Genomic DNA, 72,089 nt, shown 5'->3' with positions numbered 1-72,089 from the left:
TATATTCTCCACTCCATCAGATGAATATCAGGGGAAAACAAACAATATAACTTAATTCCTGGTCTTTTTGTATTTACACTCAAAAAGCGACAGACGACAGATATTACCTAAACAAGGTTTAACAAAGAAAATTTGTTTAGATTTGATCGTTTTAATGATTGCAGTTGATCAATACACGACTCAGTGCTCCAAGTGAGTTCCTCATATGTAGTTTTTCTCTTTTTTCATAATCAATTTCAATCTTCTCTCTTATATCATCTCTTTTTACGCTGGCATGACCTGATCTGTCATCCAGTGCTCACCTCTATGATGGGTAAGTTATTCCCACCCTGACTAGATTGAACAGTCTTTGGAGATAATGATGAATTGGCCCTCCTTGTCTGTTCTATTTTTGCAGGTGAAGATATCAGCTTGATATCTTTTTCAACATGTCTCTTTTATTTATGCTCTTCAATGCAGACAAATCAAATGCTTCTATCACACGTTTGTCTGTCACACTATGGGCAAGCAAGAGGAAAAGAAAGTGATGTTCAATTTCTGAACTACGTACATTTCTTCTGTTACCCGCTTGTTTTTAATAGTGAGAATGTATAGAGATGAATGAATCTGCAGTGTTCATAATGGTCAGATAGTGTTGTGGTACATTTTTATAATGTCCATTGACTGGCAGTGGGTCAGTGTCTCTTTCAATGATTCCAAAGAGTTTAAAGACAAGTAACAGCCGAATTAACAGAAAGTTTGACAAACCCCAGTTTAATGTTAGGTTTTAAGCATCAAGTATGCTGAGGTCAGTCAGTCTTAATCATTGCTTGTATTGCATGAAATTAAATAATATGATCATTTAGTCATTGTTGTGATCATTAAGTGGTAGTTGTGTAGATTTTGCTGCAGTCATTCATATGTCTACATAGCAGCATGCAAAATGAAGTTTAAGTTTAAGCATTTTCCAGAATAATCTGTAGCAGCCTGTCTTAATAATGGTCAATGTGTTTACACAGCAAGATGATAGAAGAATATTAGCACAATAATGTGACACATAGGGAGGTGCCATCAGGGGCCAGTGTGTGGAATAAACTTAGTCATACTTTAGATGTGGGAAAATAACGTGTTCTGTAAATGGAAATCTGAAAAACATGTAATCCAGGAAGGAAATTATGAAAATAAAAAAGGTTATGGGAGGTACTTAGATGTTTTTCTCAGATTTTATTGATTGAACATTTTTTTCTTTTTTTGTTGTTGTTTTAAAAAACAAACAAAAAACCCCCCTCAAATTTAAGTTTTTCAGACTTAGTTTTAGAAATTGAATTTTTATCAAATTGAATTTTAGAAATCACATTCTCTTAACTTCTAACCTAACACAAACGCTCCCTCTTAACATGCACATTTACCAATAAAAACGTCCATGCACACCAATAAAAATATGTTTTCGCTCTTCATTCAACAGTAAACTTCGCCCCGCCCCTAGACTGGGATTTTAAAACTCAATTTATAAAGAATTTAGTTTATAAGACTTAATCTAAAAAAAGAGAAATTTAAAAACATTAAAAAGAAAATGAATAAATGAAATGTGAAAAAAAGAGTTCATTTTGGAAATACAGAATTCAAAAAATTAATTTAATAAATTCAAACCTTTGAGCCTCCCTGTTCCCGTTCTGATCTGTTTTCCTGACCTGTCTTCAGACTCCTGCTGAATTTTGCCTGTTAACCAAACCTGGAACTGATTCCTGACACCGTCCTGAATTTCCCTTCAGTACCTCTTCGGATTTCTGATCTTCTGGCCTGGACTCCTGTGAACCTCATCGAAATTGGATTTGCCTTCGCCGTATGGATTATCCTGCCTTACTTTGTCTGCTCGTTTCTGATCTACTGCCGGTTCTCCAGTCTCCGGGACTTCAATGTCTGGAACTCTCTCGGCAGTAGTGTTGCACGGATGCCATTTTTTGGCCCTGATACCGATACCTGATACCTGGCTATGCAGTATCAGTCGATACCGATACTATTAATTTGGAGTTGATGTGTGTGTGTTTATATGAAGAACTGCATACTACTTGGATGTAAAACAATTGCCATCATGGCTTTGTCAAGCTGCTGCCTACTTTTGTGAACTAGGAAAAAGACTAATACAAAGTGAATCCAATTTTATTGCCTACCTGGAATGGGTGACAACAGTCTAATAAGCTTTTGGCTCTCAAAATGGTATTGGTGCCATATTTGTGGGCACTCGCCGATATCGATAACCATTTTAGTGCTGCATCGGCGCCCTGTCCGATACTGGTATCGGTATCGGTGCAACAGTACTTGGCAATATTCGCGTCTCTTGGCAGCATTCGTCTTGTTCGCAGCTGACCGGCTGGAATCTATCACATCCTCTGCGCACGAACTGCACTTTACATTTTTGAAAAGAGTCGCCCTCTCCAAAAAAAATTCACATGCACAACCCTGTACCTGCTCCCGAGAGGGAACGCTTATTAAACGTGTGCGAGAGCATTCACAAAGCAATTTCTCCCTGTTTAAAAGTTGCTGTTTGCGTCACTCATACAAGCTTACTTTCCAAAAGAAGATTTGCAATTTTTCCACTATGTCAGCCTCACCACCGGTGAGTGAAAATGGGGACGAGCTCGTAGGACGGCCTTATCTAAACATAACAACAGAATGTCAATTAGGAGGACCACTTATTTTATTGATCCACCCGGAAAAAGAACATCCTCCACTACACCTTTAAGACCTGGTTAGTGACTTACACATTATCTTTATGATATCATTATCATCCTCCGGCAGGTTGAAGTGGTCAGTGACCTGTGTTCTGTTCTCTGCAGATCTGTTTTTCTTAAAATGTTTTTGAGATATCAAACTGTCTGCTTTGAAAACTGGGTCCTCTGTTCTGAGCCTTAACCGAAGTTTAATTTCTTGATTGCATTTTCTTTGAGATATTTTACAATATATATATATATATATATATATATATATATATATATATATATATATATATATATATATATATATATATATATATATATATAGTTCTTTTTCAAATATTTATTTACAAAACTCTTCCTTTGCTTCCAACAACAATGAAGCAAACTTCCATGCACGGCAGTGTCCTGGTAGTACTAGTTCTGGCCACTGTGCTGTGCCTCTGTAAGAACACACTGGCCCCTGGTAAATTTGTCCACTGCTGGTGTGACGGAGTGTCACAATTTTACCTACAGACTGCTTTTCACCTTATATATGTAGGAGGAGCAGGTGAAAAACACTCAAACGACAAGATGGTATTCAAGCCCTAAACATCAGATTAAAACTCACAAAGTCACTGAGTGATGGTTTGATTCTAAATGATGGTTTCCAATTCTGATTCCCTCGGCACCATCATTTAATACCTCACCACAGCTCACCTCCCCCCCCTTGGCACGAACACCTCCCCTCCCTGGAATCCGCTTGGACACCTTTCTTTGGATAATTGCCAAATTCGTGTCACATAACTGCTCTGAACTTTCACAGAGCTGTCGCTGCCAAACTCCACTTAGCGTCTAATAAATTATACATCATGTGGGAGGGAGAGAGCGAGGGCGTGAGGGAGGACTGTGTGTTTGTAGATCATTAAATCCTCCAATGACTCCTGCATTCAATAAGTCTTTAGAAAACGGGTGACAAGCCAAGAGAGCAATAAGGGAGGAGAGGAGAAAGAGCCATTGCATGGTATGATGAGTTTAGTTAAATTACACTAATTTCTTGTGTAACATGGGGTGCGAGACAGGCAAAAACATGCTATAATCTTCTGCCTATCAACTCCGTGTCTGTCATTCATTCAGATTCATCTTAGCTGACAGGAAAAACAGTATAACACAGACCATCAATGACATAAAGCAGCATCCATCGACCTTTGTATTAATAGTTCTTTGCTCTGCTGCATACTGGAAAACATCTGAATGTATCTCTGAGTGTTTCACAGCAGCCTTACATTCAGTGAGATGTTTGTTAAACAGTTCTGATGCCAGGCTGTACAATGAAATAAATTGTTTTCATACATTTTTAATAGTCATGCTTTAAGGAATAAAAGTTTTTCATCACCTAATGTGGTTTAAACTGGTCTAAATGAGAACATAGAGACAGCGGGCTGTCTGCTCTGCTTGTGTAGCACATTCCCACCTGTTGATGTGCTGTTAATCTGTCATGTAAAACGGACAAAAAAAGGTTTCTATTGGACTTTTTAAATTCAATAAATTCAACTTGTGTGTTCAATTAATTTCCAGTGATAACACATGCAGATAGATGCTTGCAGTTTTTCAGTATTAACAGACGCCCTGTCATGATTGCGCCCTACATGGGCTTCTGTTTGGGTTTCTTTTTAAGTTGTTGTTCTGTGTTTTCTGGCTCACTGGTTTCTCTTCAATTTTTGTTTGTTATATTTAAGCTGTGTTGTGTTTATGATTTGCTATTTGTTTCCACTTTGTGCTGGTTTATTTTCCATTAGCTCCTTCTAGTTACTTCTGCCCACATCTGCTCCCTACCGGATAATTAGTCCTCCCATTGTTTCTGTCTTCCATGTATCCAGTTCAGTGACTCTTTGCTGGTTTCTTGTTGTTACTTGGGTCCCCATTTGTGTTTTCCCCTGATGTCTCCTGTTTTTTGGTTTCTTTTTCTTTGGTTCTTGGATTTTGTTTCTGTTGCCTTTTTGATTCCATTAAACCTAGAAAAACTAATCTTTGCCTCTCTTATCTCTACATTAGGGTCCTCAACCACTCTCACACACCCAGGGTGACAAAATAAAATTGGAGCCTAAAAAAAAAAAAATGTCCCCTTTAGTCTATGAATTATTTGAATTATTTGTTGTGTTTTTTATTGTGTCATTGAGGATGAAGCAGGTTACCTGGCATGTCGGTTTGGAGGAGTAAGTAAAACTGAACCTTTGTATGGTGGATTGCAACTTAATTTCTGATTTTAGTAAAAGATCCTTAGTGCTGTGCTAGGCAACACTAACCATGGACATAAAAAAGATACGTATGTTTGTTTAGATGTTCATATCATGGAAGCAGCCATGGAGAAAATGTAGGACCAATTGAGAACAGAAAAGCCCAACAAACAAACCTGTTGCTAGCTATAAACTTATTGTCCATTGCATCTTCTTGTGCAAATGGTATTTATTTTTCAAAGGTTTTGGGATAAAGGTTGGTGACCTGATTAAAGATTTTGTGAGGCAAAAAGCTGAAGATGCTGCTGCTCCCTTAGGTCTTGTTTAGATACTAGGTAACCTGTGTTGTTCATAAATGTGGGTTTGAAAATAATCTCGGTCCAGATGTTGAATTTGGGTTTAATCTGTAGACAAATCAAAGGTCTCAAAAGCAATTACCTATCTTGTAAAATCATGGAAATCTCTGGTTGAGCTCATATCTTTTGGTTTACTATCACTAACCATACTAAGATCTTATAATGGATACCCCCATAGCACTGAAAAATAAATACAAAAAGCACTAAGTAGAAACTGATGTGAAGTAGGCTAGAAAATCTAAAATGTTTGTCATATTTTGAGGCACATGTCTCTGACATGAGAAACTCTTGGGAGACTTTAAGAACTTTCTGAAATACAAAGTTTCTGTAGACAGTTTAGGTCTGGGGTGTTCCTTTGTATGGGGCCGGAGGATTGCTGCGAGGAAGAGTAGGAGAGGTGGGTAATGCATTCTGATGGAAAAATCTTGACACTTGTCACCGTATGACTTGGTGATGGGGATGAATGAGCAGATCCTTGGACATGTCGGTCAGTGTGGAGAGCTAAGCCCAGAGTTTGTGTGTTAAACTTACACCGGAACACAAGATAACTCAAACTGTTTCAGACAATTAACACAAATATGAGGATATTATATGTAGGACTAGAGGTTACAACAGTTGTGGTTCTAGCTGATTAGATGTAATAAATTGCAGGTGTATTAGGGTCACCCGTGAGTCAAAACCTCCAGACAAACAGAAACAGATGCAGCATGACCCAAAGCACTGGCAGCGTCCTGATCAGAAGAGAGCCGAGAACATATGGAATCAAAATAAATGGTATCTATGTGAGTCTAGAAAGGGTAACAAAGCCAGTTGTATGACTGAGTCCAGCCAAAATAAATGCATCCCTGACTCCTCCAGGTCTATTTCACAAAGGCTTAATTCAGGAATTCCAGAACAAGAGATAAAGTGAGACTTGACCTTGAATGAAGAGTAGATCCTAGCTTCATCTGTTTCACAAAGGCCAAGCCAGGCTCTGCAGGTAGGTCAACCCAAATGTAAGTAATAAAGCTAGTGTGCAGCTTTCTTTAAGAGACCATGAGTTCGATCACAGATTCACTGCAAACAAAAGATCGACTACATTACTTTTTCATCATAGCATTCAGTCTCTTGTGCTGGTTTAAGTTTTTGACTTCAGTGCAGGCCTCTCAGGGTCATTTAGCATTAAAAGCTTTATTATATAGGAGATATGATTATTTATCTTTGTACTTTGTAATTCACACCAGCAGAAATTTGGCACTTAACTTAAAAAATGAAGAACTATTCTAGAAGGGATCCAGGGAGGAACAGGTTTGGAAGCAATGTCTTCAGATAACGTATTTCAAATAATAAATGTATATGTTTGACAGGCCTATCCATAACTGACCCCTATCTAAATGTTGGAGCCTTCTTTTAACAAAAAAAGTGTTCCAAAGGGCTGTTTTACCTTAATGTCCGTGCGATCCAGTGCATCAATAACATTCTATAATCCTGTATCAAAAATGAAAGACAGTGTTTTGTAGCCAAATTCATGGTATGTGCAATACTGTTGAATCACTTCCTGACTTAGGTTCAGTCCGTTGTGGCCAGGGATGGTTATGGAGATATGTTTCTACCCTCTAAATGCCAAATACACAGTTTTTATGGTGCATCAAATAGTCCGATCCTTCTGACGATTCCCAGCATTCCCTACTGCATATCGGAAGATACCACTAGCTGAAAAACACTTATGAAGGTACTTGTGTTGGACTGATGACCTGTCCAGGGTGCCTGTAGAAAGCTAGATAGGCACCAGCAACCCTTGCAACCCTGCTTTGGATGGTCGTATGGCTCAGGAATAAAGGATTTAAATGCAAGACCTGACACACTGGATTCAAACTCAAAGTTCCTTTAATACAGTCCTGAGTTGAACACCAAAAATCCAGCAGAAACAGAGGTATCAAAGATGGAGGCAAAGACAGGTCCAAATTCAAGGTGGGGTCAAAAACACTAGAAAGCTGAAGTCTTACAGGCAAAAAGGTTGGAACGCTAAGCTCTAAGAAAAAAGACGAACTGGCAAAGGGAAGCTGCAGAATCAGAATCAAGTTTATTGCCAAGTAGGTTTGCACTTACAAGTTGTTGGTGCAGACAAAAAACAAAATAAGATAGAATATATACACAGAAGCTATATACAAGCAGTAGACTGTGCGTTAATGTAACGCAGAAATCCTGAATGGGGGAGAGAAACATTGTCCAGTGTCACGGGCGGCTCTTGGCCTTGTTGATAAGGCCGGTAGTAGATGGGAAAAAACAGTTTTTGTGACGGGAGGTTCTGGTCCTGATGGACCGCAGCCTCCTGCCAGACAAACAAAAGAGGAGCACGTACACCAGGTGAATGGCATTAGGCTGTGGCAGATCCTGATTGCAGGAAGGAGCTCAGGAATCTGCCTAAAACGAGACAGGAAATGAGTACAAAATAAAACAGGAAATGAAAAGAAAAGGTAATACAAATTACATTTATCTAATCAGGACTGCCCCTGACAGGAATAAGCGTGATGGAAAATGGATGGAATGGAAAGTCTCTAATAACTATCAAGTGATAACCCAGCTCTTTAATTGGTAAACATTTTTTAAAAACAGATCAATAATGTCAGAGTCACTCACATGTTGACTTAAAACCTTAATTTTAGCTTGTATTAGATTTCACTTGCTTCTAAGTCTTTTCATCAAACATTATGTTACAATTATATTCTATTAGTGCTCCATTATCTGTCTCTGAAAACCCAATAACATCCCTCCATATGATCTTAATGTACTGTTACATAATTTTGGGGCTTTCCTCAGCAAATGAGAAGATGATGTCATCACTAGAAACAAGTGTTTGATTATTTTATGTCTCTGTTCGATGGTTTCATCTCCAGAGATCAATGCATATTTATATCTGGCTCATTAATTCCTTGCTTTCTACTGCCCAACTCCTTCCTGTGTTGCGTGCAAAACAGGGACATTTTAGTGTGCGTTAGTGGAAGTCTATCATACCCAGAAACTAAGAAAGATTGCCGCCAATTGAATGACGATTGACCAGTAGTTAACAGAACAGATCCGTACTTAACTATATTGACGTAGGTTATCGAGCTCCGTCAATATACTTTTTTCCAAACCTCCTGAGGATTAAAGATTTGAAAAACATCTGCATTGGAGAACATAAACATGTTGAATTCAGTAAACCACTATGCCACATGCAGGTCAGCTGTAAAGCATGCAACCAGCAGCATGAGCATAAAAAAAAAATGCAGGTATTAACAGAAGCTAATGATTCTTTGTCTGTTGAAAGATAAACAATTCTTTCACTTTTTTGTCATAGTAACATTGTTTATGTTTAGCTTGGAAAATTAATAATGAATCCATGTGGTAATAAAACATATGGAATGTGAAGATTCTCAGTCATCCAGGTCATTCCAAATAAAGTTAAAAACAATCCACTGCACTTTGTTTCCAAGTTTGAAAATGTTTTGCTTCACATTGCCATGTGTCCCTTGATAGTTGACTTCAGTCTTAAGCTGTTGGGAACGAATCTTTTCTGTCTGCATCTTAATTTGAAACGAAGATGGTTCCTGTAATCTGCAAGTTTCCTAAGCAATTTCTCATTCTCACACATTATTCCGAGGGTGTCTAGAAGAGCGGAGGACCTCGCCTATTTAGCCAGGCCAACAATCCCCCTTAAAAGACCCCCCTTTCAAACACTTAGATGGGAATGCTGCATATCAGGCTAATAAATGAAGCCAAACAACCCCCATTTTAAAGGGGTGGACGCCTTTGTCCGTTCCAAGTTGCATGTTTTCAAAACAAAAACAAGGCTTTGTTGAGTTACTGTATAAAACCTTGAACTCAATGCCATTCCTAACATTTTGAATTGAAAAAGCTTCCTGGATGGGAAGCAAGACGTCTACAACTTGAAAACAAAGTCCAGTGGATTGTTTTTTTTTACTTTTTTTGGAAAAACATATTGAAGTACTACCATTTGTTGGGATCCAGAGGTTTGCCCTCCAGAGGGCGGTGTGGATCCCTTCCTGTGGGCTTCTGTTTCTGTTGGGATCCAGGGGTATGCCCTCCAGAGGGCGATGTGGATCCTTCTCTGGGAGCTGCTGCTCAGCGCTCACACCTGATCCCCATCAGCTCTGCTGATTAAGAGCTCTCCCTTTATAAGCTGAGTGAGAGCTCCCCTCTGAGCCGGATTGTTGTCCTTGCCATGGAAGCAAACCTGAGCCACCCTGCCTGTTAAACCCTGCCTGTCTGAACCTTTGAGTTTTGGAAACCTGTTAACCTGTACACCTGAATCTAACCTGCTCTGTCCTCTCTGCCTTCCAGGGCAGAACCCTGTGTGTTCATCCAATAAAATATTGGACTTTCCCCTGCCTGTCTGTTCTGTGAGTTCTGCATTTGGGCTAGAAATCCTACTACATCATGACAGAACAATCCGGCCAACAGACTAGCCCAGCAGACTCACTGTTTACATCCCTGAAGATGTTTGGGGGGATGTTTTCCGATCCGACCTGGATGGATTCGCACTGTTGGCATATTAGGAAGTTAGAGTGGGTCTTGCAGGATTATCTGCGCCTGCTAAGGACCCCAAACTCGTCCCGGTACTTGGGGACTCCAGAGTCAGTTCTGAACCGTCTAGTGTACGCTGTGAGCTGTTTAAGGATCCTTGAGCTCGGTCTGAGCCCTCTGGAGACCCCTGAGCCCGCTCAGCGCCGTCCATGGACCTTTAAGCCCTCTTCATTCCGGTACTTGGAGCCACGGTCGGTGGTCTCCCCTGTTCCTGATCCGGAGCCGCAATCGGCGGCCTCCTGTGTTCCTGTGGAGCCTCAATCCGTGGTCTCCTCTGCTCCTGGTGTGGAGTCACAGTCTGTGGTTTCCTCCGCTCCTGATGTGAAGCCACAATCGGTGGCCTCCTCTGTTCCTGATCCGGAACCGCAATCGGCGGCCTCCTGTGTTCCTTTGGAGCCACAATCGGTGGTTTCCGGTGCTCCTGATTCGGAACCGCAAACGGCAGCTTCCAGTGTTCCTGATTCGGAGCCACAGTCGGTGGCTTCCGGTGCTCCTGATTCGGAGCCGCAGTCGGCGGCCTCCGGAGTTCCTGATGCGGAGCCGCAATCGGCGGCTTCCGGTGTTCCTGATACGGAGTCACAGTCGGTGGCTTCCGGTGCTCCTGATTCGGAGCCACAGTCGGTGGCTTCCGGTGTTCCAGATTCGGAGCCGCAGTCGGCGGCCTCCTCAGTTCCTGATTCGGAGCCAGAGTGGGTGGCCCTGTCTGAGCCTGTTGCTGAGCTACAGAAGCGGAGGCGGCGTCCTCCTCGGAGCTTCCTGCAGAAGCAGAGACGGCGTCCTTCTCGGAGCTTCCTGCATCAGCAGAGACAGCGTCCTCCTCGGAGCTTTCTGCATCAGCAGAGACGGCGTCCTCCTCGGAGCTTCCTGCATCAGCAGAGACGGCGTCCTCCTCGGAGCTTCCTGCATCAGCAGAGACGGCGTCCTCCTCGGAGCTTCCTGCAGAAGCTGGGATGGCGTCCTCCTCCGGGGCCCCTGCAGCTTCTGAGACTCCGGTCCAGCGGCCGGCCTCCGGAGCGTCTGCTTCAGCTCCGTTTCCACGGCCGGCCACCTGAAACTCCGCCCTGCTGCCGGTCCCACGGCCGGTCGTCTGAGACTCTGCCTTGTCTCCGGTCCCACGGCCGGCCACCTGGAACTCTGCCCTGCTGCCGGTCCCACGGCCAATCGGCCACCTGAGGCTTTCCCTGTTTTCGCCCACCCTGGGTGGGTTGAGTTCTGGACCCTGTTTCTTTTTCTGTGCCTGGCCCTCCTTGCCTGTTTCCCCCTCCGCTCGCCCTGGGTGGGTTGTTTTGTTTTTGGGTTTTTTGTTTTTTGGGCGTCTGGTATCCGCCCTTAAGGGGGGGGTATTGTTGGGATCCAGAGGTTTGCCCTCCAGAGGGCGGTGTGGATCCCTTCCTGTGGGCTTCTGTTTCTGTTGGGATCCAGGGGTTTGCCCTCCAGAGGGCGATGTGGATCCTTCTCTGGGAGCTGCTGCTCAGCGCTCACGCCTGATCCCCATCAGCTCTGCTGATTAAGAGCTCTCTCTTTATAAGCTGAGTGAGAGCTCCCCTCTGAGCCGGATTTTTGTCCTTGCCATGGAAGCAAACCTGAGCCACCCTGCCTATTAAACCCTGCCTGTCTGAACCTGTGAACCTGTGAGTTTTGGAAACCTGTTAACCTGTACACCTGAATCTAACCTGCTCTGTCCTCTCTGCCTTCCAGGGCAGAACCCTGTGAGTTCTGCATTTGGGCTGGAAATCCTGCTACACCATTGGCCAGTGATATCATCTACAACAGCGGTCCCCAACCTTTTTTGCACCACGGACCGCTACATGTCAGACAATATTTTCACCGACCGGGGGGGGTGAGGGGGGTGCGGCGGCGGACCGTTTTTTACTTGATTGTATTTACCCAACCCCACCACCGTAAAGTATTTGGTAAATACACTCACCGGCCACTTTATGAGGTACACCCGTCCAACTGCTCGTTAACACTTAATTTCTAAACAGCCAATCACATGGCGGCAACTCAGTGCATTTAGTCATGTAGACATGGTCAAGACAATCTCCTGCAGTTCAAACCGAGCATCAGTATGGGGAAGAAAGGTGATTTGAGTGACTTTGAACGTGGCATGATTGTTGGTGCCAGAAGGGCTGGTCTGAGTATTTCAGAAACTGCTGATCTACTGGGATTTTCACGCACAACCATCTCTAGGGTTTACAGAGAATGGTTCGAAAAAGAAAAAACATCCAGTGAGCGGCAGTTCTGTGGGCGGAAATGCCTTGTTGATGCCAGAGGTCAGAGGAGAATGGCCAGACTGGTTCGAGCTGATAGAAGGGCAACAGTGACTCAAATAGCCACCCGTTACAACCAAGGTGGGCAGAAGAGCATTTCTGAACGCACAGTACGTCGAACTTTGAGGCAGATGGGCTACAGCAGCAGAAGACCACACCGTGTGCCACTCCTTTTAGCTAAGAACAGGAAACTGAGGCTACAATTTGCACAAGTTCATCGAAATTGGACAATAGAAGATTGGAAAAACGTTGCCAGGTCTGATGAGTCCCGATTTCTGCTGCGACATTCGGATGGTAGGGTCAGAATTTGGCGTCTACAACATGAAAGCATGGATCCATCCTGCCTTGTATCAATGGTTCAGGCTGGTGGTGGTGGTGTCATGGTGTGGGGAATATTTTCTTGGCACTCTTTGGGCCCTTTGGTACCAATTGAGCATCGTTGCAATGCCACAGCCTACCTGAGTATTGTTGCTGACCATGTCCATCCCTTTATGACCACAATGTACCCAACTTCTGATGGCTACTTTCAGCAGGATAATGCGCCATGTCATAAAGCTGGAATCATCTCAGACTGGTTTCTTGAACATGACAATGAGTTCACTGTACTCAAATGGCCTCCACAGTCACCAGATCTCAATCCAATAGAGCATCTTTGGGATGTGGTGGAACGGGAGATTCGCATCATGGATGTGCAGCCGACAAATCTGCGGCAACTGTGTGATGCCATCATGTCAATATGGACCAAACTCCCTGAGGAATGCTTCCAGCACCTTTTTGAATCTATGCCACGAAGAATTGAGGCAGTTCTGAAGGCAAAAAGGGGGTCCAACCCGTTACTAGCATGGGGTACCTAATAAAGTGGCCGGTGAGTGTACGATCACGTAAAAATGATACGATTGCCATAAAACCAAATACAAGCAGCATAAAAATAAAACAATAAGCCGGTCCCATCGTGGCGTAATCGGAGAAAATGACAGACGAAGTGTGCTCCTGATGTCCAGTCTGCTCCGTAGCTTTGTTTTGGTCGCTGTAACCGCAGAAAATCCCGCTTCACAAAGATAGGATGTTATAGATAGGACGAGTCTTGAACTGAACTTTTTTTTTTTTTTCTGTGCGGCCCGGTACCAAATGACCCACGGACCGGTACCGGTCGGCGGCCCGGTGGTTGGGGACCGCTGATCTACAACATAAACTTGTTGACGACAGCATGCCAGCTGATGCCTACCTCAAGGATGGAGTCACAGCCTAACAGGCTATCTGAAGCTACTATGATGAGAAAAAGCAGAGAGAACAATAAGATAAACATTGAACTAACAGATCATACAAAACTGGACAATAGAAGTAGAAAGTAGCAAAATGAGGAAAAGGGATCTTTATGTCCTCCAGCAGTCTAAGCCTATAGCAGCATAACTATGGAGATAGCTCAGGATAAACTAAAGCACTCTAACTATAAACTTTATAAAAAAGGAACGTTTTAAGCCAGTCTTAAAAGAAAACAAGTTGTTTCCTTAATGGCCTTTCATTCTACTTTCAGAAATTATAGGAACCACCAGTAAACCTGCAGTTTGGGAGTGAAGTGCTTTGTTCGAAACATATAGAAAATTTGTATATCTGATGTGTAATGGAGCTTGAATTTTCGGGCCTTTATACATTAGCAGGAGGATGTTAATTCTATTCTGTATTTTACAAGAAGTGAATGAAGTGAAGCTTGAATAGAAGAAATTTACATTTTTATTTGAACTAATCAGAGATGATATAAACCATTTGGAAGCTGTTTTACTGCTGTGAAGTTAAAAAAAAACATTTTAACCTCTTTTGTTGCTTCAAATGAAGGTCTGTGTTACCAAAAAAAACTAAATAAATGTCAGCAGGATCTTGTGCTCAGCTTTGATGTCACGTATAAAAGCAAGGCACTTGCCTGCTTTTGACAGGTTTGTTTCCTTTTTTTTTTGCCAATTAATTGCATCTACTCACAATGGGATTTCATTAAATAAAGTAGGCTTTTTGAAAAAAAAAAAAAAAAAGATTATACCATGATGCAACCTTTGCAATGAACTGGTTATTCAGTAAAAGTAATACGGAGAGAAAAAAGTCCTAACAGATATCTTTTTACTATGAGAGGCCTGTGTTTTCTCAGTGGGAGTAACCGATATCCACTCTCCTCTGCAGCAACATGTCACAAGATCATTTATTATTCAGTGCAGAGCCACAAGCAGTTTGACAATAACCAGCTTTTACTTCAATGGAGGAATATGTTCTCACCCTGAACAAGGTAGCTTGTATGAGTCTGTGGTGGCTGGGAGGTGGGGGTCAAAGGTTTATAGGAAGGACTGAAAACCTTTACTTTGTCCTTCCTACTTTAAAAAAAGGGTAGTGGCAGTATCATGGAGTGGGAATGCATTATTCAGTGGAGTAATGGAGATAAACATAAGATCAATTTGGGAAAAAAGGGCATGTAGGGAGAGATCCCAAAATGACTTAGAGCTATAATTGCTTCCAAACATGCACAAACACTGGGTCAGGGACAGGACCAAGAGGGTTTCTGCTCATTGTAATCACAAAATTACCTGAATGCCAGATTCTCCACACCAACCCTTTTACTTAGTTTGACGCAAGCTGTCTCTCTCTCAAAAAGCTTTTTAATTGCCTCGAGTTAAGAAATGTGGCAGCATTTTATGAACTCTCATCAACCTAATTGGATGCAAAATATCTGTGCAGAGTTAATATAGCAGCTGACTGCAAGGATACAGATAAACACTCCGGAGTACACACTGTACCAGTCAAATGCTAATTTTCACAACAAACATCCATGCTGAATCAGGCTTTTGGAGAGAAGTTTGGAAGTATAATTCTGTAAACAGAGGCACAATGTTTGATAAGTAGTTATGACTGTTATATGGTGCATAGTGTTGGGAATGCTCTGGAGAAAAATGCTCAACCAATGCAAAGCAGTCATACCTATTTCTATGAAATGAATGAACATGTTTGTATTTGGAAAATCTGAACAGGGAACAGCCAATCCTCCTGTTCCCTCGATGCAAAAGTGTCTGTGAAACTGATGGTGTTATATAACAGGCGAAGGAAAGAACCTGCCGGAGATCACGACACACAGTAGTGATTTGACTGAAGTAGCCAGAGGCATACAGCAGGAAAAAGGGAGAAGAAAATTCATCAATGATTTCTAAAATTTTGACTTTCATTTTAACTAAATTCATACAAAAAAGCTGCTGTGGCAATCGTTATAGAAAAATGAGGGTTAATTTTGGGTTATTTTTAAACAGCTCTTATCTAAAAAGAATTCAGCATCATTTTCTTTTTGTGGAAGAGATGATAGACATTAAAATGCTGCAGGAGAATCAGATGTGACCTATTGGTTAGCAAATAAGAAACATCCTGACATGAATTTTAATTTTAAATGCAGCTCATTTCATTCACAAGTAGTTGAGGGCTCCACATGATTTTTTAATCCATCCACAAGAATCCAAAATGAAGTATTCTCTGAAATAGCAATAATTCCATGCAATTAAACTGTTCCTTCCAAACAGTGTTCCCGAAAACTATGGCCTAGTTAATTTTTGTCAGAGAGGAGACAAGAAGGAGACTCAAAGGCAGTCACAGGACTGCCAAATTTTCACCAAACCTTGGTGTGAGATTTTGAAAGAGTTTGGACAGCTCCACTCATATCACGATATGACTTTAAGGCTGCTAGGATAGGTGAAGCTCTAGGTTGTAGGTTTTCAGAGAATTTAGCTTAAAACAAAATGGCATAATATACAATTTTTATACCACAATTAATGTTACCTAACAACAATAAATAATATGTAATTATGTGGAAACTTTTTAGCACAATATACATTATTTTCTATATTTTGGTGATTTTTAGAGAATTGAAGTAAAGAAGCATGGACCCTATTAAAATACTTGCATCTTACATATACTGTGAACTAAATATTTCACAAGTGTGTTTATTAATTATTCTATGCAGTTCAAATAAAATAAAAATGGGAAACTAATAAGTTATTAATGGATTGCTGGCACTAATACAGGAACCAGTGCAATGGAATCCCATGCATACACTGTGTATGAATATTTGGTAATAGGCTAAGGATTAAACAGCTTAAATCATTATGTTATTAGCCTTTTTACAGTTGACAAAACAGCTAAGCAATTTAGACCTTCTCAGAGGCTGTAGAGTCTATAAAAACACACAAGACAGCACTTTTGTGGATGTTTAATCTTGGAAGGTGTGATGGAAATTAGGTTTTTAAGAATATTCAATGTACCAAAATAAGGATAAATAAATAAGATATGTAATAATAAAATGACAGCATCCCTGAGGTTCCTCCTGTATGAATCCTGGATAACTAACTCACATCCTGTCTTATCTGGCAGGTCTTTTTTTGGATGGCTGAACTTTTGAAAAATAAAATGCAATAGTTCTTTTTTTGTGGACCTCCTATGGGTTTGTGAGGCATACATGAAAGCTTTAAGATTTTAGATATTTGTGTTGGTTTAATTAGTCATAATTTATTTTCTGAGTTTTTCCTGCCATATTCATAAGTTATGTCATATTTCACATGATAATTATTTTGTATCCATCAATTTTGCTTCAATCTTAACTTAAAATTTTAAAGATCTGTCATTTTTTAAAATCTGAATTCTGAAAATCTTTTTGTGTGGTAATGTCTTTATTTCATGAAAAAAAAACTGAAAAAAAAACTGAATCAAATTTGCTTAAAATTCACTTAAAGTCAGTTTTTACTTCTTTCTAAATATAAGATTTATAGATGAAATATTGATATTTGCTGGAAACAAGTTAAGGTGAAGATACGGTGGCGTAATGGGAGGCTGCTTTAATACTTGTCTAAGACTTTAAATTTCTTAGAAAAAATGTTTGATTTTTCAATACTGAGAAAAAAGAAGTTCTTTCACTCAAAATAAAAAAGGAAAAGAAAAACCAAACACACACCCACATGGCCACATGGATCAACAGTGCCTTCTCTAGGCTAACACTGCAGATCTCACAATCCAATGCAAACATCACTGATTCTGTATCCACAAACACAGATAGAACTGTGTGCCTAGGAGAACATCACTGTTTATTCTTTATACTGGGCCTGTAAAAAAAAAAAAGAGATGCATGTCTACAAGCCATCAAAGGTTTCAGGACAGGACCGGCTTACTTATTAACAGAGCAATAGTTTCTAAAATTACTTCCAGCTCATTAATTAGAACGTTTGAATAGGCTGTAATGGCTAGTTAAAACACACGGCACCAGTCCAGCTTCAACAACAGCATCATTAGAAAGTGCTAAAAAAGCAGAGAAGCGGCTCAGGAGGCAGATGTATGGCCAGGTAGGAGCAGGACCATGCAGCAAAGAAAAAAAATGAACAAAGTGATCGTTTGAAGTCAAAGTACCATTTTCCTGTGTAAAACCCAGCAGATATCAAAGTCCCACTCAAATTAAATTTGATCCTAATGTGTTTTTATCATAACAGTCATGCATAACAGAACAAAAGCACAAAGAACTAGAAACTTTAAAGTTGTTTTAGCTTTGTTAGGAATTCGATTCTTTAAAAAACTCTGAAAAGTGATCTTGATCAGTTGCTTAAATAATTCATTTTTCTGTTATATTAGGATGGCAGACAGAGTATCATTAGGACTGACTGAAAGTCTATTCCTATTGTAGGACGAGACATTTTCCTAATGAATGTAAAAGATCTTTTTGGGACTTGTTTTTTTGTTTTTGATAGACAACTATGGACTAATTGGCATTTGGTAACAGTTTATTTATCTACTAAATGTGTCTCCAATGTCTGTTGCTCAGTAACAACTTATCTTGCAATTTTAAAGTAGTGGACAAAGCTCCATCTTCTTCCTGCTGCATGTCGATGTGCTTCTGCGCCATCGCTTAACCCCAAGGTGCCTAAAGATCTGTGTATCAGCCTATAAATGTGAGGTTTTATTAAGTGTGATTTGGCACCAATGCAAAGCACTTTGTGGGGGCGGTATGACTAGAAAAGCACTATATTTATTCAGTTCATTTCCCATTTTACCAATGGGACTGGCTTGTAATATGAATCAACTTATGACCTTTAACCTCTCATCTCTATAGACTGTGTTCTTCTGTTAGCTTATAATATGCAACTTGAATTTATTATGCAAGCAAAATGAACTCTTAGTCCAGGAGAAAATATATAGCAGCTCTTGCTGACATGGTTTGGGAAGAAGTCCATGTCCCTCTTAGGAGTGGTTCTTCAAATGAAGCTGTCATGTTTACTATCAGGAAGTCCACAAACACTAGTTAAAAGGCTTCAGCTGATGCAAAATGCTGCAGCCAGAGTTCTGATGAAAATTAAAAAGAGAGATCATATCTCTCCTATCCTAGCTTCTCTTCATTGGCACTATGGGCGGCTCCACGCCGCGTCTCGTTAAGTAGTCCATCGGCTGGACCCAGCCTCACCCGAGAGGATGGACTGAATTGTTAAACCAGGTAAGTGAAAAACACAGATAATCATCTTCCGTCAGATTATGGTGGTCACTAACCTGTGTTTCTCCCTCAACCAGAATGTCATCTGCATTGGACGGCGCACATGACATGAAATAAATATTTATAAACATTAAATCGAAGCCAATAGTAACGAGTAACGTTTGTTTAAAAAGGTAAGGAATAGAAAGTACAGATACTTGTGTGAAAATGTCATGAGTAGAAGTCAGAAGTAGGAAGGAAAATAAGTAATGGAGTAAAGTATAGATACATAAAAAGTTTAATTAAGTACAGTAATGAAATATTTGTGCTTCATTACTTGACACCTCTACTGAGATCTAACAGGACAAGTACAGATACAATTCCATTATCTGAGGCCATGAGAATATCATTAGTGACTTTCTCCAGAGTTGTTTCAATGCTTTGATTAGCTCTAAAGCCAGATTGAAACTCTTCAAAAAAGTTCATTCTTTGGGGAAAGGAAAACTAAAGACAGACATCAGGCCTCCTACAATTATTTCAAGTGTTCTTAACTTTATGACTGATGAATCCGCTAACAACGATTTTATGTTTGGGTTCAATCTTAGAATCTATCTCTTAATAGATGTATTATTTACATATTCCTTGTTGCTTTAGATGAAAAGTCTTAATATGTTTTGGCAAAGTTAAATTCAAAAATGCCAAATTGTTCATTTTGTGACCCAAAACATAAGTACAAATAGTTTAAGTTACCACATTTTTTATCCTCAAGCTATAACAATTATTTACTAATAAAGAGAAAAGAAGAGAAATAATGATGCCTAATTTTATAGTGTTTTAGTTTATCAAATAAAAGGGGCTTTTAGCTGAGATATTGAGTAGCAGTAAGATGGGAGTTTCTTTTGCTGGTTGATGATTATACCAATATATTTGATTGGAGTAACTTTCAGTCAACATTTCTGCTGCTACGTTATATAATAATAACCCAATTACAAATGACTCAAGGATTAAGCTCTCTGATGACATCAAGAGATTTTATTCTGAAGGTATAAGGGGCAAAAAAGTCACCAAAATGTTTTTCTGATGTAGAATGACTCTGAAAACAAACAGATCAATCAGATATCATGAGGGCAGCTGCTAAACTCATACAGCTCTTGATTATCAGCCCAACCTAAACTCCTGTATACATATATATGTATACCTATATATATATGTATACATATATACACACATATATATATATATATATATATATATATATATATATATATATATATATATATATATGTATGTATGTATACGTGTGTGTGTGTGTCCAGCCTTTGTCCCGCCTATATAGCAAACAGAAAAATAAAATATCCCATTTTGTGGTTTCTTTTCCTAATTTAACAAAATACATGGGGTGAATCATGCATAGATTGTAAATTTGCAGCTTGTCAGTCCATAGCTTCTCCCTTGCACCGTATGTCCACTACAAGCGATGAGAGGACTGACAGTGAGGAAACCTTCAGAGCAAAGAAGATCTGAACAATTTGCACATCATAATACGTGTGACCGTCTCCATCGTAATGGGTCCATTGCTGCGGTGAGCTGAAATCGGGCTTATCAGCCCAAGTGCCAGGACAATTGATGAGGAGCACACAGTGTAATAGGTCTCCCTGTCTTGTCCGTCCTGGTGCTTGATCTCCTGGGAGATTCATTCACGCGACAGCAGTGTCACCCCCCCGGGGGCCCGAGGAGAAGACGGAGAGGCCTCATGTGTGGAAATGAGTCCTACACATCACTGTGAAGGTAGAGGATGAAAATTCAAGTTTTGATATATTTTCTTTCTTATTAAAAAATATTTCCTTGAACATAAACAAGCTTGTGACTAATTATTCATTCACCTTTTTCCTCATATTTTTATAATTATTTTTGATAACCCTGTTGTTTCTTTATAAATGATTGCTTCAAGGAAAAAAAAAAAATCTTAACTGAACTAATTGTACCTTCACATGCCTTGTCTTCAAAAATCACAAACAGAATTTATTTTTAATAGCCTCATTACTAATATGCTTGAAGATATGCTTCCAAACAGATCTTGAATATTTTCCAAACTGTTCATGGAATATAATATAATATAATATAGGTAGTCCTTTTACAATGCCAGTTGGAAGGTGGGTGTCTGCACGATTTGTTGATGTAGCAAATGACATCATACAGATCCGACTGATATGTTGGTCAATCAGTGTATGGACAGTTAAAGGGGAACGCCATTTTTTTTTACATTGGGCTCTTGATTTTAGGTAATTACACCATGGATGACGTCTGCACGTGGCGCTTTGTTTTAAAAAAAATATAAATATAAAAAATATAACAGCGGATGTCTGGTGGACAGTGATTCGCCTACATGCTATGAATGCTGGCGTACCATAAATAATAAATTATGAACAGTTTAGTTTGTGCCTTCAACTCGTTGCCCATAGGAAGACGTTACTTGGATATAACCTAATGGAATATCTTCAGAATGGCTCCAAATGACACAAAACTCATATGGGTGAGTAGAACATGATGTAATGACGTAAAATCAAGGGCCAAATGTAGAAAAAAAAAAGGCGTTCCCCTTTAATGTGTCCCATATTACAGTGGGACACAGAAGCAGGTTTAGACTTACATCAAGGTAAAAGCACAAAAGAACCACACATCTAATGCAACAACATTATCACTGCATGATTTCCCTACAAAGTACTAGACACTGCTTAATTTCTATTGCAGGTCATCTTTAGTCATAGGTACTAAAAACAACACTTTAGATACACAAACCAGAGATTTTTCTTCGATAACAAAAAGTTTTGTTGTTTAAAAAAACCCACTTGTGTTCATTTAATTTCCCTTAGTGATTAATTAAGTATTCTTTAATTAAATTTGAATTTAATCAATCGACTAAGGACAATAATAGCCAATAGTAATATAAAGCAATGCAGCTTAAGGCAAATAACTCTTCAGCATCACCCACATGCACCTCTAACACTGTAGCATGGTTTTATCTCCAGCTAAGTCAGGCTGTTGGGCTGTTTTTGAATAAACATAAATAATTTTGAGCACTAACTGCTTTGTGATTTCTTGAGGTGATAGATAAAGACAAAGTATTGACATTGTGTTAAATTATTTTATGCTTAATTTTGCAGATTCTCTTTCTTATTAACTTTTACTTGCTAAATATTAGGAGTGTCTGATTATGAAGGAAACATGACCGACTTTCTTATTAATTTAGTAATTAAACCCTTATAACTTGTGATGAGCGTAAACGTATGTACAACAATTTTAACTTTCCTACCTAGTTTTTCAGGTGATTATTAAGCAGGGAAGAAATTACGAACCTAATTAGTCATTCTAAGAAAGAAGTGATATGCTGATTCTTATCACACCCTTAATCCCAGTGCACATGTACTATACAATACAGAGGTGCAGCAAATGTTTAAAGGAAACTTTATGTGACCAAAAAAACTCTTTCATATTTACATTTCATCTGCAGCTGTATTGTGCTTGTCAAAGTGTCAGTATTTCTCATTTACTTGTAGTTTTAGGTCAAGCTATCGCATTTTTTTTTTTCTGGTCACAGATATGATATAAGTGTGACACTCCAAATCTATGTCCTTGGTTCATCAAACAGGTAACAGCTTGGTTAAAAGTCATTGCAAAAGTCTTTATTGGTTTTAAATCCTTTGTTAGACAGTATTTTTTGCTTATTGGCAAAGAAAGAAAGTATTTTAAAATTCATAGCAAGCACTTTGTCGAATTTGGTTTAAATGGTGGCACAGGTGTTTGCATAGTTGCCTAGCAACAAAAAGCTTCTGGTTTGATTCCAGACTGTAGTCTTTTTTACCAGGAAGGTTCCAAAGAATCTGGGATTACTTATCTTTGCTCTCACTCTAGCTCATACGGTGGCTAAGTGGTGAAAACTTGCCACGAATACATAAACACGCTGCAAACACAAAAAGTAATTCAAGCACTAAAATGTTAACCAATTACTTAGAGTAAGACACACAGATAAATGCAAAAAATGCTGCAACCAGCAAAAAAAAGTGTGAGTTAAGTAAAGCTGCAAACTAGCTCTGCATAAAGGAAGTGTTCTTCCACTAGGGGAAGTTGACCATATATTCACATGGGACCAGACCTAGGGTAAAGGTATTTATGCAACCTCTTTTGTATTGCAATTTTTTTCCTTGCAGTTGTTTTTGCTATTTGCAAAATGTTTCCTTTGCATGTGTTTTACATGCAAGCATCCTTAACATGTTTGCAGTGCAGATGCACTTTTTTTCCTCCTAATTATCTATGGTTCGAGCACTTCTCTCCTGCTGCATTTTGTGTGTGTGTGTTTTGTAGTTATTTTTTAAATTTTTAAAACAGCCTTAGGTTAAGAAAATCAAGAGGAAGCAATGTAGAAACTAATCAAACCCTAGCTGGATGTAAAATCACACCCCATGACTCCAATATATGTGGCCTTATTAAAAAAAAAACACTATGAGAATAACAGGAGCTTTACATCAGATGGTGTCTGTTTGAAGACAAGAAGAGCTAATCTTCCGACAATCAATGGTTTGGAAGAGTGATTGCAGGGTCCACATGTTCCAAGGGCAATAACAGAAAAAGGACGGTCACCCCTGATACGAACGTTTTATCCCCACTAACTGATGTTATGTCATAAGGTGGAAAAGTAGTTAATCCTTTATGGTAAAAGGTCAATATATAAATTGAGCTTCTCTGCCTCTTACTGGTTCTCTCCATCGGGCTCTTGGCTCAGCATTCTTTTCTGAGTTGTTTCTTCCTAATAACACCATCGTGACACATTTTCATCACAGCTCTATTCTTTTTATGAAGACTCAAACTGTTTTTGATTGCACTCTACTGTCCAGGCACTTTGGTGAACTGAAATGAAGCTGGATGTTTCATTCTTTTCTGAGCTGTTCATCTAAACTGACCGTATGCACTTCCCATTATAACACACAATAGACCTGTATGATGGGCATTGTTTTTATTTCAGCAAAACAAGCTCTGCTGTATCTGTAATGATTTCTGCTCTTGTAAATTATCTTTGCAACAAAGAGATTAAAACGTATTAAACGAGCCAAAATTATAAAGAGAAGGAATTTAAAATACAGTACTGCAACTGCTGGGTATTTATTCATTTTCTTTACTTTTTAGATGAATTAAGATCCTGTTAACTCCTAAAATAATTTCATAAGTTCATGATATATAATTAAATTAAATTCAGTTTATTTATATAGCGCCAATTTACAACACGTCATCTCAAGACACTTTATAGTTCACCAGATCATACAGTCAAATTGATTTAAAGTTTTCTATCTAAGGGAAACCAGCTGATTGCATCGACTCATTGACTCAAATGAAATCCCTCACACTAAACATGCTTGTAGCGAAAGTGGAAAGGAAAAACTTCCTTTCAACAGGAAGAAACCTCCAGCAGAACCAGGCTCAGTGTGAGCGGCCGACTGGGGTTCAAGGAGACAGAAGCAGAGATACAAAAAGCAACAATAAAAGGCGCCCCATCATCCAGGAACATGATGCGCATGTTCACAGCCATTCAGACAAGCTCCAAGCCAGCTTCCATGTCAGAGGACGAAGCGAGCACATCCAGCCAGTCACAGTCAGTAAAACAGGACTACACTGGAAAAACAGGTCGATCTCCAACATCTATAAACAAAGGTGTTGATGGCAGCGGCACAGCTGATATTTCTCTCCAGGATGGTGTCACAGCCAAACAGGAACAGACGAGGTGAAGCTACTATGAGAAAAAGCAGAGAGAGCATAACATTAGAGATTGAACTAACAGGTTCTGCAGAGCGGGAGAATAGAGCTAAAATAAAGCAGAATTATGAAAAAGGGGTCCCTATGTCCTCCAGCAGTCTAAGCCTATAGCAGCATAACTATAGAGACAGCTTAGGATAACCTGAGCCACTCTAACTATAAGCTTTATCAGAGAAGAAAGTTTAAAGCCTACCTTTAAAAGTAAACAGGGTGTCTGTCTTATGGACTAAAACTGGTAGTTGATTCCACAGGAGAGGAGCCTGATAACTAAAAGATCTGCCTCCCATTCTACTTAGAGAAATTCTAGGAACCACTAGTAAACCTGCAGTATGGGAGCGAAGTGCTCTGTTAGGAACATAAGGAACAATCAGATCTCTGATTTCAGATGGACTTTGGATTTTAAATTATATTGTCTACAATCTGGAATTCATTCACAAATTTTCTAAATGGGTCATATTCAAATTTCAATTTTTCAAATTTTTTTGTGTAGGAATGATCAGGGAAATCGTTAAACTCTCAAGCTTTTGTCATCAGCATCTATTTTTTATGTGATAATCTTAATATTCTTAATAAGTAAAAAGTTTCAGTTATTGATATCTCATACAACCTGGGTCCTAATTGAAGACCTTTGATAGTAAAACCCAGCCTGTTTTTTTTTATTAAAGTAGGTTCTTCTGAGCATTTTGTAAGGTTTGGTTATGACTGATTGAAAAATAAAATGCTGAAATTCCACTTTTCTCCTAAATACACATTGTTTCGTGTTTCCAGGCATTGCTGATATAGTTTAAGGCCGAAGCTTTACCAGTCCAAGAATAAACGAGACAAAACCTTTGGAGATAATTGCGGATTTTAAGATACCTAAGTTTAATTTCTGTATCAAACCTGCTTTTTGCTAGTTTAACCTTTGTTTTTATGAAAAGTTTGGTCAAATATGAACTGAGTTTTTTAAATTCCCGGACATTTCTCAGAGTTAAATAGAAGCAAAGTGAATTCACCTAATAATAAATGAGAGAAGATTAAACTTAAGGATAAAACATAAAGTGCAATATTAAAGGAAAAGGTGTTTCCAAGGAAAATAAATCAGTTTATCTATAACAACCTCATCTGCTAATATAAAAACAGCACCAAGGTAAAAAAACAAACAAAAAAACAAAACAAACAAACACTAAAAAGCAACCATAGAAAACTGTTTTTGGTGGTTTGGCAATACTTTCATTATTACCCTGATCACTCGGTTATGAGTGCAAAGCATTATGGATTAGTTGATTTTCTCTTATTTTCTTGTTGTTTTTCCTGAATGTCTCTCTGTTTTCCTTTAATTGATGCAAATTCTAGTTAATTGTGATTAAAATTAAGGCAGATAAAGGTTCAGGGTAGTACTGCTAAAACAACCTCAAAGTGTTTCCTTGCCTGGCAACGTTAAGATTAGAGTGCAAGACACAGACATTAAGCTTAACAGGGCCATGTGTTATTTATTCCATAGTAGGTGTAAACTAAACCAGCAGCAAAATGTCCTTTACACATTATTTATAATCAGTTTTCATCAACCAACTGCTTCCTGATCAGTCTGCTTTCAAACCAGAAAGTTCTACAGATATCCTGCTGTTCTCAGCTTCCAGATTATTGTTGCTTTTTTGTAAATAAAACTCATTGGTTCTTCGTGTGATTCTGCATGTGGGTAAAAAAACTGACAATGACAGTGGTGCGACTTTGATTTCCTATCCTGAAAGGTTAGAGAACAATTATGTTCCACAGGTTGCATCAAAGCTGCTTGCAAAACATTAACTGAAAGTAAAAACACCTGAAAGTGTTTTCCTCAGACGTAAGGTAGCACACATGCATGCATCCCACACCACATGGTTAATTAATTCTAATTTGAACGCCGCTGGCCTCACCTCCCACACCAGCGCCTTGTAATTGTGCAGCAAGAAAATGAAACACATGTAGAGTAGATGGATGCAAAACGTGGAATATTTTTGTATTATAGGTGATGTGATTGAGGATGTTTTTCCTATAACTGTTTTAAAAACCCTACAGGGACTTCTGACCATGCAGGAGATGTCCATTGGTATCAACCTGATTCACCAACCACCGCACTAATATATATTCCAAGAGCAAAGTCCCTGACATTAGTCTTATGTGTTTCTTATGATTTAACATCAGTTTACTCACTTATGGTGTGATACCTCACATATGACACAGAGTGGTGATACACTCAGCAGCATATGGAGGCACATTGGGCATGCTTGTTTTTCTGTTGGATTTGTGTAGATGTTGGCATGTAGATTTTCCAAAGCAATACAAGTAATTTAATACAAAGTCATTATTTGTCTTTATGTATCACCTCAATGTATAACCTGGATGTATAAACACCTCATTTTATTTCAGTGTTAAATTCAGATTATAAGTAAAAATGCCTCCGGACCTTTACTGGTTGATGACTTTCTTTATTCGGACCCTGTTGATTTTTTATTGGTTACCCCTGATTTAGATGTATAGGTATAGCAAAGACCTTCCTTCCTTCCTTCCTTCCTTCCTTCCTTCCTTCCTTCCTTCCTTCCTTCCTTCCTTCCTTCCTTCCTTCCTTCCTTCCTTCCTTCCTTCCTTCCTTCCTTCCTTCCTTCCTTCCTTCCTAATTAGCACATAAAACACACAGAGGTGAATAAATCCTTATGACTGTGCACAGAGCATTTTCCTCGCACTGGAGGCATGGCTTATCCAGTGATGAAATTCTGTTATTATTTACATTATTTAATAAGAGTAGCATCTCTTCCCCTGCACCTGACACACATAGCTTTTGTGAGTGTTTTATTATCTTTTTTTGTAAACTACTGCATGCTTTAGATGGCAGAAAAAGATTCAAAATAGAAAACTGATGACTGATTTTATATTTCCCTAAGATAAGAATGCCTAACTCTTTGGCTCAGACATTTTTGGGCAGAATTAATCTGCTGGATGATTGCCGGTAATATCATTGGCTGGTAGGCAGAGATGTGCCTCAGGCATTAAAATGCTAAAGACGTACTTTAGAAGGAAGAAAAATCGGATGTCATTTACAAAACAAATAAAGAGTATAAAAATAGTATTATAAAAATGTAGAGTTTTCATGTTTTCAGGTTAGTTCTGAAAAAAGATCAATTCTAATTCAGAGTTTCTCAGCACATACAGGTGCTGGTCATAAAATTAGAATATCATGAAAAAGTAGATTGATTTCAGTAATTCCATTTAAAAAGTGAAACTTGTATATTATATTCATACATTACATACAAACTCATATATTTCAGATGTTTATTTTGTTTAATTTTGATGATTACAAATGACAACAAATGAAAATCTCAAATTCATCATATCAGAAAATTAGAATATTGTGAAAAGGTTCCAAATTGATGGCCCCTGGTGCCACACTCTAATCAGCTAATTAACTCAAACCACCTGCAAAAGCCTTTAAATGGTCTTTCAGTCTAGTTCTATAGGCTACACAATCATGGGGAAGACTGCTGACTTGACAGTTGTCCAAAAGACGACCATCGACACCTTGCACAAGGAGGGCAAGACACAAAAGGTCATCGCTAAAGAGGCTGGCTGTTCACAGAGCTCAGTGTCCAAGCACATTAATAGAGAGGCGAAGGGAAGGAAAAGATGTGGTCGAAAAAAGTGTACAAGCAAGAGAGATAACCGCACCCTGGAGAGGATTGTGAAACAAAACCCATTCAAAAATGTGGGGGAGATTCACAAAGAGTGGACTGCAGCTGGAGTGAGTGCTTCAAGAACCACCACACACAGACGTATGAAAGACATGGGTTTCTGCTGTCGCATTCCTTGTGTCAAGCCACTTTTGAACCACAGACAGTGTCAGAAGCGTCTTGCCTGGGCTAAAGAGAAACAGGACTGGACTGCTGGTGAGTGGTCCAAAGTCATGTTCTCTGATGAAAGTAAATTTTGCATTTCCTTTGGAAATCAAGGTCCCAGAGTCTGGAGGAAAAGAAGAGAGGCACTTCATCCACGTTGCTTGAAGTCCAGTGTAAAGTTTCCACAGTCAGTGATGGTTTGGGGTGCCATGTCATCTGCTGGTGTTGGTCCATTGTGTTTTCTGAGGTCCAGGGTCAACGCAGCCACATACCAGGAAGTTTTAGAGCACTTCATGCTTCCTGCAGCTGACCAACTTTTTGGAGATGCAGATTTCATTTTCCAACAGGACTTGGCACCTGCACACAGTGCCAAAGCTACCAGTACCTGGTTGAAGGACCATGGTATCCCTGTTCTTAATTGGCCAGCAAACTCTCCTGACCTTAACCCCATAGAAAATCTATGGGGTATTGTGAAGAAGAAGATGCAATACACCAGACCCAACAATTCAGAAGAGCTAAAAGCCACTATTAGAGCAACCTGGGCTATCATAACACCTGAGCAGTGCCACAGACTGATCGACTCCATGCCACGCCGCATTGCTGCAGTAATACAGGCCAAAGGAGGCCCAACTAAATACTGAGTGCTGTACATGCTCATACTTTTCATGTTCATACTTTTCAGTTGGCCAACATTTCTATAAATCCTTTGTTTTTATTGGTCTTCAGTAATATTCTAATTTTCTGATATGATGAATTTGAGATTTTCATTTGTTGTCATTTGTAATCATCAAAATTAAACAAAATAAACATCTGAAATATATGAGTTTGTATGTGATGTATGAATATAATATACAAGTTTCACTTTTTAAATGGAATTACTGAAATCAATCTACTTTTTCATGATATTCTAATTTTATGACCAGCACCTGTATGTACAGTCAAAAACTGATTCCTCACAACCGTGAAAGAATGAGCTTTTGAACTGTCAGTCATCTTTCTCTCCTAATTAGGATACTCGAGTGAAAGGTTCCTCTGTGAATTTGCAGCTCATGTTGACTGCATTTATGAGCCTCAACAGTGGTGTTTCCCGTTGTTTCACCAGCAGATAAAACACAGCTCCATTAACCTATACGGGGATCCTAATCCTGTGGTGAATCTGCGGACTTTACACCCTATTAATAAAAACATTAAGCCAGAGCAGCTGATCGATATAGCCATTGACTAAGACCCACTGATTTGCCTGACAGCTGTGATCGATGGGCTGGGTTAATCCCCAGTGATTAAACCAGGAGGGCAGCCGGGATCGCTCGCCTTCCACCGGACTGTGACAATGTCTCATTTCAACATCCTTAACAAAAGTAGCAGTTCTGGATTATTTTTATGCTTCTTTCCACTTTTTTAACATCCATGCATTGATACCTACACACACACACCATGCCCAAACCAACAAGACCATCATCAGCTGTATAACTCATCCACAGAAACAGTTTATATCCAAAACTCCAAACTAAAAAAATCCCTCAGCTTCTTCTATTTCAGCAGCTTTGAGGCTTCTCTTTTGATCAGCATCCTGAATCTTTACTGCCATGTAAGTTTGTTTCCACCAAACATGCAACTCCAGACCTGCTATCTAATGACATGGAAACAGACAGTAAACATGAAGTAGGCTGTTGCATTGCCGGAGATTCGCTCACATCAGCTTTGCAAACATGGAAGACACACACACACACATTCTCACACACGCACAGCAAGACAGAGAGGGGCTGAGCGATGAGTATAAAAGGGGCATCCTTCCCACTCATCAGAGAAGTGTTCGTTTCATTCTTGCACACTTCTTTAATACGACAAACCTGTTTTATCAAGGTAAGGAAGCATGTTTTTTATTTTTATTTTTGTGCTGAATTACTTTGAGATGTTATTAAATGTTTTTATCTAATGCATCTATGTGATTCGCAACTTATCCACGGGGTTTGTGTTGTTTTCTATTCTCATTCGTGTGAATATATGGCTAGAACTGTGATTTTATTGGACATTTTTTATTGGTGATATAGTGTCCATTTTGTTTCAAACTGACATTTTCTTCTCAGTCAAATGATAAAATTCACAATTTTCTTTAAAGTTTTTTTTTTTTTTTATGTGATATCCTTGCCCCTTGTTCCACCAATGTTAACATAAATTATGTACTATCTTGATTTATAGAAAAAAAAATGCTTTTTTGGAGATTTTGCCTGATTATAGACGACCGAGATTTCTTAAATCTTGAAATAGGTCAGTTTGATAAACTGTCCTCAGGCTGCTCTGGTCTATCTTTTTTTGATTTTGTGAGAGTTGTTAATATCCAGACTCTCACTAGAACAGTACCGATCACTTTTCATGACAGAGCAGTTGCCTAGCAGATGGTCAAACCTGTCTCGTTGAGGGAGATTACTCCTGTTGTCAGTCATCTACTGACAAAAAGTCTTATCTCTTTTTTTATTTATTTATTTTTTTAGATGTCTGCAGGATTATGTGTGTGTGCCCTCCTGGCAGTCCTGTGTTCAAGCTGCTTGGGGCTCCCGTTCTCCCCTCAACCCCAAGAAGAGGAGCAGCGCTACTTCTCAGTTCCCTCTGCAGGTACAAAAGTGTGTTCCAAAAAATACACCCAGATTTTTTTCACAAAATGTGATTCTGATTTCATGTGTCTGTTTATCTCTCTGTGCTAAGCAGGTCTCCTCGATGCTGACAGCCCAACCTTAGCAGAGACTCACCTCCGACTCAGCCGCTCGAGCCCCCAGCTGAAATCTCTTTCTCAGGCTGAGGAGGATGCAGACTCTCGTGCAAACCTTAGTGAGCTGCTTGCAAGGCTTATCTCAACGAGGAAAGGTGTGTGCAAGGGATGGGCTTTGCAACCTTAATGAAGGATGTTGGGGTTGACAACTATGTGCGTGTGCAAATATGAAGAACATCTTGAAGCACTTGCAACTTATGTTGATTTTCATAGACAAGTGCTTTTTTCCTGCATCATCCTCCCTTGGGTTATCGCTAATTACTGGAATTAGTGTAAAGGCTGCTTTGTAAAATGAATTAGTGGCTCTGAAAAGCTTTTGTGGTTTGAAAAAGGGTTTTCCAGGGTGTACAGGCTTCCGGTTGTTCCTCTCACACAGTTTAAGTCCAAATCAGGCTTAGTTTTTTTCTTCTCTTTAGAACTCAGTGTTCTTTATGTTGAACTTTCATCTCTCTGACTGAGGAATGCACAGTTAAGGATCTCGAATTTTCTGACTTGTTCGAAAGAATTTCACCAGAATGAACCATGGGAAATGGTGCAAAAAAGCCCCTTTTTCATATCTTCATTAAGGATTCTTTTAATTTGTCTAAGTGGCATTAATTAAATCTCTATGATCAAGGCTTCTTGAAGTCGTTCATCAGGTAATGTTTGCTTTTTAACTGACTCAGTGGGAAAGTAACAAGTGCCAAATTTACTGTTAAATTATCAAAATATCAGCTAGGTTAAAAAACACCATAATTTTTTTATTATAATTGAGGGGTCTTTTAATACAGTTTAGTTTTATTAATGTAGTGATTTCTAATAATTTATTTATATATCATTGTTTTATGTGAACCATAATATATTGCCAATTAAAATCAATCAGCTTTTTAGCTGTCACCCTGTAAAATAACAAACAGTGATAGATAAAACGCAAATAAAAAAATTAAAAAGAGGCAAAAGTTTGTTATATACTAAAATACGTTTCTAATTAGAAATTTAGAAATGTAAACAAAATAGGGAAAAAGAACACACACACACATATAAATATGTGTGTGAGATAGAGAGGGCTGCAGAATCGTTAAGAAACCAAAAATAGTATAAAAAGTTAAATAAAAACAGTTAAATTAGACATAACGGTCCAAAAGGGCAGCCTAAAATTAATATGTAATGCCTGAGGGGCCGTGCCAGCCTCTGTTCGTAGGGTCTTTGTGGGTGTCTGTTGTTCACAATCTTGCTGTTCACTTGCATGCCTCGGTGTGGGAGGTGTCATTGTCAAGCCTTCTGCAGCCGGTCTCCTCAGCTCAGCAGGAGGCCGAGGCTCTGCATTCATATCTTGTCTGAGTGTGTGTGTGTGTGATGCGTGGGAGGATGTGGGTGGAGTGAAGAGTGGATCTCAGCAAGCAAGGAATTGATTACCAAACAGATAGCACTTCTGCTTCCCCTTCACTTGGAATCGAATAAGTTGAAAACTAGGATTTTTTAGAGATCAGAGATAGAAAAGTTGCACAAGATGTTGGGGTGTCAAAGGGTACAAGGAGGTTGAAGGATCTATAAGGAGAAACGGAGGCATGAATTTGTGCACATTCATATGCAGTCATGCGGATGCACAGGCTAATGAGGGGCTGTCAAGTTGTAATTCAGCCATAGCTGCTGTATCTCCCTTTTCTTTTAGCCAAAGCCCACGTGTGACTGTGGCTTGTGCGTGCGTGTGTTAACAGAGTGGAGCAATTCCAAACTCAAATTCAAGGAAGAGAAAATGTGAAATCCAAACCTCTTAAAACGTCAAAAGTTTGTTGGAAGGGATAAAAAAAATGATTATACCAAACAGCTGTGATATCTTTGCAGGGATACTGTGTCAAGTAGAGGATTAATTCTGAATATTTGCAAATGAAAAAAGTAATAGATGAACAACCCAATCGAAAAAATTTTGAATTACTTAGCTTTGTAAAGTAAAAACCTCAAATATCTTGCAATCTTAGATCTGTCAGAGTGTCCCTCTACACTAGGAAAACTTATTTAACTTCTTTGTTTCTCTTCCACCCATGGTCTCTCCTATACTGCCATCCCTCCAGGTTCTGTGCGTAGAAACTCGATGGCCCAGAAAAAAGGCGGCAGTTTGGGCACCAAGCATCGGATAGCAGACAGGGACTATGTTGGGTGGATGGATTTTGGCCGGCGCAGCGCAGAAGAGTTTGAGTACTCCTCATAAAGAAAACAGCTTCTCCTTGATGGGAAATGAAAAGAAAATCAAGCAAAGCTGGCTCCCCATTGTCACCCAATAAGAGCCTATTTATGACGTATTTGTTGTACATTTGTTTGTAACACTGTAATAATGCAATATTCATACTGTATGCCAAATTTTATGCAGAATAGCTCTTTCTCTTTGTTTCTTTATTTTTCCTAGTTTCTTTACCCTTTAGAGGTGAAAATATTTGAGTCTGTTGAGACTAGATGGGCTGAATAAAGATTATAAATACCCGTTTGTAGAGAAATTCTTCAGAAAAGTAATACATACAGTTGTAACTTTAATTGATTTTATTCAATCAAACTAATAGTCATAATGACCATATGTTTGCATAGATTTTTTTTTATACAAGCACATCTGTTGCCAAGAAATGCATCTGATAAAGGTTTATGTGGAACAAAGAACCCTTGTGAGAATAATTTTTGTTCTAGATCTGCCTGACATAGATATCCAAAAACAGATCACATAGATTTGGATCTGGAAAGCTGATTGATTGCCTCCTATAATTCGCCATTTCAAGTCTCTCCTGAATTCTAAGGAAATTCTCAGATTGCACCCCTCCTAGACACCATCCCGAAACTACAAGAACACAAGCTACTCTGAACAACTGTTAAATGCAAAAGTACAAATAATATGAAGTCGCAAGAAGTTAACAATCTCAGCTACCATCGGGAACTAAAACACCAGAGGCTTAACAATATCAATACATTCACCTGGTGTCTCTAGCGTCCACCAGTTTGGCTGTCCTGAGAGCAGGGAATGTTGCTTTTATGACGCAGATAATTGGTACACTTATGTCCCTGGCTTACATTACACCTGTTTTCAACATCATCCCCCCAGGCAATGGTCCTTAGGAGCCTAACCAGCTTCCTCTGTCTTCTTAAGGGCTGGTTAAACTCCCGCAGCAGTGCGTGCAGATATTTTTGATTTATGCCCAATTTTGAAGCGTTGTCTGCACTATGTTATTCCACACCGCAACGCAAGAGGGACAATCATGAACTAGCTGTGGGTCTAGATACGGCCGAGGTGGTGAGGAAGTGGAAAAACATAAGGGGCAAGTTTGTGCAACAACGGAGAGACATAAGACGCCCAGCGTTTTAGCGCATCTCGCTCTTCTAGCTGTTCCATCTTCACGAGTCGTTTTACACAATGGCGGTCATACAAATGTAAGGTAGGTACCAAAACAGGAAATACGCATAGTGTAGGGCGGATCTAGATTTGACCAATCAGAGGCCTCCTGTCTGCAGTGTCTACAATTTTGGAGAGGTGCGCCAGAGTGTCTGCGTAAGTGGCAGGGGCATATCTGCGTTTACTGCATGCAGATGAGTATATAAACCACCCTTTAGGTGTAGGGAGGGTTGATTATTTTCCATAGTCTATATTTGTAAAGGTCTCCCAATCGCAAATTGTCTGATTATTCACCTTAGGCCAATTTGCACTAAGAGGCCATAACAGAGGTAGTTTAAGAGTGTTTAAAACTCTTAAAATACCCTGTGCACTCCCTTTCTTAATCATGAAAAGTGAGGAAGAGGAATTTATTTTGATTAAGCCTCAAAACCCACAAAACCATTAAAAGTCACTTAATTAGCAAACAGAGTCCAGATGTGTGCAATTTTGTGTCAATGTAAATGCTGCTGGTCTATGAAGGCCTCAGAGGGGGCTTGGGGGCTGTTCACCGTGGTGGTCTCTCCAGGGTTCCTGTGCTCTGGGGGATCTTTGGATGTCTGTTGTTCTGCTCCAGTCCTGAGGGCAGGTCTGTGGCTTCTCACACCTACTATTGAACATTCCAAATGATTAACCTTATATAGAGAAGTGCACTAACACATGGTTTTATGAGTCTCTGACTGGTTAATCTGCAGAAAGTCCAAACATCCACATGTGTTTGTTAGTTTTTTGTTGCAGTGTTTTTTATAATGTAGAAGTGAACTAACAGGCAGGGATATTCGGGGAACAGTGTCCCGCAACTTTTAGATGTTTATCTTAGGTAACACAACTCTTTCAGGTGTATAATCCCAAAGCAACATGCCACCTTCAGCCTGTGTGTGAATGGTTTAGTGACTAAACATATGAAGCACTTTGGGATCCTTGGACTTGATAAAATGCTTACAAGTAGAAGCAATTATTACCACAGCTTCCTGCCAAAGGTGAGGTGACAGTAAATGGTTACTCTAAATTGTCCTTACATGGAACTGTTTACATGCATGGTGTTGCATGGATAGTGACCTCTCCAGAAGGTTCCTTGCCTTCCCAGAGTGATCTGAAACTTCCGAATCCAGTTGCAATTGGTAGAAGGAAGAATGCAGATTTAAAGTGGTGCTGAATTCTAATGAATGGGGCTCCTTCTCAGCGTGTGTGTTAAGTGAAAGATGTGGCTGCGTGAGGGAGAAGTGAAAAAGAGGGATCGATGAACAAAGCAGCCTGACTGAATTATTCAGAGAGGTAATTTTACCCCAGGGGAAAGACAGGTCTGCCATGTTTGTGTGCGAGTTGGACATTAAAGCCATTGGCATGGATGGAGGACACACTTAAAGGAGAAATTTACAGAGACTGGAGATTAATAGAGATCCATGGGAATCGACCCAAACTTTGCGTTTAAAGATCTGAGAGAGAACGTCTTCAGGGTTAAAGGCTCACCAAAGGTTTTAAGCCTTCTGTGGAAGTCTCAGTAAATGTCTCCACTTTATGTTTGAGGATTCCCAGCAAAGATATCTACAGTGAAAGGTTATAAAAACAAATGTGCAAGAATCCTTCAGCATTCATACAGAGTGATAAAACCCTTTCAGCTCTTAGCATGTTGCTGTAGTGAAAACCTTGTATCGGTAATGGGCAGATGGTCCAAATGATTCTGAATCTGGCTGAACATCCTGTTTATATTCTGTACCCATTAAGATCCTTTTTTAAATTTAGATCAATTACATTTTCCAGGCTTCTAAAGTCAAAATACTTCAGAGTTGAAACTGAGCTCCAAGCAGCAGTGAGAAGGAAAACAGCAGGGATTGTGATAAAGGGTGAGCAGTAAGAAAGAAAGGGAATTTATATTAGGTAATGTAAAACAGGGCTCTTTTGCTTCTTGAATACATTTGAAAACAATGTTCCCAGTCAGCTTAACCTACATCAGTGATTCTCAACATTTTTGAGTCACAACCACCAATTTCACATGCACTGCTTCCATGACCCCCTTCCACAGGTCATCAGACAGGCACTTCTGAACTCACTTCAGCAATAAGTCTCTTTATCATCTTATGAATCACACTGGGATTTATTTGAAAAATATAAAGCAGCTTCAAGAAGCTAATTTCCTGAACAGATGCAGTTAAATTGTCAACAAATAAAGCAAACTTTATTTTCTTTTTCAATAAAATAAAACAGTCTTGGTTCTGTTATGTTTTCTTTTGAGTATTCAGTTTAACTGTGCTCCATGTTTTCTAGTTTTATTGGTTTAATTCTTATTTTGTTGTGTTTTCTGGTTATATTTCAGTTCTTAGACTTTATTGGTTGCCCTCTGTTGCCCTCTTGTGTTGGTCTCCTTTTCCCCTAGCTCCTTAGACTGCTCTTCTCACACCTGCTCCCAATCTGCTCGTTAGTCCTCTTTTTGTTCAGGTCACCATAAATACTCTCCTTGTGCATTTCCTCAGTGCTGGTGCTCGTCTTAAGTTCATCTAACTCCATCTTACCTCGTCGTGATTGTTTTTCCCTGAAGTCTCCATGGTTCTGGTTTGTTTTACCTTTTTTCATGTTTGATTTTTGGATTCCTGCCTCAGTTATTTTTCATTAAATCTACAAAAACCCACCTCTGCCTCTCCATTTGGGTCCTTAAACCACAACCAAACCCTGACAAAAATTATAACTCTGTGTGCTAAATTCTAAGAAAACACACTAGAAAACAGGCCACTTATTACTAAACATCTATATTTATGGGAGCTTAGAAATGAAATAAAGCCTCCTTGTCAAAAGCAGAGACGTTTTTCTGTGACAATTTAACGAAACAGCTGGGCCTGCTTGTTTGAACAAAACAGCCTCTTCCCTCTATGTTCGAAAAGGGCAAACGAAAATCCCTCTCAACTCTGAGAAGACACAATCTCTATTTGTTTCTCATGTATTTCAGAGCAAATATAGGTTTTTTCGAACGATATGTGGATTAAAAATGTAAACAATAAATCTGTTTCAGTTTTTTGACAGTGCTGCATACTCCATTGCTACTGACAACCAGAACGCATGCAAAGAAGTAACAGTCTTTAATGTACGATCAGAGAAGAGATAGAGTACGTAGGGCTTCCTGCAGCTCTGATGACGTGGTCAAGGTGGTATCTGGTTTTCAGTAATTAAATGGCTGTTTGAGACCAACCGCTCACCTTCCTGCTAATTGTTGATCAGAAGCGACATTCATTTTCCTTGTTTCCTTATTCTTCCAAAATTATTTGGAGTGCCCCAGAAATCATCTCACGACACCATTTGGTGTCAAAACACACAACCCTTGAATGTATGGACAATAATACAGTACATGGAAATATTACTCCGTCCATCCGCCTTCACAATAAAACAAGAAGGCCAATGGACATCAGTAACAGCTGTGTGGAAATCTGTCAGTTTATTCTACAAGATTTATCAGCAACACTTGTTCACCAACTTGAGTCAGGATCTTTCACTTGACTTTAAGGAACCTATAAATTATTCATAATATTTGGTGTACAGTTCTTTTCTTGGTATCTTGGCTGATATTTATTTTTTTCCCATGTATTCACATAAAAATCATAATGTTTGAGGTGTTGCCTGAAAATAAATTCACAGGTGTGCTTCCTATTTAGTCGTTTTCTTTTGATTGACAATAATTTAACAGCATCTGGTCTCTCCCAAATCATAAGAGGCATAGTGAGCTTAGCCTGAGTTATAAAACAAAACCTTTTAAAAACAGCAAAAACTGACAAAAATAAAGTCTGTTATTATTCTTGCATTTTGCTAACAGAAACATCTATATCTGCTATCAGCCATCTACATTTCTTGCTGTGTGTTTTTGCCCATAGGATTATGAAACAACCAGAATCAAAGATGATGGAAGAAAACCTAGCATTTGCTGCCACGGCTAGGACAGAGCCGCGGCAGCATAGATTGTCGACAGCCAGACCGTTTAGGAAACTGTGTGTTGTTTATGATCATGAAAATAATCAGGTAAGGAATTTTTTTCTATAGGCTGTTATTTAGTTCGATCAGAATTGCTTTTCCATGTGAGTAAAGTGGAAACCAAAAGTGGTTTCTAGGTATATAACTTTTCCTTAAAGCACAAGTGTTTCCACAAGTGTTTTACAAACATTTGCAGGAACTTTTACAGCCAAAAAACTAAGACCGTAGTGTTAACAGCTGCGTTACTCTTGTGCAGTAAAATATTTGCATAGACTGTAAATGTAAACCAATTTAGTCTTGAGTAGTCATTATTTTATGCATGATGCCTAATTCTGCAGGTTTTGGTTGTGTTCCTGTGTGCCTCTAGCATTAAACAGTTTCATCCATTTCTTTAGATATTTTTAGATTCTATATATAACAAAATATACATAACTACTGCAAGCTACAAGCCTGAAAGTGCAGAATATTTGGATTTTGTTTTTATGATATGGCAGTAAAATACCATGACTTGAGGTTCTGGATCTTCCATCAAGAGAAGATGAACAAGTTTTCTGCATACTTTTTTATGTCTTTAACTCCTTGATTCTCTCAGATTTTGGTCTCTGGCCATTTAACTTAACAACAGATGAAGGATAGAGATAAAAAAAAAAACTTTTCATTGACTTCTCTGCAGTGCTCATCTTATTTTTGGCTTGCATCTTGGAAGCAGGTAGGTGGCACAACTTCCTCGATTCTGTCAGCAACGCATAACAGAAGAGTAAATATAACCTTACTTTTTCCTGAGTTTGGAGACCAAAAAGTTTCAGATCTCAGCTGGTTTCTATTGTATCTAAACTTTGCAGGTTCAGCATATATATTTTATGTGGGCATTATTTGGGTGCAGACATGGGCAATGTGGAGTCAACAAGTCATCTCCATGTCATGTATTTAATCTACCCAGCCAATTAACCAGGTGAGTCCAATCTGCACAGGTTAATTCACGGTGAAGATTGGACTCACCTGCTTCAGTGGCTGGGTAGAACAAATACATGACATGGAGATGACTTGTTGACTCCACATTGCCCATGTCTGTTTGGGTGCTCAAATTATTTGCTAGACCAGAGAAGATGTTTTTTTCAGTTAATTAGAGACTATAAATTGCCCTCAGGGTGTAATTAGCCATCTGTCCTCCATGTTATCAGTATTAAACCACTGAGTTTGTGTCATGCTTTCGTCTAGGGCTCCAACTAAAGATTATTTTGATAATCTGTCAATAATTTTTTTTGATTAATCGATTAGTAATTGGATAAAGAAAGGTGCCTCAAAGAAGATTTTATACAGAATTAAACCTGGTGAAAGTAATACTTTTTGACTTGTGGAGTTCTGGATAGAGCATACTGACAGGAGAAAAGGTTTTTTATCTTAAATGCAAAAAACGTATATATATATATTTTTTAACTATTTTGGTACAGTTACTGCTCTAAGTGGGTTGTTCTGTCAGCTAAAGGCATATTTTTTGTTTCTCCAGTTAACGATGAATCGATTACTGAATAAGCTGACAATTATTTCATAATCGATTAATTGTTTCAGCTCTAATTTCGTCTTTTGGCTCTTAGAGAGTGGGGCAAGAGCTCCTTTGATTCTCAGAAAGATTGGCCAGCTACAGACAAAAGATAGGTGGATGTTTTCAGAGAGGGGTACTAAACTTCTGTGAGCTCTTACATTTGAATTTATTTTCACTGAATAAGGTGGATTGGAATTAATTAGCTACTTTTTCAGAAAGTATACAGAAATTACCTCTGCTTTTAAATAATATATGCTGCAATTAAGAGGAAGGTCTTCAAAATTGAGTTGCACTAAACTGCTACTGTTGTGTTGCATATTAAAACTGTTAACTGCTGCCCTTTTCTTAAAAAGGGCATTATTATGCTCACTTAGGGAATTTTAATGACAGGGACATGCTAAAATGAATGTTGCATTCATTCACTTTACAACACTTAAAAAACCTTGTCCTGTTAATATGGTGTTGATTTTATGTAATCCTGCATATACTGCAGCTACACTATGGCAGATAAAATTGTCCTGCATGGGATAGTGAGAGGTGCTGTATGCATTTTACAGTATCGAAAACACTTTATTTATTTTGTCCGTTTTGAGCATGCTCTTATGTATTTATTTAAATATAATCACTTTAATTCAAAGCAATTGCAACAATTTTATTCAACATACAATCATTTTATTAATTTTGTGTAATTAACAAAGAATAGCACCAAAACCTGAGACCATCATGTTAATATGCTGAAATTAGTTATAGAAAATGTTCATTTTAATGTGCTCCCCTTGCCAGGGTATGTTATAAAGGCAAAGCTAAAACATGGGGTTAATAAAATAAAGAAACAGATTTTAAAATATTCAGATTAAATGATATCAGTATATGTGTGTATATTTCAACTGCTTCAAATTGTTCATGTTTAGAAAGTGTTAGGAATCCAGTTTTTGTGGGTTGTTTTTGTGAATGTCTCTCTCCACCACCAGGTGGTGCCCTGTTCCTCGTTGGGCCTCCCAGCACACCTGCGGAGGCATTACCGGAGGAGTATTTGAGCAGTGGGCTGTCATTACCTCGACGCCAGAGTGTTTGCCAGTTTTGGGTACTCTAGCCAAGCTAAGATTAGCAGAGTCTAACCGAAGCTTTGTTTCTCTGACTCAAATCTTGTTTTTGTCAATGCTCTTCAGCAGGAAGCCTTTCCTGTGTAACTGGATAACCTGGACCTTCTACCCCCCCCTGGAAGGATTACAGAGTACACACTGAGCAGGGGTAAACCACCACATGATCCCTTCAAGTCCTCTTCGGAAAACCAAATGACAGTCCGCTCCTTACTCCTCTGGGTCCAACGTAAGTCTACCTGTCCGCTCTCCGAGTTCCCTCTCCTCTGGATTATTTCCCTACAAACTGGATTCAAGGATTAACAAGAGCCCCCTCAAACGTGAGATTCTCTCCAGCTATATTCAAGCCTCAATCAATTTTCCTGCAGTCCCTGAACTGATCACTGTAACCTCTCCTTCAGACTTTCCGGTTCCGGTTCACCAGTCCACTGAGTTCCAGCTCCTGCTTCTGTGTTTCATCAACATTCAATAAACCTGTTAAACTTTTTCCCTTGGTCTCTGAGTGGTTCTCTGCATGTGGGTCAGATCGCGTAAAACAATTATGACCGAAAGAAACATATTTTGAATAGAATTTTCCTGGAATATGATTGATAACTTAAAATAAATCCTGACCACTTCCTGTTTTGCTTTAGTCTGCCAAAGTCTAAACATATTGCTGTGGTGGGACCCTAAACAGGCCATTTATGATTAAAAAAACTCTATGGTGGCTTAGTTAAAACAAAGAGGAATAGGTTATAATTCCTTCTTAGAGATGTAAAAGCCTCAATGGCAGATTTTCCTTTAATACAGGAAATCATAATGTTTCAATGGATTTTATTCTGTCAAATAAGTAAAACTAACAAATTTGGTTGCCTTTAAATACTCAACATGACTCATATTATCTTATAGTTTAATCAATTAACTTCTGGTATATTGTTTAATTGAATCTACTGCTAGGGTAAAGAAATTTACATTGAATCAAATGGAAACAAACACAAAAAAGTTTGGTAGCAGAGTTTGAGCCTACATTTTTTTTTTTTTTTTTTTTGTGGGTGAGTTGGAGATGAACAGAGGATAAATAAGATTGCCAAAATGTCATTCAGAGATGACAAAAGTTCACCATGAAAGACGGCTGTGACATTTGAAGCTGTTTTATTTCATCCAATTACGCTCCTGCCAACTGAAGTGGCATTTTTTCCATTATTGCCACCTCTGACTCACCTTTTGGGCACCCAGGGTTTAATAAAGAGTCCTTATTGTGATCCCTTGTAGCTCAAGGGAACAGATGGTAAATGGGTCTGGATTTATGACTGATCAAATCTACAAAGACATATGCCTGATGTGCTTCAGTTATTCACTTTGTCTAGGGTTATTTTTGAGCTCCATCTGCTGGAGGAGATGCAATAATTTAATGTTTCGGTTGTCATTATTACTTTAATCTGGAAGTAGAGTTTTGAGTTCATACAGCAGGTGAAAAAATAGTGATGGAGGTAAAAATACAACAACAAAAAAACAAGATTTGTCATTATTTACTGATGTTTATTAGGATTCCTCCAGGTATGGTGTGTCTTTTATGACAATGCGATGATTATATTGTGTGTAAACAGTGAGAAGAAGGTGCTTTTGTTTCAAAAAGGAATATTAATAGTAAAAAAAAAGAAGGAAAACAATAAAAAACACAGATCCAGCTGCTTTCCTGGTATCCAGAAAGAAAACAAAACATCACACCATAAAATGAATGAACTTGCCACAACTACTTACCCCCCTGTTATCACTTAACGTCCTCATACCTCTTTATGAACTGTGGCTTCTGTGCATTCATTTATCCAGTTCAGTGGAAACCCGATCTAATTTCCTGTCTAATGGTCAATTAAACAAAGAAAAAGCATCTTTTAGAACAGCCCTGTATCGATCCTATGAGTTGTTGCAAATGCCTTGGCAGACGCACATTCACTTCAAATAGATAACTTTGTTTGGATACAAACAAAAAATGTATTTTCACATTTATTGATAAAAAGATAGGCATAATGTAGTGCTACAGTTGCTAGAGATAGCCAAACAGTAGGAGTGCATCTCTCTATGGATGTGTGTCAGATTTTGTGGATTTTAGAGTGGGAGTACTACATCTAGCCAGCACTATAGTGGAGGTGTTAGCGGATGCATCTATCATTTTATTTTTGTGGGTTAGTTGACCTTGTTATATAAACTTAAGTTACATAAACAAATTTTTTTTGTGCTTTTTTTGGGTAGTTTAGTAAGCCTTTTGCAATTAGTCCTGCAAGCTACAGCTGACAATTACCGTGCTAGTAGTCACACTGCCAGGCCTTTACAGCTAATAAATGTCCTAAAATGATTGATATTTGTCTTATCCTACCAGCAAAGTATGTTTAGCATACGGTATAAGGCAGGGGTCTTCACCGTTTTCCAGGCCAAGGTTAGGGTGTGATGAAGTGGGGCCCCCTAATTATACACATAGTATGAAATTGTGTTATATCAAACTGGTCTTATAGTCACTCTATTACAGATGGAGTAATGTAACAAAAGTAATTTCTCCCTGGGATTATTAAAGTATTTCTGATTCTGGTTCCTGGTTGATGGGACAGGTGTTGTGAATGAAACGGTGCATAGCTTGAAAAAGCTCCTGTGTGTCGCTGAATCTGTGCATTGATGACTGAAAGACATCTTCTGCCTCCATTTATCTGTTTACTACTGTGTGTTGAATTCATGTTAATCTATATTTAGAGACATTTCAATTAATTGAAACAATTTGCCGGAGGGGGGATATAAAAAAAAAAAAAAGTCTAATAAACCAGAACTTTCGCGACCCCCATGCAGTACCTCCGGCCCCCCTCAGGGGTCGCGGACCCCCTGTTAAAGACCTATGTTATAAGGTATTTATTTGTTTATTTTAGTAGGCCAGGGACGGTTTAAGATTGTTAATGGCCTCATGTTCTTAGCTAGTGATACGGCTTCACAGCTGAGTAGCTGAATGGCAATAAAATGTATTTAGATGTCAAATATTTCCAATTTAGACAGTATTGTGCTTGTACACCGATACATAATAATAATTGCAGTATTCTATGGGCTTTTGGCATAAATACCAAATGGACTTAAATTTTTAATGCTGGGGTTGAGTGAAGAGGTTTTGACCAGTCTGTGTCTTTCCTGCATGATGTAACTTATTTTAGCATATTTAGTTATTTGAGGAAAAGTCTATAGTTGCATGTACTGAAGACCGAGATCATTCATAGTGTCTAACATTAACATCAAATGTGAAACAAATGCAATCAAATAAACAAATTAATTGAGGATAAAAATCAAGGAGACAACTCAGGCTAATTTGCAATTGACCCTGGACTACCAGTCTTTCATTGTAATGTGAAAAAGGTGCTTGCTTTGCACATTTCTTCTGTTTTTAAACACTGATGATTTAATATAAACCAATCATTGCCCATTATGAAGCACATTTGAAAATGATTATGTCATTTATTAGGGAGAAACAGCTATTCAAATCTAACTAGCACCAAATGAAAGCCATCTCCTTCTTTTTTAGACCAGCTAATATAATAAATTTTTTTGGTAAACTTGCTAATTCGTATTCCACATCCAGGTTATGTTGCTGCATAACATGTTGGAGCCTTTAAATACATAGAATCAGTCTGAAAACATGAAAAACCTAAAAGATATGAAAAAAAATATATAACCATCTAGCGTTGGTGAAATATTCTATAAAGATACAAATTAACTTTTTGAAAGGTATCAATCTAGTTATATTTTGAGTAAGCATAAAAGCATGAAAAAAATAATATTTCAGTAATCCTGAAGGAGAATATCCAGGAGTCAGCTCATTAGATAATAATTAAATTTCATTTTGGTGGTAGTAGAAGTTTCCCCCTGAACAACACAAAAAGAATAAAACTTACAAAAAGGATTCTTAAGCAGCCTAATCAAAGACCAGTCCAAATTAGTTTGAAACACTTTGGAATTGGTTTACAAGAGCAATGTTGTTTAAAAAATGAATAAAAAAGGACTGGAACAAAATCTTTCACAGAAACGTGCAAAAAAAAAAAATCCTTTCCTGTTACTAGAAAACCTTGATAGCAGTTGTTCCTCTAAGGATGGTACCGTTTAATGTTTAGTTTTTGAACAATTACTCCTTGATATAGGATCATGTTAGTTTGTAAGCTTTTTTTCCTGCATACATAAAATTACTTGAAAAGTCAATTGACCATTTTACCAAGTTGGCTTTTTCTGATATTAGCCATTTTTTGATAATAAGAAACATTTAAGTGTGGCAACAAAATACATTTTTATTGTAGAAAACACTTTCATGCCACTGTAAAAAGCACAAAACATCTTATATTCCGCTAATATCCAACAAAGTTTTATTCTTAAGGTGCTTTAAAATGCCAGGAATCCCTATATTGCTCTTGATCTTGCACTTACAAGCCATCAGTGCTTTATCTATAATTTATATAATCTATTAAAAGAGCTAAGAAATTTTTAAGAATGACTCGGCATATCCTCAAAGCAGCCTCTCTTGCTCCAGGGATGCTACGTTCTAGGTGTTTCTCATGAGATGATGTATGAAACATAAATCCTGCTTATGTTTAAACCCTGGGCAATAGCATGAATCATTTACAGTTTGACATACAAATCCACACGAGATTGCATGTATAAGAAACTACTTTGCTATTGATTATTTCCTTTGCAAAATCCCAGCTAAAGGTCTAGGTCAGGCATCCCCAAACTCGGTCCTCGAGGGCCGCTGTCCTGCAGGTTTTAGAGGTTTCCTTGTTCCAGCACAGCTGATTTTAATTGAAAGCTGATTAACAGGCTCCAGCTCTACTGCAATCATGATAATCAGCTGTGCTAAAGCAGGGAAACCTCTAAAACCTGCAGGACAGCGGCCCTCGAGGACCGAGTTTGGGGATGCCTGGTCTAGGTAGACCAAGACCTTCATCCTGATGCTTTGTTGCCTATCTGAGGTAAATCCTGAAGCATTGATAGTCGAGACTTTAGAATCCAAGTGGATTTCCTTCTGCAGCCTGGAAGTCAACATTGCTTACTGATGAGTTAAAGCAGGCATCCCCAAACTCGGTCCTCGAGGGCCGCTGTCCTGCAGGTTTTAGAGGTTTCCCTGCTTTAGCACAGCTGATTTTAATGATTGCAGTAGAGCTGGAGCCTGTTAATCAGCTTTCAATTAAAATCAGCTGTGCTGGAACAAGGAAACCTCTAAAACCTGCAGGACAGGGGGCCTCGAGGACCGAGTTTGGGGATGCCTGAGTTAAAGGCTTACTAAATTAATCCATTCTTTGCTTAAGCAGCAAGTGCTGTGAATCGTGGTTCTGCTCCAAAAAGCCGTTTGATCTCTTAACTTATAAAGTAGGTTCTGCTTGAGATTTTGAAAAAAAAATCCAATTTCCTTTTATTTTGTATATTTAATACAGGAGAAATTACAAACAAATTATTTGTTTCTAAAGCATGACATTTACTGGTCATAACCTCTGACCAGAACCCCCACATCAAAAATCTGACGTTTCCCTTCAATTTAAATACTGTGAAAAAAAATAAATAATGAAAAGTTCCTGATGATTCTGAGAAAACATTCAAAACCTTTTGAAAAGAGGTTTGTTTAGCTCCTTAAAACCTCTAAGAGAGTTTCTTGATGTTCAGTGACATAAAGTATAACTGCTCATATTTTCATGGCTGAAAGACTATATGCATTAATCCTATTTTAGTTATTTTAGTTATTTTAGGCATCAGTCGACTTTTTAATAAGTATTACAGTGCAGATATGATTCAAGTAGAACTGCAGAGGGGATTTTTAAACTGACGGTGTCGGTGTGTTGCTTGTGACCGCTCTGCAGTCAGTCCTGTTCCTCTCACAACCAGCAGCGGTCCAGACTACTCCTGGGGTCCCGGTGCTTTCATGGCCATACTGGCTCCGACCATGGCCGGATAACTTCGGTTTCTTCTTATTCCATCCGGCCCAAACGGAGAACCAGACCTGCGCAGACCTCCAAGAGATCCCAGGAGGGGGCTTGGGCTCACTGCCCTGCCTCCAGCCACCCCCAGCCGCTTCACCTTGTCCAGCAGGTTGAGGTTGTGGACAGCCACGCTGACGTCCGTCTGGCATTCGCAGTCCCTCGCTCTTTGCCTGCCTCTTGTTCCCGTTACTTCCTTCAGGATGGAGCGGGCCGGTTTGGAGGCTAGAAAGTTATCATAAGACGGGCTCTTGAAGTCAAAGCCCTCAGAGGTTATAGCAGCTGAGGCTCCTGGCCTTGTCGGGGAATTTGGAGGAGTCATGGGGCGCAGCGGTTCTGCATTGGATTCTCTATTTGGTGCAATGGAAGTGCTGAACAGAACTCCTCCAGAACCTTGACTGTACTCAGGCCCCTGGCTCTGGTGATACATGGCTGCAGAGATCCCTCTCTCCTGGAGGAGGCGCACTAACCCCAGGGAAGTGCTGGTGGTGCGTGTTCCATCTCTACACAGACAAGAACCAAACAATGACAGAAATCTTTACAGGTGTCCTTCCTATTACCGACATTTATTAAAGAGCTTAATCGACTATGCTAAAAAAAAATCCATCCCTCTTAACACTGAATTATTACCATCACACATAATTGAATTATATTAGTGGAACAGCTGATGTCCAATATTTATTTTTAATGCTAATCTTGGCCGGTAGCGATAACATGCTGATAATATTGTGTATCACTAGGTTTTCTTTAAAAGATATTCTCTGAGAACGCTCTACAGATAAATTTAAACTAAGATTATTGTCATTTCTTTAGCCATTGGTTGGACGGGATTTTATTGATGGGTATCAGAGTAGCGCAGTCGGAAAACCAAACACACACCACATCTTCTAGATTTTGCTATAAATTGTCTAACTCTCTTTTAATATAACATTTTCAGTGTTTAATCAGCCACTGACTGCGCTAGCTCTTCTAGTAAGAAAGACGAAAGACGTCAGTAATTTTTAGCGTAGGTACACTTCCGCTATGAAAGACAAAATGAGAAAAATATCAGATCACATTGTGGGATTTTTAAAGAATTTATTTCTAAATTATGGTGGAAAGTAAGGTGGTCACCTACAAACAAGCGAGACACCTGGCCATTACAGGTATGAAACATTTTTTTAAGAAGCTCTTCTGTCCTTTAAAGAAGACGTCTGTGTTAAATACACCTTTCCACAACCTCAACAGTCAGACTCCGAACTCACTCATGGCCAAAGAGCTATCAAAGGACACCAGGAAGAACACTATACACCTGGACCCATTGGAAAGACTGACTCTATAACAGGAAGCAGGTTGGTGTGAATAAATCAACTGTGGGAGCAACCTGAAGAAAATACAAGACCTGCAGAGAGCTGGGAGCAAAGGAACGAAGGCTACCATCAGTCACGCACTACGCTCAGAGGGACTCAGGTCCTGTAAAGCCGGAGATTTCCTGATTTTAAAGGTACAGCGGAGGATTTTTGGAAAGACCCACCCTCTCAACTTAAAAAAAAAAACATGCAAACGCACAACCCTGTACCCGCTCCTAAGAGGGAACACCTATTAAACACATGTAAGAGCATGCAGGAGTCCATTTCTCCTCGTGCACGCTTGTTTGCATCGCTCATACAAGCTCACTTACCAAAAGAAGATTTGCAATTTTTCCACTATGTCAGACTCACCACCGGTAAGTGAAAATAGGGACGAGCACATAGGACGGCCCTATGTAAACATATCACCAGAATGATTGACAATTAGGAGGCGCACTTATTTTGATGATCGACCTGGAGAAAGAACATCCTCCACTGTACCTTTAATTAAAACCTCTTTTCCATCAGCAAGAACATTAAAGATGAAACACGGCTGTACAATGATCACAATGATCCCAAAGACACAGAATGAAGGAGTGGCTCCATAAAAAGCATATAAAACACAACATTTGTGGAGAGGTTTGAAAGTTCCTGTTGCCTAACAACAGCTCCAAAACATCAATGCTCTGGAGGAGATCTGGAAATGTTTGACCTCTCTGATTTTAAGATGCAGAGTAACGAGTTCAACTATTGTTTTTGACCAGGTGCTTATTTTCCACCATGATTTTCTTCTTTTCCGTTTTTGTCTCTCATAGCTGAAGTGAACCTATAAAAATCACAGACGTTTAGAACCTTCATGATCAGAGGCTTGATAAATACGTTTTCGCTCCACTGTACAGGTGTTTTAAGACAGGATCATGTGCTGCCTTGCCTGAGGTTGGTCGATGATTCCGAGGGTCTGAGACTGAGCCTGCGAGGCGTGCAGGGAGTAGCAGCAGGCGTACCCCACTGACTGCTGGTCATCACACAGGAGGAGGACGCAGGAACAGGGTTTAGACTGGCAGGAGTAAAAACAAGAGCAATAAAGATTAAGATAAATTAAAAACACTTTAAAGAGCCACTATTTAAGTGCCATTTTAGAGCCCACACTGCAGCTGAAGAGTCCAAAGATTGAATCCCTATTATGGGCATAAAACAAATCAGCATAAATACATGAGGCCTCAGAATGTGTTTAAATGCTATAAAACATATTGATTTAACGAATTCATTAGGAGGATAAATCGTTTAAATGAGACAGGGAGCATTTTCTGGATAATCAGACTGATCACAGAAGGACATTATGAACAGATTAGCAGAAAAGCACAAATTTATCATGCTTTATTTAAATCAAATTTAGCAGAGGCACAAAAGGAAAGATAATCCTATTCAGTCGAGCCCAAATTATTCATATGATCTGGCAATTTAGGTGCAAAGGCTTGTATTAAACACTTTTTCTGCTGGTTGGAGGCAATGTTAAGCTCTGGCCCAGCCAGGTTTATGATCTTCATCTGATAGAAATCTACAGAGGAAGCTAAATATTAGAGTGATGGGGAACTTGAAGCTCATCACTAAAGAAGCTGCTTGACATAATAAAGGAGAAATGCAAACAAAGATCTTTTAACTCATTATTGAGGAGGGAATAAATGAATTGGGACTTTTCCAGGTGCGTTTCCTGGACCTGAGAACATTGGAGGCTGAGTCCACAGTCCGTGGGATCTCTGGGAATTGAACTGGGAAAAAAGCCATTTTATTGAAGCATCCTTGAGTATTCTGGTACTTTGTTTGAAGCCAAATACTGCAATATGTAAAGTCCGCTGTATATAAACATCTAGAGACAACATTTGTAAATATCAGATCAACACATTATAAAAAAAAGCTCTGGAAAACTCTTAAATAAAACAAAGAGCAGAGGTGAAAGCTATTTTAAATCTCTGCTGGTTCTATAAAAAATAAAATAAAAATATCGACCAATAAAACCTATATATAAGAGCTAAATTAAACTTTTAGGTTTGATTTGAATCCTGTAGTTTCTTCATATTTACTTTCTAGAAAAAAATGTCTGATGAAATAAATATTCAGAAATTAATAATATAGTTTTTTTTACTCCTTTTATCTATACTGAGGCAACATTTACAGAGGCCTTCTATAAAGAAACATATAGAATTAATAACTGTTGATTAACAAAAAGGTTTCATGTTAAATCATTGTCAGTACACTCACTTCAATTTTTTCACCATATCAAAAACTTTATTATAATGACAGTTTTTGACAGTGGTAAAGTTGACCTAAAGATATAGTGAATTGGGACGTGCTTGTGGTACAGTTGTTAGCGCGCATTACCCATGTACATGTGACCCGGGTTTGAATCCGGTCTGTGGTCCTTTGCTGAGTGTATCTCCCCCTTTCCTGTAAGCCTACTGTCCAAAAATCAAGCCACTAGTGCTTCAAAAAACTATATATATATATTGTTAATCTTTTAAATGACAATATAAAAAACATCATAATTTGACGGGTAGAAAAAGAGGAATTACAAAATAGAAATATTTCAAAAAGGTCTATGTACCTTTTCATCAGGGTCTTAAAATACAAATAGATAGTAAGATAATGAAATATTAATTTGGATATAAGGATTTCTTTGGTTGAAATGAAATAAAGTTTTAAACAAACTCTAATGAGGTGGAAGATCCTAAAGTTAGACTAAATCTGCTGCAGATTATTATTTATTACTGTAGATCTTCCTGCTTCCTTAAATATGTGAACTTTCTTCTCACAACTCTAAATAGGATCAGTGCCAATGAGTGACACTTCCTCAGAAACTCCTCTTTGATCTGGTCATTTCACCAAATGACTAAACTTAACATTATTTAATATCTCAGGGCGGCTCAGTTAATTTCTTAATTCCAGAGAGAGAAAAAGATCTTGATGAGAATAATATGTGTCTAGACCCGGGAATGCCCAGACCAGGTGACGTCTTGGATTTCTCATAAAAAAAAAAAAGTAAACCAAAACGGCTAATGTGTTGTTATTGTATTTTAGAAAAAAAAAATTCTAGATGAAATGAAAATTGGTCTCATTGTGGTAGTAGTGTAAATAAATAATTTGGGCATGACTTATATGGACTGTAACATCAGTGGAGGATCTTACCTGGGTGTGACCCGTGTCTGCTCGTCTGTTGGATGGAGGATGCGGCATGTTGTAAAGGTGTAAGTAGAGCTGGTGTGAGCCATGCATTTTCCTGGATAGTATGCAGCTGAAAGTCCCACAAACACAGACAACAAGCTCAGTTTTAGACTCCAGAATAAAGATATAAACTGTTTTTCTTTTTGTTCACTTCACTGATTGCTAAACCTTTTTCAGGTGAAACTATTAAACTTAGCCAAGAGGATTATCGTCCTTAATATTCACATACAGACTGGAGTGCAATGCACATGATAGCAAAAACAAAACATGGGAATATCTTTCATTTTCATCGCATTAAATGTAATTAATATCTTTCTAAACCTCCTGCACTACTTTCAGTTTCTTTTCATTATATCATCGCATTCTTACACTTATACCTTGCATTTAACAGCACACACAGATGCCTAGCTTATATAGAAGTAGCTCTTGCGTCTCATATCTGTCAGCAAACATTGTTTATCACCAGTTTAAGCCAGAAAGCTTATTTGGACCTATTTAAAAAATATTGGAGAATGTTAGAGAGTCCATGCATTCTAAGGAAATTAATGTTAATGGAAAACAAATATCTAACCACATTACCGATAGCTCATTGACATTTAATCCCATGCTACACTGTGCAAAGGCTCTGTTTGCACTAATGAAGATATGGCAACCTTTACATTCTTAATGCTTGGACTTATGGTGGTAAATCATTAAATATACATCTGTTATAGTCAAAATACCTGTTTAGCATATCCCTAAATGGTTAATGGCCTGTACTTATATACTGCTTTTTCAAGTCAGTAGGCTTTACCAAAGCGATTTACACTACATTCAGTCATTCTGTCATTCAACCATTCACACAATGTAGCAAACTACATTGTAGCTACAATTTTCCTTGGGGTCACAATAAGAAGCGAGGCTCTGTCGAAGTTTCTTGGCCAAGGACAAAAAAAATCTGAAAGGCGGAGCCGAGGCTTTAACCGACAACCCTCTGGTTGCAGGGCAAACCCTGCATCCAACACCACAGATAAAACTGATAAAGGGGTTGGAGTTGTTACTTGTCAATTTTCTTTACCACTTTTGTATCTGTGACATTTAGAGTAAGAGCCGGAGCAAATTTTAAGAGCAATCAACATAGAAGGTGAAACTCAAATAAGCTTTCTCTGCCATATTGGTTTTGCCTTCTCTGTTTATGCTGTGCTGAAAGCAGGGGGGATTTACCATTAGGCAATACTAGGCAGTTGCCTAGGGCCCCAAGTTCCTGGGGCCCCATAAAATTCTATTTATATGTATAGTTAATACAACTATTTCTTATTTGTGCACATTAATTTAGCTAAAATGCCATCAGAACGCTTATAACATGAAGTGTTTCTTTTCCCCCCCTTCAGTGTCCACCACATTGAATCAGTCCATTTGCTGCACAAGTTCAGAAAGGTCCAAACAGACAGCAGCAAAACATTTGAAAACAAACGGTGAGAAGAGCGTTGTTGCCAACTTAGCAGTTTTGTCACTATACTTAGAGATTTTTCAGACCCCTCTAGTGCTTTTATTTCAAAAAGCGCCTAGCGCCAAATCTAGGAAATTTTTTCTGCTGCTGGAGACTTTGGCGACAACATACAAAAAAGCACAGAACTCTGCACTCTAGAGCAAGTAGATTGGTAACCCTGCCTCCTGCTTTCCTCTATCTTGTCTGCTGTCATGATTCATGCAGCTATTATTATTTCATCCAAATGAAAACTGGAGAGCAGATAAGCAGATCAAGGCTTGTCTACAGTGAAAAGAAGGACTGTTTTATTCTCTTTTGCCGTCGCCTTTTTGGAAACACAGGAAGCAGCAATCAGTTGTAAGCTTAGTGCTTGGGGAAAAAAAATGTCATTCCTTTTGAGACAGAATGAAAAGTCAGCTGAGCACAAAACATGGAGAGGAAATCAACAAGAAAAGGGACAAGAAGAGAGGGACAAACATAGAACAAATTATGTATGTCTATTCTATTAAAACTTCTGTATCTGTATAATGGGTTTGCTTTATGTGTTGTCTTCTTAATTCAGAGGGCCCCATGCCTGTCTTTGCCTAGGGCCCCAAATTTCCTACATCCGCCCCTGGCTGAAAGAGCTGGACACTATATGACTTTTCATTTATCCTAACCTTAGTCCTAAACTGTGGGAATTTTACTGTTAAAACCAGTTGGCTGTTGTCAGATTGGCTGCATCAACTAAGGAAAAAAGAAGAGTAATTTACATCGGCTAAGCCAACGTTCATCTAATTCTCATCCTTCCCATCATTGTATTGTTTATCCTCACCCAGTGCATCCGTGTTGCTAAGATGTGGTGACGGGGAGGGAGAAGGTGGAGAGGGAGGGCCCATGCTTCCTGGAGGCTGTCTGATGTTGGCTTCCCCTGTTGAGGAGACGAGGGGCACAGCCGGTGAAGCAGTGGATGGGGAGGTGGGCAGATTCTGGAAGTATTGCTCTCCTGGATCTTCCTCCTCAATACCGCCCCAAGGGTACACCTGAGGTGACAGGAGAGTCCAAACAAGAATTCGTAAAACAGTTGGGTTTTTCAACAAATAATTTCATTTTCTACTTTTTTAAACATTGTGACAATTAAATACAGTGATTTAAAATGAAACTTTAATGCCACTTTAACCTTTTAATACTCATTAGTCACCCAATGTTTGGTATCATGAGGACCAAATTGATAAGAGGAAATTAAAGATTTAAATGTCCTGATGTTCAGTCTATCATCTAAAAACCGAAATACTGGCACACCTACAAACTGACTACCACATTTCCCTAGAGCGACAGGCTAGCAAGCAAAACATTAAGGAGACAAGCAGTGAAGGGAATCATGGTGAATCTGAATGAAGATCTAAACTCAGGTGGAAAAATATTTTCCTACCACTCATTCACACACATACCTGTTCCAGCTCCAGTTCCAGGGGCCGGTAGCCCTTTGGCACGACCCCCGGCCTGGCGTCCAGGATCACACCCAGGTGAGGCTGCGCTAGCTGCTGCCACTGGTGCAAGATGGCCGAGCCTGGTGGACAGACACGGATGACGCAAGACTTAAAGAAAGTCTGGATAAATACCATTGGACACTTAATTAGATCAGGGGTCTGCTGTTCCAGAACTGTATGAAGCTCTTTGGACTTTTCACAATGGCTCCAGATAGCTTTTGCTAAAACATTTTATATATTAAGTAGATATAGCAAATTAAGTATCTTTTTTCTCTAATGGCACAATTAAATTGAATTTTCAGGAAAAAAGAAAGTAAAAATAACAATGATACATATTTTTTGATATTTTTCCTGTCATAAGGTTAGAAAACAAAGTGTTTTTTTGTGGAAGTTTGCTTTTCCTTTATGTTTAAACATTAGTGTTACAATAAAATGATAGCTCTTAAATATGATGTTAAATTTCCTGTAAAAGTTTTCATTTTTAAACAAATTGTATTCTAAACAAGGTTAGTTTAGGTCAACTGAATGTAAAGAATGGCTCTTTAGAGTGAAGAAGTTGCAGATGCCTCAATTAGATCAAGCAAACGTGTTTTGATTGAGTAGGAATCGATCATAAAAGTCTTCTACTGTAACTTTTTGGTGCTGCAGTGAGATTTATCGTGTGCAGGATTTATTAGATATTTAAGACCTGGTGTTTAAAACAGAACTAGAGCACAAAGATTTATAGAAAACAAGGTTATTAGATCTTGCTGGCTGATTTGATGTTCTCTAGTCTCCCATAAAATCATCAAAAACAACCCAAAATACTTATGTATTTAATGATAGGATCATATAAACAATGCTTGTTATGATGATAACAGCAAGGCGTGAAGAGAAAGCAAATAGGGCAACATTCAGCATTAGAAAGATGAAAAATGAACAGAATGAGAAGCAGATAAATGATTAAAAAAAATGAAATGAAATGAAACGGAAGCGGAAAGTAGACTCAGACAATAGGTTTATTTAACAAAAACACAAGCAAGAACAGATGAAAAATGACAGAGCGAACACGGAAATACAAGAAAACCAGACGAAGGTTATTGGAGAGTTAAAGGTGCTCATGTATTTAATTATACATATATTTGGTTTGCTCTAATTAAGGAAACAAATCTCACCTTTGCCAGATTGTTGCTAATTATTTAAGCAATTCTTACAATTTAGAATTACTGAGCTATGCTTCTATGTACTTATATACTATTTATGTACAACTTTGACTCAAAATGTGTTTTTAAGATTCATTAAATCTGTGTCTTGCAGAAAAGAAAGACTTAAACATGCTGCTCAGGCCCATAATGTGTAAATACAAACCTCTATCCAACCAATAATAATGGCAATGTGGAGCAGCTGGGATGTGACTCCATGAAACATGCAGTGGTGTTTAAATAATATCAGAATAAACTCGGTCTAAAGTTGTTGCCACATTTTTTCTCCAGCAGAGGGCAGCAAAGATCTAAATCAGGCAGCTCTAAGGTTGAATGATGCTGAATTAAAAGGTCAATAATAAAGTGTTGCTGTAAGCAATAAACAACAGCTGTTGATTAAAAACAGCAGAAGAAGAATGAAATCTGAGCTATGCCGCCCCTATTGTGTCTACAGCCACCCTCTGGGCTGCGGCTCTTTGTAGTAGCTGCCATATTTGTGGTGATGCATTAGAGACCAGAAGGAGTTGAAGAGCGTCAGCGGCATCGGACTCTCCTTCTTCTCCTTTGCACTCCTCCTCTTCCTCCCGCCGGCTCGATCCCTCGCCCATCTTCTTCCTCTCTCTCTCTCTACCCCTGCTATAGTCCTCCTTGCCCACCCCCACACCCTCTCCCCCTCTAGCATTCGGCCATGCCGGCCCTCGCATCTCTTCTCCCCATCTGCCCCCCATCCCCACTTGCTCCCTTTCTTGGTGAAAACCCCCCGGTGGCGGTCGCCTTCCCAGCTCCTGGCCGTTTTGCAGCTGACTCCGCGCTCTCTTCCCTCCTCACCTTCAAGCGGCTTGACGATCTGGAGCTTGTCTGGGAGGTAAGGCCCCCGGGAGGCCCACAGGTGGAGGTTTCCCAGCGACATGATGCTGTCCGAGGGTGTCAGCAGGTTCTCGTGGTCGAGGGCTCCATGCACCCCAGCCCGCCGGCGCTCTCTCTCCTCTTCAAAGAAGCGCCTCTCGCTCAGGTTGTTTTGGCGGCGCAGAGACAGGCGGCGCAGGGCCAGCCGCAGGTCCTCAGCCCCGCTTGCCTTCTTCTCTCTGCATTCCAAGCTGCTGACAGAAACAAAGACACATGAAGCACAACCTCCAGTTCTGCCTGCGCTTCCTTCTTAAACCAGCTCCCACCCACCTGTCCTGATTGGATGCCGTCTCCATGAGGATGCTCTGAGTCCGGTTGTCAAAGGCAAGACCAATGTCTCCACCAAACATGTTGGAGCGAGGGGTGGAGAGCCCGCTGGACTGGGGTGACGTCCGCGTGGACAGCGACTGGTTGGATCCTGGGATGTTGGAGTTGGTGGGAGTCAGCGAGCGCTGACGGACCGTTTGGTTTACGCTCTTCACCGTCTCAAACACTCGCCTCCGGTGGATCCTGCAAACACCAGAGTACCCGTCTGTTCTCTGAAGCTCTGGCATAAATGGTGGGAGGTGCTAAAGTCATACGTACTTCTGTTCCTCGCACTCTGGATCGTCCAAACTCAACTCCTTCCTCATCGTTCCTTCGATCTCTGCTGCCAGAGAATCCTGAAAAGATGACGACACCATAAGAAACAGATTGAACCTGGAGACACCCGCTCATCCACAGGCCTTCACCTCCTCACCATTGGATAGAGCCCCAGCGGGTGATAGCGTCGGGGCGTTCCTGCTGGGTAGTTCCTGTTCCTCAGGTTCTTCAGCTCCTCCTGAGCTTCATGCAGCATCTCGATGCACTCAGAGTATTTCTCCTCCAGCTCCTGCAGCTGTTGAGTTATGGTTCTCAGATTTAGATTTCTCTCCGGTTACAAAAGTATGATTAGCGAAAGAAACACTGAAAGTTACCTCTGCTGTAAGCTGCCTCTGGGCATCCTTTGCTGCTATTAGGTGCTGAGAGAGCTCCTCATTTTCCACTGCCAGCTGCACACACACATGAAGGTCAAGCTTAACAAGACAGGATTCCAATATTTAGATCAGAAGAGGTGCACTCACAGATTTAGCCTTCTTCTGTAGATCTACGATCTGAGAGAGGAGGTGTGTGATCTCCTCCTGCTGACGGGAAGCATCCTCGGTTTTCCTTGCCAGCTCCTCAGCAATGGCAGAGATCTGCAGACTGGATAGCCCTGGGAGTTTATCGGAAGACAGAGACGATCAGGGTGCTGCAGAGCAAAGAGACCTGGAAATAAAACACTAGACTAGAGGAAGGAAACTTACGGAGTTCTTTAACGCAGTCACTGACAAGCTGCTGCTCCTTTTCCTCATAGGTTTCCGTCTCTGATTTCAGATGGCTGGCCTGCACAGAATACAGCGTTGAGATGCTTATCTGACATGTCCGTTCTGTTATTAGCGGGCTTTATGCTGCACCTCTGAGCGGAGCGACAGGTTTTCCTCTTCCAGCTCTTTGAGTTTCATCTGAAGAGTGTCGCTAAGAAAGACTCCGGAAGCTGATTCTGCTTTGCTCTTCTTAACCCTTTGGAGGAAATATCAAACAAACATGAATCCATAGATATCCCTCTATCTCGCCCCTTTTTATCTTTCTCTTCCTACTCATCTTTCTTCAGTCAGATTAAGTCTTTAATTAAAAAGAAAGTACAAATGCAAAAATTCTTTAATCATTTTTCCTGCATATATCTATGAAAGTATGTTATCTCTGAAGTACCACTACAGTGGATGCTTACGTGGGGGAAGCGGTGGACTCATCCTCACACTCCTCAACCGCGTTGGTGTAAAACTGCAGCAGCTCGTCCTTCAGGTTCAGCTCATGGTGAAGCTGGGCCACCTGTTGGAGGAGAAAAATGTTCCTAAAGCAACTTGATCCAACACCATCACAGGTGATCAGAACCGGCGAGTGTTCGGTCCAACCTCCTCTGTGATTTGCCCCACTTGTTCCTCCAGGTAGTCGTTCTGTTCTGTCAGAGTTCGGTTCTTCTTGAGCAGAGACTGGCCGATCTTCGCAGCCAATTCCAGGTCTCTCTCTTTCTGTTAGACGGAAAGCAGGAACATTAAGTACAACAAGGCAGTTTTTTTATTCTTTAATCTGAAATACACAAAAAAATACATATTTATTTCAATCTCACTGATTTACATTAGATCAGACTAAATAATTTATTAAATGAATAAAGCCAAACAAAGGTTTTAAGATTTTTTATAAAAAAACTGTTTTGTATCACCGCTGTCGCATTATTGAGACTCACACTCTCCTCAACTTTAAGAATTTGAAATACCTTAAATTTACTTGCATGGTTTATAAAGTACTCAATGGACCACCACAGTTAAGGGAATTCGTAAAACTGAAATCCTCTACTGGCAAAGCCACTCAGTCTTTAGCAGTGTTGGGCACGTTACTTTGAAAAAGTAATTAGTTATAGTTACTTGTTACTTCTCCCAAAAAGTAACTGAGTTACTAACTGAGTTACTCCACAATAAAAGTAACTAGTTACTAGTAAAAGTAACTATTGCGTTACTTTTGCGTTTCTCGCCCCCGTAACCCTCACCACCCAGCCCCCACCTTCTCGCCGTGTGTTTCCAAAGCCAGCTGAATAGAGCGGACGACAAAGACAAGAACCTGCAGAGAGTTTAGCATTTATTGCAACTCAACGTAAATGACATCAGGGGGGAACGCCATGGGAAGGTTTTTAACAGGACATTCAGATCTGGTGAGTATATGAAATTAATAACTGGGGATGTCTCATTCTGAAATCCTGTGTGTTTGGGTTGTTATAGATACTGCAACATCTATCTATCCATCTATCTATCTAGATGTATACTCTGTGTGTGACATAAAATATGGATCTCCATCCCTGCCACAAAGGCCATCAAATAATGTTTAAAATAAAAAATACAGTAGGTTGAGAAGGCAGAGCATCCATCCATCCATCCATCCATCCATCCATCCATCCATCCATCCATCCATCCATCCATCCATCCATCCATCCATCCATCCATCATCCATCCATCCATCCATCCATCCATCTATCCATCCATCCATCCATCCATCCAGATTTCTCCCTTTCATTTGATCGTTCACGCTCTCCATAGTTCTCCTGTGGCGCGAGCACAGGGCGACTGTTGCGCGCCTTTAGCGAGCATGCGCGTTTCCTGTCGCTTGCGCGGTGACTCTTGCCGCCTGCGCTGTGTGGAGATGCAGAGGAAACCGTATGTGATGGGGAAACGCAGCGCGACGTAACACCGGTATTTCCATGTGGAAAACGCTGTTTTGCTGCTGGAGTCATCCTCACTCTCCATCTCTCTGTGTGTGCTGTACGTTAACACCCACCAGCAGAAACACCCACCTATTCAACTGACAGACGGAATCTCATCCTCCCCTCTCTCATGACAAGGCGCGCACCTCTGGATGACCTAAAAAATTATCTTTAATATCTCTTAAACAAAAGTAGCACAAACAATATTTTTTTCTGCACAAATCTGCACTAACGTTGCACTAACCATTCAGTCTATTTGCAGAGTTTTTTGACGTGGGTGGGGTGTCAGCTTCACGCAGCTGCGCACGAGTCCCATCATGAAAAAAGGTTCATTGTGCGACCTGAGTAACGCGCAGTAACGGGGTGTCTGCAATGGTAACTGCGTTATAGTTACAGTCAAAGTAATTAGTTAGATTACTCATTACTAAAACAAGGTAACGGCGTTAGTAACGCCGTTAGTTTCAACGCCGTTAGTCCCATCACTGGTCTTTAGTTAGGGGAGACTGAAGTCCCCTTCAGACGGACAACTTTTGGCCAGATTGTTCTTTCAATCAGGGGCTGTAACATCTGAAACAGCATCCCTCTCATTATCAGAGAATCCTCCACCTTTACCAAACCCAGAACTCAGTTAAAAAACTAGTTAATATCAAACCAACAATGTGCTCATTAGACCTTACCAATCTCCTGGTGCATGACTTTGTAAATATCAGTACATATTTATGCTAATGTCTCTGTTTGAACTGTATGACCTGCCTTTATAAGTATGAAGTATGCAACATTTTTTTCTTTTTCTATGTTTGATTTAGGGCTGCAGAGTGGTGGAGTGGGAAGAGCTGCTGCCTTGCAGTGAGAAGGTTCCAGGTTCGATTCCTGGGGTCTTTCTGCACTGTAAAAACTATCTAGAAATAAGTAAAAACTTCTTAAATTAATTGTTTTTATCCGTAATTTGAGCAGGTGAATAAAATTATTTATTAGTATTAGTATTAGTATTTTTACTCTTAAAATAAGATAATTAGATAATATGCACTTGAAATAAGACAATACAGTTGTTTTTTTTTTAAGTAAATTGTCTTGTTCTATTGGCAAAGTGTCTCACCTCCTCGATTCAAGAAAGAAATCACTTATTTTAAGAAAAAAAAATACATTTATATTTTTTGCAGTGTGCATGTTTGCATGTTCTCACTGTGCATGCGTGGGTTCTCTGGCTTCCTCCCATAGTCCAAAAACATGACTGTTAGGCTAATTGGCTTCCCTAAATTTTCCTTAGGTGTGAGTGTGTGTGTGAATGGTTGTTTGTTCTGTTTGTCTCTGTGTTGCGCTGTGATAGACTGGTGAACTGTCCAGGGTGTACCCCGCCTCTCGCCCGCAGATTGCCGGACAAAGGCACCGAAAGTGTAAGCGGAAGAAAATGGACGGATGGATGTTTAATCTTTAATTGTTGTTGGCATTATACAACTTGCTCAGGGATAACAGTTGAAAACTAGCTACATACACTGCAAAAATTTTTTATCTACATAAGACATTGTTTCTTAAAGTAAGTGCATTTTTTTCTTGAATTGAAGAGGAAAGTGAGACATTTCGCCAACGAGAGAATTTACATTTAAAATCTCATCCAATTGGCAAGCTATCTCATTTACCTACTCAAATTAAAGGGTAAATACACTTAATGTAAGATCATTTCTCCAGCTAATACTGACACATTTACAGAAATGATGTGTACTGTCCAAGACAAATAAACGAATAAATAAAATCTAAATAAATCGTTTTATTTTTGATGGATGTGTCTCTGGTTTGTCGTGCATTCAGCAGCCATGTTTAGCGATGACGTAAAGCGCATGTATTTTCATGCCTTCAATTTCTATTCATCCTTTATGTTTTGTTTAATTTGTTCGTTAATTTATTTTTTTTTGTTCAAACCAAGTTTTGTTAAACTTTTTTTTTCAATTGAAATGAAGGAAGAAAAAGCAACATCAGTGTCAAGAATCGGTCTGAAAAGCAGTGCCTAGCGTGGATCAGTTAGACAGATGTCATAATAATCTGTATCGGGATTGGTCCATCTCATTCGTCAATAACGTTGTCAAAATTTTTCTATTTATTTACTGTTGGAGTATTAAGATAGATATATATTTTTAACTTTTACCAAATCAGCAGTTGTACATAAGCTATGATATTTGTGCTTTTAAAACAGTTTTGGAAACCTGCGATATAATTAATTGTTATGTTTAAAAACATAATGGAAATATAGGAAAATAAAAGAAAATGATACCATAGTTTTGGATTAGCACCAATTTATCCTTGGAAATAATTTCCAGAGCTGCATTTCTCTGTTTAAACATTCACAGACGAGCGCGTTTGGGTGTGAAGCATCACACTGCAGAGCGTCAGACTGATGCACTTAATAAAATAGACGCCCCTCTATCAGAAGAACATATTATTATAAAAATATGGAACCATAGATTAATAGATTAAAGCTTAGCTGAAAATAGGTGGCCATATGTCAAATTATTAGATTGGAAAACACAAATCTCTAATAAAAAGCAAATTTAAGGGCTGATTTGAACAGATATGTGTTAATTAGGTGGACTCTAAACCGGATCAATGAGGAAGAACAAAGCTAACTATTGTTGAAAGCTTGTGGAGAAAATGTTTGAGTCAAGAATACAGCTATTTAAAAGGTAATTTCCTTTGCATTTAACATATTTAGATAACAATTATGTTAAAACTGAGGGAAATGGAGAAAATTTCATCAGATGTCAAACAGAAAAAAAGAAAGTTTTTTATGGTGGGTATGAATCTCTGGTTGCTTTCAAAATAACTTTGAAAGTGCAGAACAAACACACGCAGTCTTACCTCCTCCAGCAGACGTGTGACGGCGTCAATGTCATTGTAGGTCTTCGTCATTTGGCCCACTCTGTCTGCGCATAGCACTGTGGAAACACAAAGCAGCGTGAAAACAGCTGCAAACATGCGTGGATCAACCAGGAGAGACAGAAGGAGAAGGGAAAGGAGATAATCGGCTAACTTCAGGAACATCTCCTCTCTCCACCTACAGTAACACCCGGGTACGTGAGAGCTAGTCCATATGCAGCCTGTTTACGTAATAAACGAACGCACTGATGCGTCACGTATGGGCTGCAGCTCCATCCGTCAGCTGTTACATGGATGGGATTCAAAGCTAGAGAAGATGGAGCTGTTTTCCATGGTGCACGGTGTTGGCTCTGCTGCCCCGGGGCGTCTCATCCTATCGACCTATGAGCTGAGGGTCGATAACATCCTGAACAGTTATTGAATGCATTATCCTAAGCCTCTGTAATACTGCTGGTAATAAAAACAGCGCACATCTTTTTAATATACATATTTCTTATATATTTTAACTTTACTTCTTTAGTAGTTTAAGCTGACCTGGAATAAAACATGCACTGTCACATAACCTGGGGTCACAACAGATCAAAACCACAACTTCCAGTAGATCTCCAAGTCAAATAAGTAAAAAGAGAAGTTAAAAAAACCTCATCCTGCATAACGTCCTGCAGGTTAAAGACCCAAAATACAAATAGAATTACAGAAACACACTTTACCTTCCTTATCTTCCTTGCAGTAGCAGCCCTTCACTTCCCATTCCTCCCTAACCCGTCCCTCTATCCCACTCTTGCTTTCCAAGTCTTCCATTCCTGTGACTTTAAATCCAACCAAAGGCTCTAAAATCTCATTCTGTTCACTTTCCAGCCCTCTGATTCTCTTAGCTTAGGAGCCACTCTGGCCTCAGAAACCCGATCAACCTCCGCCCGCATGGATGAGAGCGAATGTGAGGGAGGTGGAGAGATGGCAGGAATCGTTGCCGTGCGCTGGGGTTAAACAGAGGTGGGCTGCAGCGTAGGTCTCCCACAGCTTTCCTACACTCCCTGGTAGGAAGTATTCACACTGCTGGAACTTCTTCAGACATGCTACTGTCCTGATTTGGGATTTTTATGCAATAGACCACTAAAAAGTGGATAATAGCTAAGTAAAAGAAAAAATACCCCTTTTTATTTGTGTTGGGATATAGATAAGAATAACTATCCTCATTGACGTTCATTACAAGGATTGATTAACTAATTATTTATGCCGCTTTGCTCATACAAAACCCAGATACTTGATCAAAGCATATTTTTGAACAAGCATTACTTTTTATCATCTAATTATTGGAGAGTCGATCTGCTGCACAGATCCAGATTGTTTTTGAACAATCACTAGATTTTATTTATTATAATGCTTTAAATTTAGCTAAATACTGTATAGATTCTTAGCTGCATATAATCAAAGATATTTGTTTATTGCCAACTGTCGTTATTTTGTCAGCCTGCATCTCAAATCTGGTTTGATACTGAAAAGTAATTTTGCAGTAAAGTCTTGGAAGCTTTTATCTCAATTAGTCTTTTATCACTGTAATAAATAATATTATTGTTTTTCTGATTTTAAGTTATCATTGGACTCAGTTTTGCACAATGCAAATAAATGCATTTAACAGACATTTTATAGAATCATATTTGAATTATACATATTAATTTTACAAATTTCGGTTGGTCAACACACAAAATGCTGAACACATATGAGGCGGCGCACAGCTGTATGCAGCAGTTTGTCCAGTGTTTAATAAAGACACCAGGCAGGCCACATTTCTTTTTCTAGTTGGAAAATAATTGTAAAACCTGAAAAGTTTTATTTTTACATAACTAAAGCAGTAGATCAAAATGTCAAGATAAACTTGCTGAGATGTTTTTCTAATCTTTTCAAACTCCAGTTTAACTTCACTTTAAGTTAATTTAACCCTTTATAGGGCAAGTTACCATTTTTGATCACTTGCATCCCCCTTACAAATGGAGTTCCATTTCTTTTACTCTCAGTGTTTTTCATGAATTTCTTATAGAAGCACTTTTGTTATTTTTCATAATATATACGGGCAAGTTGGCGTTTCTTGTTATTACATTGACGTTCATTTATGCCATCAAAATATACATATTTTTTTAACGTTACAAAGGTAATAAGGTTTTGTTCCAATAACACACTACAAAAATTATCCAGAAATTTGTGAAAATTTCTTAAAACAAGTGTATTTACCCTTAATTTGAGTAGGTAAATAAGAAAATCTCCCAGTTGAAGGCGCATTTTTATCTTTAAAATCAGATTATTTGATATTATGCACTTTAAATAGGAGACTGCATTTTTTTTCTTTATTTTAGATGTAAATTTTCTTATTCCATTTGCAAAGTACCTCACTTACCTGCTTAGTTCAAGAAAAAATGCACTTATTGTAAGAAAAACTGACTTACTTAGGTTTCAGGGTTTTTTTGCAGTGTACTGTTTACTTGAAATTTAGATGTTTAAAGTCTTTCACTGAATGCCCTATAAAGGGTTAAGTGCATTCAGAGGGGTAGGGGGTATGAAAAATAAGTTTTACTTCTTCCAAACCCTTTTTACACAATTTCTATTAATTGATGGACAGGTTTATTTGGTGGACGGTTTGGTTTCTATTTATGTTCAGGTGAATTTGGTTTGTTTGGAAATTGGAGTTTGGTTTGATGTTAACCATTCTATTTTTATGTGTATTTGGTTGTTTGAAATATTTTTTGAAGTTTATTTATTTATTTTCGTTTGTCAAAAATTGTCTGAAATAGATTCCTTTTCATTCATTCACCACCTTACAGATCGAACAACTTTAAACGATGAAGAAGAGGCTCAGTTAATTGATCAACAACCCCAAACTGGCTCATAACAGGACGCACCATGACTGGAGGTAGGAGAGAAGATATAGCAACACCTTGTGGATGGAGTTTGCTACTATCTGTTATAATGAGGAAGGCTTTGGCTGCTAATAAGAAAGAAAAATATTTATTTCACTGAAACAAAGACATGTGGGGTTGTTTAGTAGGATAATTAAACAATTTATTTCATTAGCAAGCATTATTTTACATCAAAGAGCTTCTGCAAATGATGCTTCTCTGTAAACCAATGTAACTTCTTTTATTGTTAAAACATCTGTGCAGCTTATGTGTCGCAACTTTCATTAAAGCTCTGCAAGGACAAGCTATTTACTGTTACGAGTCAGAAGGGCGAGCTTGATTGCATGGTAAAAAGTAAAGATCTGAAAGGATGTTATATAGAAATCAGCTTTACAAGACGAACAGTCATGTTAGGTAATTTAAGCAGTGTGTTTGTGTGTCTGCCCCACTGATCTCTATTTATCCACTGGATTGCTGATAGCCCTTTGGTATTACACCTTACTGTGAAGTCACCAGCCGCCATATTGGTACTCCCTAGTTAGACAGGTCGATCATCGAACAGCGATGATTTTCTCATGTTCAGGGGGGGCTTAAGACTTTTGAAATAAAGATCAATTCATCACTTGGACACACACTTGCTGTTTCATAGCATCAATAGATTACTGTCATAAAAAAGGCACATCACATTGCATAGTCATTATGAAGTCCAAGAAACCTATAAATCATTTAATATAACATGTTATACAAATCCATCACAACAAAATTAGTGCATTTAATGAGGAGAATAATACTGTAGTCAGATGTACCAAAAGTACTAAATTAATTATGTATATACATGTAATATACATGTATTGATAACATTGTAATGGTAATTATATTACATTACAGGCATTTTTATGGCGCATAACTCTGAAAGTGGAGCGCGCCAAGATGGCGGCTGATGATTTTTTGGTCTATCAGCGATCCAGTGATTAAATAGAGATGAGTGGTTTACCCCTGTCTAGAACCGCCCATGAATTTAAGATCATAATTCCCCACAAATGTCAGATTTCAAAAGACACTTTATGTTCAGGATTTATAAAATCTTTGTGTAGCTGACAGTGCCTCATTTGAGCATTCGCAGATTTCTACGTGACCTCGGTACACGCTGCCCTGCGCTCGGCTGTGCACCAGTGGGACTTACAGAAGTATTTGAGCGTCTCTTCGATCTGCTCGGTGGTCAGGTCGAGCCTGGCGTCTGGGGCCACCAGAGGAGTGTGGAGCCAGTCATCGTTGTCGTAGCCGTAGACGGTGTCGGCCCGCAGACGGTAAACCGGCAGCTGCTCCTCCAGAAGACTGATGATCTCAAACTCTGGCAGGTCGGTGCTGTTGCAGACATCTGAAGAAACCAGAGGACACAAAACAGGGCATGAGAAGTGAGAAATGAGACACCATCGAAGAGTTTCTCATCGCATAACATAAAGATAACCCAATTATTATGCAATACAAGCAAATAAATCAAAAAGAAATCAAATAAATATACATTTTGAGTAAGCATTGTTTAATTATACCAAGTTTCATGAAACAGATAATTATGTATTTCACATAAATAAGATTTATTGCACAAAGCAGCATGGCTCATGTAAGGTAAATTTAATAGTTTTGTGTTAAAATTAAGTAAAAAAGGAAATGGGAATTTGTTATGTAATATAATGGATCATAAAATTTGGGTGAAATATTTTTGTGAGTGTAATGTAAATATAAGGCCAGGAGGAAGTAAGGAAATACAAAAGGATGTTTAGTAATGAGAAGGCCAAATATTTAAAGGAATAAAACCCAAACCAACCAGGCGCTATGTAAGAATCTATCTGCCTCCCTTGTTGAATTACCTTTTATTGTTTTCCTTTCAAATTCAACATTACCTTCAGAGGAGAATAAGAAATAATGAGGATTGGTGTTTATGATGTAAGGATAGTCTGGGCAATAATGACCTTTAAAGCACTGTTGGACATAAAGATAGCTCATCTTTCACAGAAACTGATCCCAAAGACTTCTGGGAAAATATTCTGCTGCTGGCTGGATCCATTATTTAAAAGGTAATTATTATATATATTATATATATTATATATATATATATATATATATATATATATATATATATATATATATATATATATATATATATATATTATATTATATATATTACCAATAATAAAACATGGTAGTGGGAGTGTGATGATCTGGGGGCGGTGTGCTCTTTAAGGACCACGACGGCTTGTTGATATTCAGTTTAAACTCACAGCAGCACAATGATCCAACGTTCATCAGCAGTTTCATCCCTGAATGCTTAAATAAACAAACCAAATTAAAGCCCGGCATATTTAGAGCCAGGACTTAAATCCAGTATCTGACCTTAAACATGTCCAAGCCCTCCAGCGAAGCTGAATTAAATGAACTCTGGCTTTAACGATCAGTTTTAGATGGGTAATTACTTTTTCACAGCAGATTGGTTTAGATAACTTTTCCACTCAATAAATAAAACCATCATTAAAGACCTTCATCAACTCCCAGGGTCTTTGTCTCATCGTAAAATGTGGTCTGATGATGAGAAACATCAAAGGAAACAACATGAAAAAAGATAATTTAAAGCAAAAAAATTTATTTTGAGTTGTTTACTGTAAGCAATATATTTCAAATATATATGTTGCAAAAACGGCTCCCTCCTTTTAGCTAACTGTTAGCCTTCCTCTGATCTCATATTTGTTTAATTCTCTACAAATTTAATGCAGTCTTTTTACTACAGATAATGGAAATATTTCAAAAATACAAACCATCCCTTTGAGAGCTGTAGAACGTCTGCTGTGTCAGTGTATATTTAAAGATCTTTATTTTTGAAACCCTTTATTCAAAAGGTATCTATTAAACACATAAAGGTATAGTGGAGGACGCTCTTTCTCCAGGTGGATCATCAAAATAAGTGGTCCTCCTAATTGTCAATCATTCTGGTGATATGTTTACATAAGGCCGTCCTATGCTCTCATCCCCATTTTCACTTACCGGTGGTGAGTCTGACATAGTGGAAAAATTGCAAATCTTCTGTTGGAAAGTAAGCTTGAGCAATGAGAACAGCAACTTTTAAACAGAGCGTGCACGGGGAGAAATAGGCTTGTGCATGCATTGCACGCGTTTAATAGGCGTTCCCTCTCTGCAGCAGGTACAGGGGTGTGCATGTGCATCTTTTTTTTAAGTGGAAAGGGTGAGTCTTTTCAAAAGTTTGCGAAAATTGTCCACTATTCATTTAAAAGCAACTTTGCATTTATATTTACAGACATCTGTCTTTATCTCTACCTGGATTTGACTTGTATTTTAATGCAAAAGTAAGCATAATAACTAGATATAATCCATAGCTGAGCCTCAAACTCACTGCGGATCCAGACATTTGAATTGAGAAAGCTTCCTGGAGGGGAAACAAAACGTCTTCAAAACTTGGAAACCAAGTCCAGTGGATCGTTTTTAAACCTTTACGGAATATAATCCATAGCCTGTTATTGCTAAGTCATTTGACATGTTTTTAATCTGTATTGAAATATTAAAATGTAAGGTAGTAAATACTGCACCTGTGATAGTTTCAGCGTCCCTGCAGGCAGGTGGCGCCAGACGTGCATCAAGCTGGCTGCACTCCCCCACGCTCACATACTGCTCCTCGTGAGCCAGACGCTCACCGGGCTCAGGGTCCGGGTCTGGATCCAGGTCTGGGGCCGAGGTCGGCGAGGAGGCCGGGGAGGCCAGCTTGGCTCAGAGGCGTGGAGGGCTCGGGGCCATGGGCCACTGGAGCCGGAGCTCCGCAGGGTTAGCTGAGGCAGGAGGAAGGGGGGAGGATTCCTGAAGAGGAGAGAGGAGAGACGGGGAGAAGATGAGTGGGAGCGGAGATGTTAAGAGATTAACTTAGTGCAGGGAGACTGCAGAGTGCTGCATCGATCACTGCCTGCAGACACCGTCTGAATGAACACGGAGGTCAGAGGGAGTTCTGAAGAGCCACTCTGCATAACATTATACAGCACCTTTAAGTTTTCACATCCCTAGAATTGTTTCACATGCTCTTAGGTGACAAGTAAAATCCTTTATGTCAATTCAATACAGTTTTCTATTCAGTTTATTGACATAGCGCCAATTCACAACACGTCATCTCAAGGCACTTTACAGTTCACCAGATCATACAGTCATATTGATTCAAAGTTTTCTATCAAAGGAAAGCCAGTTGATTGCATCGACTCATTGACTCGGATGCAATCCCTCACACTTAGCATGCTTGTAGCGACAGTGGAGAGGAAAAACTCCCTTTTAACAGGAAGAAACCTCCAGCAGAACCAGGCTCAGTGTGAGCGGCCATCTGCCGAGGCTGACTGGGGCTCAAGGGGACAGAAACAGAGATACAAAAAGCAGCTGTAAAAGACGGCCCCATCCAGAAAACACACAACCAGGCAGACGAGCTCTGAGTCAGCTGCCATGTCAGAGGATGAAGAGAGCACATCCAGCCAGTCACAGTCAGAGAAACAGGACTACACTGAAAAACAGGCCAATCTCCAACATCTATAAACAAAGGTGTTGATGGCAGCAGCACAGCTGATATGTATTTTAATGGAATTTCCTTTAGTAAAAAAAACAAAAATCTAAGTAGCCATTCCAAAAGTAGGCCACTCTGCATGAGCTGCAAATGCCTACCACTCAGGTGGAAGAATATGGCAATAACTACCAACTTGTACACTCCACATATGCATTTATGGAACAACAGCAAGGTGAAAAACATAACAAAAATAAAGCTAGGAGAAAAAGCCATTAGTCCTCTTTGGGTCAAAGTAAAAAATGTAGAAGAAGGTGCTTTGATCCTTTTCTCCTATAAAGAAAGCTAATATTGCATAACACCCTGAATGTAAACATGGTGGCGGCAGTATTATGATGCGGGGAGAAAGCTGGAGCTACAAAGGGGACAATCCTGAGTGGAAACCTGCTCAAGACTATTGGGCCACGCTGATATTAAAGGTATACAATGCAACCGGTGTTGATTTTCCAGCGAGGCTCCCCCCAGAGGGCGAAAGTAAAAGTGCACTGTCTTAAATATGCTCAGCTGTTCTCTTTGTTTTTCCGTCAAGCCAGGCGCGGTTGTTTTGAGCTTAGCAGACAGGCGAACGCAACGAATCACCATGTCTACTGCATGATAACTGCACAAATATCGCCACTGTGCTAGCAACAAGCATGCCTTTCACTGGGGGCGTGTAGCAGTTCTCGCCGCAAAGCAAGACAGACTCTTGCGATGCACGAGACTTCTGAGCCTGTGGGTGCGGGCCGAGGGCTCCTGCAATTGCAAGTACGGTATTTCCCCTACAGACCACCAGGGCGGCCGAGAAAACCTTTGTTTGACCTGAAATGACTCATTTAATCATCCAAAACGTTATGGAACACATTAATTAACTGAAAAATGTTGCATAGTATGCCTTTAAGCATGATCACTGGCGAAGGAGGATGCACTTTCACTTGGCTGTTAGAGTTTCCTCTCCAATCTCGGCAAATCCCACTCTCTCAAAGATGCTTCCACAGGGTCATGCGTAACTGCCTCCCCCAACTCTGCTTTAGAGCAAAGCAGCTGCCTGACCTGGTGGCTAACTTCAAACTGCTGCAACAGCAGAAGGTTCTGCAACATTTCTCTCTGGGTTTTCAGGAAACTTTGAGATGCTAGAGACTAGAGGATCTGAGCCTCTGAGAACAAAGAACCCCTGCAGGCCTGAAATGCTAGACTGCTGAATACTGGAGGCAACTCCGCCTTTTCAGAAATGGAGATCAGCACAGATTACACATCTGGCAAAGTTGAGGGAACAATTTCCAGCTAAATTATTTGTGTTTGTGAAGATTTTCCATCATTTCATGCGTTTACTATTGTGTAAGACAAGCAAGCAAGTTGAGCTGCATGGTACACAATGCTGACATGTTTTGAGCTGTTCTTTATAAAACTAAAAAAGCTTTATTTCAAGGGTTTAAACACTGATACGACATTATCGTTCTCTGTCCTCAATTGCTCATCACATTTGATTAACAAAATATGACCAGAGTCCTTTAAAATTAGTCTCTTAAAGTCTGCTAGCTACCAGCTCAATCAAAGTTCAGCATCAATTAACTAAAGTTTATGGTTTCTAAAATATGATTTTACTAGATAATGCTTAAATCACCTCTGGGATTTGTGCTGTGAATTGGGAAGTAAACATTCCCACCCCTAAAATTAGTTGACAGCTAAATTGACCTTTTTTCCAAACTCTTCAAGATAAACTTTGGTTCTTTAACATAAAATCCACGCCAAACTGTGAAAGCATTGCATAATTGTACTGATTATGGTTTTCAACCATTTTATTTTCTTCATAATAGCTTAGTTTAGCTGAGTTTCACTACCGGTAGTTTTGTCAAGAGTTTTTAACTGAAATATGTTTAACGTGGAGCTGAATTACTTTGTTAATAAACTCTTATACACTAAAAACAA

At 39.2% G+C, this 72,089-nt stretch overlaps 2 protein-coding genes across 3 annotated transcripts; one reads left to right on the top strand and one right to left on the bottom strand.

The window, feature by feature from the left end:
- Positions 1 to 29,959: 29,959 nt before the first annotated feature.
- LOC119793289 (cholecystokinin-like) lies at positions 29,960 to 33,618 on the top strand. The gene is made up of 4 exons (XM_038300388.1): positions 29,960 to 30,086; positions 30,716 to 30,836; positions 30,930 to 31,085; positions 33,042 to 33,618. Exons 1-4 carry the CDS (start codon positions 29,994 to 29,996, stop codon positions 33,176 to 33,178), a joined length of 507 nt encoding a protein of 168 aa, XP_038156316.1. The 5' UTR covers positions 29,960 to 29,993; the 3' UTR covers positions 33,179 to 33,618.
- Positions 33,619 to 46,361: 12,743 nt separating this feature from the next.
- Positions 46,362 to 69,358, bottom strand: LOC119793291 (trafficking kinesin-binding protein 1-like). 2 transcript variants are annotated; one of them, XM_038300391.1, is made up of 18 exons: positions 69,181 to 69,358; positions 66,768 to 66,962; positions 62,676 to 62,752; positions 58,486 to 58,602; positions 58,302 to 58,402; positions 57,988 to 58,093; positions 57,838 to 57,916; positions 57,616 to 57,746; positions 57,469 to 57,543; positions 57,252 to 57,389; positions 57,098 to 57,174; positions 56,783 to 57,022; positions 56,435 to 56,703; positions 54,387 to 54,505; positions 53,771 to 53,978; positions 51,453 to 51,558; positions 49,201 to 49,326; positions 46,362 to 47,444 (listed from the first exon to the last, which is right to left on the bottom strand). In XM_038300391.1, the coding sequence occupies exons 3-18, from the start codon at positions 62,724 to 62,726 to the stop codon at positions 46,862 to 46,864; spliced, it is 2,526 nt and encodes an 841-aa protein (XP_038156319.1). In that variant the 5' UTR covers positions 62,727 to 62,752; positions 66,768 to 66,962; positions 69,181 to 69,358; the 3' UTR covers positions 46,362 to 46,861. The 2 variants fall into 2 exon arrangements, with proteins under 2 accessions (XP_038156319.1, XP_038156318.1); XM_038300390.1 differs by lacking the exons at positions 66,768 to 66,962; positions 69,181 to 69,358 and adding an exon at positions 63,404 to 63,627.
- Between the last annotated feature and the right edge of the window lie 2,731 nt (positions 69,359 to 72,089).

Source organism: Cyprinodon tularosa, unplaced genomic scaffold (genome assembly GCF_016077235.1).
Source record: "Cyprinodon tularosa strain WSP-4 unplaced genomic scaffold, ASM1607723v1 ctg449, whole genome shotgun sequence".
Lineage (NCBI taxonomy): Eukaryota > Metazoa > Chordata > Actinopteri > Cyprinodontiformes > Cyprinodontidae > Cyprinodon > Cyprinodon tularosa.
This window is presented reverse-complemented; position numbering and strand designations above follow the sequence as displayed.

Excerpts from the sequence above, each read along its gene's own strand:
- LOC119793289 (XM_038300388.1), top strand. The coding sequence starts at position 29,994 with ATGAGTATAAAAGGGGCATCCTTCCCACTCATCAGAGAAGTGTTCGTT. Across the intron at positions 30,837-30,929 it reads CTTCTCAGTTCCCTCTGCAG|GTCTCCTCGATGCTGACAGC; the intron begins GTACAAAAGTGT and ends TGTGCTAAGCAG. Across the intron at positions 31,086-33,041 it reads GCTTATCTCAACGAGGAAAG|GTTCTGTGCGTAGAAACTCG; the intron begins GTGTGTGCAAGG and ends CCATCCCTCCAG.
- LOC119793291 (XM_038300390.1), bottom strand. The coding sequence starts at position 63,494 with ATGGAAGACTTGGAAAGCAAGAGTGGGATAGAGGGACGGGTTAGGGAG. Across the intron at positions 57,175-57,251 it reads CGCTGGGGCTCTATCCAATG|GATTCTCTGGCAGCAGAGAT; the intron begins GTGAGGAGGTGA and ends TCATCTTTTCAG. Across the intron at positions 54,506-56,434 it reads GATCGTCAAGCCGCTTGAAG|GCTCGGCCATCTTGCACCAG; the intron begins GTGAGGAGGGAA and ends TCTGTCCACCAG.